Source organism: Chionomys nivalis, chromosome 4, assembly GCF_950005125.1.
Source record: "Chionomys nivalis chromosome 4, mChiNiv1.1, whole genome shotgun sequence".
NCBI lineage: Eukaryota > Metazoa > Chordata > Mammalia > Rodentia > Cricetidae > Chionomys > Chionomys nivalis.
The window spans coordinates 19625212-19697300 of record NC_080089.1 but is presented as its reverse complement, the minus strand read 5'-3'; the positions used below and the strand labels follow the sequence as shown (position 1 = coordinate 19697300).

At 38.3% G+C, this 72089-nt stretch overlaps 1 protein-coding gene and 1 pseudogene across 1 annotated transcript; both read right to left on the bottom strand.

Moving 5' to 3' along the window:
* Window positions 1-23214: 23214 nt before the first annotated feature.
* Window positions 23215-45993, bottom strand: LOC130872677 (vomeronasal type-2 receptor 116-like; annotated as a pseudogene).
* A 24099-nt stretch (window positions 45994-70092) lies between these two features.
* LOC130872676 (olfactory receptor 867-like) lies at window positions 70093-71058 on the bottom strand. The gene has a single exon (XM_057766851.1). The coding sequence runs from the start codon at window positions 71056-71058 to the stop codon at window positions 70093-70095; it is 966 nt and encodes a 321-aa protein (XP_057622834.1).
* Between the last annotated feature and the right edge of the window lie 1031 nt (window positions 71059-72089).

Below are 72089 nucleotides of genomic sequence, written 5' to 3'. Positions count from 1 at the left end.
AATCTGAAAACAATCCAAATGTATCTCTTCTCCACACATCATAAATGAGATAGCCACAAATACCATTAATATCTTTGAGTAACTCTGATCATACAAATTGAAAAACCTGTATAAGAACTTTAAATCCTTGAAGAAATTTAAGTCATCAGAAAATGTAAAGATCTCCTATTCTCTTGTAAAGATAGCACCAACATAGCAAAATTGACAATGTTACTGAAAGCAATCTACAGATCTAATGCAAATGCCCATTAAACTTGTAACAAAATTCTTTAGACTTTGAAAAAACAATCCTCAACCTTATGAGAAAAGACAAAAACTCAGGCTAGCCTAAACAATCTTAACATCCTGTACAATCAAGGAACTTCTGAATGCATCACAATCTCTGACTTCAAACTTTACTGCAGAGCCACAGTACTGAAACAATCTACCTTGGATATGAATTCACTTGCCTACAAACAGCAGACTTTTGACAAAAAAGGCAAAATTGTGAAATGGAAGACAAGCATTTTAACCTGCTTATCTCAGAGGGTACCTTAATTTAAACCTGGCTTTTTTCTTTCAGTTGAAGCTGCGCTGCATGGCAGGGGGTAGGACACAGGCTCTCTTTGTTAGACTGTCTTCCCAAGCTCTGGTGGGCGGATTTTTAACTACCTTTTTTATTTTAACTTGTAAATCATAAAATTAGGAGAATTTCTGAATCCTCTCCTCTGTTCTAGACTGTGTGAGGTTAAATTTGCTCTCTAAACTTATTCTTGCTTCTGCTTGCTTTTTACCTGCATGTGGGTCAGATTAACTGGCTACTGTGAGCACGTGGCACCTCAATCTCAGCGGCAACTTGGTGATTCTTGGGCCAAAAGTCATTTTTTCTTCACCTTTTTTACTTATTTAGCAATCAATTAAAGTTACAATTCTGCATCTGTCACGCTTACAGATTCTCAATAACTCTGCCATTGTTCTGCTCCACTTTAACTTAAGTTACCAACATATATACCCGAATATTTTCCTTATCCCATATATATAACTTATTTACAAAATTTTTACAGCAGATTTAAATTTTGTCCTGCTTTTCTACATTTCTTTCTCTATTCTACATCTCTATTTCTCAGCGTTCACTACTCACGCATCCACCGATTTCTTCTCTTGTGGGTTCCTCACGTCTGGTCATGTCTTCCTTGCTTTTTGGGGAGTACTCATGTTCTCCTCCATCCATTCTCCCATTTCCCTTGGGGTTCAGTGGACAGCATTCACGGTCTTCCATCGTCTTGTCCTTTCTCCACCTTCTCATGGAGTTCGGCAGTCAGCACCACGTTCTTTTTCTTCCTCCAGCATTCCTCTCGGGGTTCAGTAGTCAGCATCACGTTGTCTTTAATCTTTGGGTTCAGTAGTCAGCCCCACGTTATCGGCACCATTATGTTGGAGCCCGTGTGGGTCCAACACAGATTCCCTAATTGCACTGGAACGGAGTCACGAGGAATAAACGGACACAGCTTACATGGTCATCATGGAAGGGCAAGATCTCTCTCCACAAGATCTCTCATTTATTCTCCAAACAGCTTATATCACCTCACATCAATAGAGTGGGAACACATTAGGCTGTTTCCTAGGCAACCAGGTGCCTGGGGCCAGGTCACATCCGCATCTAGCAGTCAGGCAGGCCATGAGTTAGCATCTCTATAAGACATCCTCCAAATTACAAAAGAAGGAAGCACCGAACCTCTAAACTCTTAAGTCATCAGCTTCAGTCAACATCTCTTCTCAGGTAATCTACATTCTAACAAAAGAAGCTAGGAGCAGCACATCCTGGGTATTGTTAAGGCAGAGACAGCTTGTCTGCATAGCTACGTGACCAGCTCAGACCTGGCTAATGGCTCTTGTGCCATACAGAAATATGGGCCTACACAGCTCTCCTGCTCTTATAAATCAGGGCAAGCTCTTATACCTGTGTCAGGGATTAATGGAGGAGGAGGGCATCTCTCTCCTGCCTGTGCTGCCTTATGGCACATGAGGCCTCCCACACTCACATCTTAGGCTGGATTCACCTGTGCCCTCAACAGGGTCAACTCCACTGTGCTACCCAGAGAAGGCACAGGGTCCATATTCCCAAGTATGGCAACTGGTAAAGGGGTTAGCTCCCTCACTGCCCAAGTGAGGCACAGGGATAATTCTTCCCAGTGCTGCAGCTTGTAGGGGTGGGATAGGCCCCCCATCTGCTGCAAGTGGAGAGGGATGAGAGAAGGATTGAAACTTTCCCTTACCTACGCTAGCACATGACAAGAGGAACATGACCTGTTCTTCCATTCTAATGCCCTCTGGGACAGTTCACTTATGACTCTGTGAACAGATTCAGCTCTATTGTGCTGCCCAAGAGAGGTGTTGGATAGTCCAAGTGCTTTTGTCGGCTAGTGAGGGGCAGCATCAGTTATCCCTAGTGTTTAGGTCAGTGTGGGGCAGAACCAACTATAAACAGTTTTATCATTTCTGCCTTTGGTGATATCAGGAGTCATTAACATCAACAGAGATCTGCATCAGAGCTATGAAACTAGACATGGTCCCCATCAGCAGCCCAAACAAGACATCATTAAGTTGAACAATTTAATTTGCTGTGGGGGAGCTTAATGGGCCATACTAGTAGAAGCATGGACAGTGGTACTGAGAAAGATGTGAATGGTTGGGGCCCTGATCTACAGTTATCACTGGAGGAAGAGTATTGCTAAATGGCCAAGAGACCATTCTTTGAATTTTTTGGCAGAGAATGTTGCTAATTTCTGCCCTTGTCCTAAAAATTGGCTGAATATTAAACTGAAGAGTTTTGGATTAATAGTGTTGACAGAGGAAATTGTAAGACAGCCTACCATTGACTGTGCCATGTCAGGGTTAGGAATATTTCTTAAGAAAGCAACTCTGCCAATTCAAATAATTCAAATCAGACCAAATCAGACCAAATAAAAGATGCCCATGTTTAATGCAATGCTTCCCGATGGCACAAAGAAAACATGGCAAGAAGAAGAAAGAGAGAAGGGGAGACCATACAAAACCCGGAGACCATGTATACATCCTCTGGGAGGAAGTTTAGTCGAGATGGAGGAAGGACAGATATGAGAACAATGAAAGAGATATCTTGATTCAGAGAGCCATTATGGGATCAGCAAGAAACCTGGCTCTTGAAAAATTCCCAGGACTCCACAAGGATGACCCCAGCTAAACAATAGAGGAGAGGGTGCCCGAACTAGCTTTTCCCTGTAGTCAGACTGATTATTTTATTAAATAGCAACATAGAACCTTCATCCAACAACAGATGGAAACAGAGGCAGAGACCCACATTGGAGCACTGGACTGAGCTCCCAAGGTCCAGTTGAAGAGTAAAAGAAATGAGAATATGAGCAAAGAGGTCAGGACCATGAATGGTTCATCCACTGATACAGTTTACCTGAGCTAATGAAAGCTCACCAATTCCAGATGGATGGGGAAGGAAGAAACATAGGACCAAACTAGTCCCTCTGCATGTGGTTGACAGTTGTATGGCTGGGGCAGATTGAGAGGCCATTGGCAGTGGCACTGGAATTTACTGTGTGGCTTTTTGAGTTCCTGTTCTCTTAGAATGTATACCTTGCTCAGCCTAGATGCAGTAGGGAGGGTTTGGACCTTCCACAAACAAAGTGCCTTACCCTCTCTTACAATTAGAGGGGGTGGGGTGGGAGGGTGTGTGGAAGGAATGGGAGGAGGGGAAAATTGGGAATTTGGATTGGTATTTTTAAAAAAAATCTAGTAAAAAAAAGAACATTATTTGAGAGGTTGATACTTCATTTGTTTTGTTGTGTTTGATGGTATTTTACTCTATAACATAGGTTGCCAGCCTGGAACTCAGTATGTAAGTCATGCTGGCCTTTAACTCACACCATTCCTGCTGCCTTATGTTCACAAGTAATGGGATTACAGGAATGAGGCACCACCATGTTAGATTTTCTAGATGTGCATAGATATATTTCAGATAGGCATTCTTCATATCTTTCAAAGTCTACAGAATAGAGCATTTTAAATGTTTTAACAACCTAGGGCTTTTCAATGACAATGAGATACCTTTGCTCCAGGAAGCACTAATCTACTCCAAGAGAAAGATGGGCATCGAAGAGGATCCTTATGGAGTCGGTAAGCCATTTGAGCAAGAAACTGCTCTTGCCTGGACTGTTGCATAAACTGGACACAAAGAATCCGCAGAGAGAGGACTGCTGAACTTGCCTAAAGTTGAGATGATCCTTCAGGGTTCCTGCTTCAGGAAAGAGTCTGCGAGACATTCTTCAGGATACAAAGAAAAGTAACTAAACTGTCTTTAAATTTTCCTGCTTCATGAAAATGCTTGCTCGATACTTTGGGCCTGTAGGCTGAAGATGGATGCCTCAATGGTACAGAATAACTTTGGGTGACTAGACAACAAGACGTCTCTGTTATTTCTAGAGTTTTGGAAGTTGCTTACTTCTTCTTTACTTAGGTAATATTATATCCTCTGGAGTCTTTGATAGAGTTAAAGAATAGATAGATATAGCTGTTTTCCTTAGTTATGATAAAAGATAAAGTAGATATAAATATTATAACTGTAATTTTTGCTTAATAACTGTTTTGTTATTTGTAATTTTACTATGTTAAAATAAAAGCCTTTCTTTTTTTTTTTAAACAGAAGAGGGGAAATGTGTCGGAGGTCCTTGTGTATTTGTGTTGATTTCATTGGTTGAATAAAGAAGCTGCCTTGGCCTTTTGATAGGGCAGCCCTTAGGTGGGCCAAGTAGACAAAACAAAATGCTGGGAGTAAGAAGGCAGTGTGGTAGACGCCATGCTTCTCCTGCCCAAGACAAACACTGGTTAGACTCATGCAGATAAGCACTACTATGCAATTTTTAAATCTGGTGAACACAGATTTAATAAAAATGGGTTAATCAAGATGTAAGAGATAGTCAATAAGAGGCTAGAGCTAATGGGCCAAGCATTGTTTAAATAAATACAGTTCTACCAGAACTTTCAAGAAGAGCTAATACCTATACTCCTCAAAGTGTTCCACATAATAGAAACAGAAGGCTCATTGTCAAACTCTTTTGAGGAAGATACAGGTACTCTGATACCAAAGTCACACAAAGACTCATCCAAGAAAGTGAATTACAGACCAATTTCCCTCATAAACATGGATGCAACAATTCTCAATAAAATTCTGTCAAACCGAATCATAGAACACACCAAAAAAAGTCATCCATTATGATCAAGTAGGCTTTATCCCAGAGATGCAGGGCTCGTTCAACATAGAAACATCTATCAATGTAATTCACCATATATATAAATAATCTGAATGGAAAAAAAACAATTTATCTTTTTGTTAGATGCAGAAAAAGCATTAGACAAAATTCAAAATCCCTTCATGATAAAGTGTAACACGAGCAAGGGGCCTGCTTGTTGGGGTTTCTGTCCCACGTGGTACCCCACAGACGGCAAGCCCCAAAGAAAATCACACAGAGATCTCCATAAGTTATAAAACTAATTGGCCCATTAGCTCAGGCAACATATTAGCTCTTGTAGCTTTTATTAACCCATTGTTCTATGCTAGCCACATGGTTCGGTACCTTTCTTATCAGGGTAGCTCACATCTTGCTTTTTCAGAGTCTGGGCAGGAGTAAGAAGAATCAACTTCCTCCTTCCCAGAATTCTCTTGCTATCATTGCATCATTTTTACTTCCTGTCTGCTTTTCCCACCTATACTTCTTGCCTGGCCAATCAGCATTTATTTAAAACATGACTGACAGAATACATACAATTCCGCACTAATAAAGGTCTTGGAGAGATTAGGGATACAATGATCATATCTAAATATAATTTTTTTTTTCCTTCTGTGTTTTTTTACTTTAAAAATGTCTGTACAGACTTTCGGGGTCTTTCTGTCTTTTTTTTTTTTTTTACTTATTTATTTATTTTTATTCTTTTTTAATTAAAATTTCCACCTGCTCCCCATTTCCCATTTCCCTCCCCTCCTCCCAAATAATGCCCTCCCCCCACTTCCCTCCCCCTATCCTCACTCCTCTTCTCCTCCCCCCACTCCATTCCCCCTCCCTCTCGATACTGAAGAGCAGTCCAAATTCCCTGCCCTGCGGGAAGACCAAGGTCCTTCTATCTACGTCCAGAAAGGTGAGCGTCCAAACAGGCTAAGCTCCCACAAAGCCAGTTCATGTATTAGGATCGAAACCTAGTGCCATTGTCCTTGGCTTCTCATCAGTCTTCATTGACCGCCATGCTCAGAGAGTCCGGAATCAACCCATGCTTATTCAGTCCCAGACCAGCTGGCCTTGGTGGGCTCCCAATAAATCAGTTCCGCTGTCACAGTGGGTGGGTGCATCCCTCGTGGTCCTGATTTTTTGCTCATGTTCTCCCTCCTTCTGCTCCTCATTTGGACCTTAAGAGCTCAGACCGTTGCTCCAAATTGAGACTCTGTCTCTACCTCGATCCATCGCCAGATGAAGGTTCTAAGGTGATATGCAAGATATTCATCAGTATAGGATAGGGTCATTTCAGGTTCCCTCTCCTTAGTTGCCCAAGGTACCAGCTGGGGACATATTCCTGGACACCTGCGAACCCCTCAAGAGTCAAGTCTCTTGCCAACCCTAAGATGGCTCCCTTAGATAGGATATATACTTCGCTGCTCCCGTATCCATCCTTCCTATATCCCAACCATCCCAATCCTCCGAGCTCCTCCCATCCTCCCCTTCTCATATTTCTCATCCCATTTCCCCTTTGCCCCATGCCACCTCACCCGCAAGTTCCCAGTTTTTGCCCTGGAATCTTGTCTACTTCCCCCTCTCCATGCGGATGACTATATGATTTTCTTTGGGTTCACTTTCTTATTTAGCTTCTATAGGATCACACATTATATGCTTAATGTCTTTTATTTTATGGCTAGAAACCGATTATGAGTGAGTACATCCCATGTTCCTCTTTTTGAGTCTGGGATACCTCACTCAGGATAGTGTTTTCTATTTCCATCCATTTGCACGCAAAATTCGAGAAGTCATTGTTTTTTACTGCTGAGTAGTACTCTAATATGTATATATTCCACACTTTCTTCATCCATTCCTCCATTGAAGGGCATCTAGGTTGTTTCCAGGTTTTGGCTATTACAAACAATGCTGCTATGAACATAGTTGAACAGATACTTTTGTCATTTGATGTGGCATCTCTTGGGTATATTCCCAATAGTGGTATTACTGGATCTTGGGGTAGGTTGATGCCAAATTTCCTGAGAAATCGCCACACTGATTTCCAAAGTGGTTGCACAAGTTTGCATTCCCACCAGCAATGAATGAGTGTGCCTCTTTCTCCACAACCTCTCCAGCAAAGGCTATCATTGGTGTTCTTGATTTTAGCCATTCTGACAGGTGTAAGATGGTATCTCAAAGTTGTTTTAATTTGCATTTCCCTTATCGCTAAGGAGGTTGAGCATGACCTTAGGTGTCTTTTGGCCATTTGAATTTCTTCTGTTGAGAATTCTCTGTTCAGATCAGTGCCCCATTTTTTTATTGGGTTCATTAGCATTTTAAAGTTTAGTTTCTTGAGTTCTTTATATATTTTGGTGATCAGACCTTTGTCTGTTGCAGGGTTGGTGAAGATCTTCTCCCAGTCAGTGGGTTGCCTTTTTGTCTTAGTGACAGTGTCCTTTGCTTTACAGAAGCTACTCAGTTTCAGGAGGTCCCATTTATTCAATGTTGCCCTTAATGTCTGTGCTGCTGGGGATAAACGTAGGAAGTGATCTCCTGTACCCATATGTTGTAGAATACTTCCCACTTTTTCTTCTATCAGGTTCAGTGTGTTCAGACTAATATTGAGGTCTTTAATCCATTTGGACTTGAGTTTTGTGCATGGTGATAGATATGGATCTATTTTCATTCTTCTACACGTTGACAAGGAGTTCTGCCAGCACCATTTGTTGAAGATGCTCTCTTTTTTCCATTGAATACTTTTAGCTCCTTTATCAAAAATTAGGTGTTCATAAGTTTGTGGGTTAAAATCAGGGTCTTCTACTCGGTTCCATTGGTCGACTTCTCTGTTTTTATGCCAATACCAAACTGTTTTCAATACTGAGGCTCTGTAATAGAGTTTGAGGTCAGGGATGGTAATGCCTCCAGACGATCCTTTATTATATAAGATTGTTTTGGCTATCCTGGGTTTTTTGTTTCTCCATATAAAGTTGATTATTGTCCTCTCAAGATCTGTGAAGAATTTTGATGGGATTTTAATGGGGATTGCATTGAATCTATAAATTGCCCTTGGTAGAATTGCCATTTTTACTATGTTGATCCTCCCTATCCAAGAGCAAGGGAGATCCTTCCATTTTCTGGTATCCTCCTCAATTTCTTTCTTCATTGACTTAAAGTTCTTGTCAAATAGATCCTTTACTTCCTTGGTTAGGGTTACCCCAAGATATTTTATGCTATTTGTGGCTATCGTGAAGGGTGATGCTTCTCTGATTTCCATCTCTGCTTCCTTATCCTTTGTGTATAGGAGGGCAACTGATTTTTTGGAATTGATCTTGTATCCTGCAACGCTACTAAAGGTGTTTATCAGCTGAAGGAGTTCTTTGCTGGAGTTTTTGGGGTCGCTTATGTACACTATCATATCGTCTGCAAATAATGAAAGTTTAACTTCTTCCTTTCCGATTTGAATCCCTTTGATCCCCTTATGTTGTCTTATTGCTATTGCTAGAATTTCAAGCACTATATTAAAGAGGTATGGAGAGAGTGGACAACCTTGTCGTGTTCCTGATTTTAGTGGAATAGCTTTGAGTTTCTCTCCATTTAATTTGATGTTAGCTGACGGCTTGCTATAAATAGCTTTTATTATAGTTAGGAACGACCCTTGTATTCCTAATCTCTCTAAGACCTTTATCATAAAGGGATGTTGAATTTTGTCAAATGCTTTTTCAGCATCTAATGAAATGATCATATGGTTTTTTTCTTTCAGTTTATTTATATGATGGATTACATTGATAGATTTTCGTATGTTGAACCAGCCCTGCATCTCTGGGATGAAGCCTACTTGATCATAATGGATAATTTTTCTGATGTGTTCTTGGATTCGGTTTGCCAGTATTTTATTGAGTATTTTTGCGTCGATGTTCATGAGTGAGATTGGCCTGTAGTTCTCTTTCTTGGTTGTGTCTTTGTGTGGTTTTGGTATCAGAGTAACTTCAGCTTCATAAAAGGAATTTGGCAATGACTTCTCTGTTTCAATATTGTGAAATACATTAAGGAGTATAGGTATTAGGTCTTCTTGGAAGTTCTGGTAGAATTCTGCATTGAAGCCATCTGGACCTGGGCTTTTTTTGGTGGGGAGGTTTTTTATAACAACTTCTAATTCTTCGCGACTAACAGGTCTATTTAGATTGTTCACCTGGTCCTGGTTTAACTTTGGTATATGGTACTTATCTAAAAAAGTGTCCATTTCTATAACATTTTCCAATTTTGTGGCATACAGGTTTTTGTAGTAAGATCTAATGATTCTCTGAATTTCCTCTGAGTCTGTGGTTATGTCTCCCTTTTCGTTTCTGATTTTGTTAATTTGCGTATTCTCTCTCCGCCGTTTGATTAGTTTGGATAGGGGTTTATCAATCTTATTGATTTTCTCCATGAACCAGCTTTTTGTTTCATTGATTCTTTGGATTGTTTTCTGTGTTTCTATTTTGTTGATTTCAGCCCTCAATTTGATTATTTCCAGTCTTCTACTTCTCCTAGGTGAGTCTGCTTCTTTTTTTTCTAAAGCTTTCAGGTGGGCTATTAAGTCTCCAATGTGTGCTTTCTCCGTTTTCTTTAAGTGGGCACTTAATGCTATGAATTTTCCTCTTAGCACTGCTTTCATAGTGTCCCATAGGTTTGAGTATGTTGAGTCTTCGTTTTCATTGAATTCAAGAAAGACTTTAATTTCTTTCTTTATTTCTTCCTTGATCCAGGTGAGGTTCAGTAGTTGACTGTCCAGTTTCCATGAGTTCATAGGCTTTCTGGGGATAACATTGTTGTTGAATTCTAACTTTAATCCATGGTGATCTGATAAGACACAGGTGGTTACCGATATTTTTTTGTAACTGTGTAAGTTTGCTTTGTTACCGAGTATGTGGTCTATTTTCGAGAAGGTTCCATGAGCTGCAGAGAAGAAGGTATATTCTTTCCTATTTGGGTGGAATGTTCTATAGATGTCTGTTAAGTCCATTTGATTCATTACCTCCCTTAATCCTCTTATTTCTCTGTTAGGTTTCTGTTTGATTGACCTGTCCATTGGTGAGAGAGGAGTGTTGAAATCTCCTACTATTAGTGTGTGTGGTTTGATGACTGCCTTGAGTTTTAGTAACGTTTCTTTTACATAAGTGGGTGCTTTTATATTAGGGGCATATATATTCAGGATTGAGATTTCATCCTGGTGAATTGTTCCTGTTATGAGTAAAAAATGTCCATCTCCATCTCTTTTGATTGATTTTAGTTTGAAGTCAACTTTCTTAGAAATTAGTATGGCCACACCTGCTTGTTTCTTAGGTCCGTTTGCTTGATAAACCTTTTCCCAGCCCTTTACTCTGAGTAGATGTCTGTCTTTGTGGTTGAGGTGTGTTTCTTGTAAGCAGCAGAATGTTGGATCCTGTTTTCGTATCCAATCTCTTAGCCTGTGCCTCTTTATAGGTGAGTTGAGTCCATTGATATTAAGTGATATTAATGACCAGTGGTTGTTAACTCCGGTCATTTTTCCTTTCTTTCTTTCTTTCTTTCTTTCTTTCTTTCTTTCTTTCTTTCTTTCCTTTGGTAGTAGAGTTTGTGTGTTTCCCTTCTTCAAGTTGTGCTGGTGAAGGGTCTTTAGATGTCTGAGTTATTGTGGGCATTGTTGGACTCCTTGGCTTGTGATTTTCCTTCAATTACTTTCTGAAGGGCTGGATTTGTGGCTACGTATTGTTTAAATTTGTTTTTATCCTGGAAAACTTTGTTTTCTCCATTTATAGTGAACGAAAGCTTGGCTGGGTATAGTAGTCTGGGCTTGCATCCATGGTCTCGTAGTTTCTGCAGTATATCTATCCAGGACCTTCTGGCTTTCATGGTTTCCATAGAGAAATCAGGTGTAAGTCTGATAGGTTTACCTTTATAGGTAACTTGACCTTTTTCCTTTGCAGCTCTTAATATTCTTTCTTTACTCTGTATGTTTTGTGTTTTGATTATTATATGACGAGGAGATGTTTTTTTTTTTTGATCCAGTCGATTTGGTGTTCTGTATGCTTCTTGGACCTTCAAAGGAATATCTTTCTTAAGGTTGGGAAAGTTTTCTTCTATAATTTTATTAAATATATTTTCTGGACCATTGAGCTGTACTTCTTCTCCTTCTTCTATCCCTATTATTCTTAGGTTTGGTCTTTTTATTGTGTCCCAGATTTCCTGAATGTTTTGTGATGAGAATTTGTTGGTTATGCTGTTTTCTTTGATGAGAGTGTTTATTTTCTCTATGGTATCTTCAGTGTCTGAGATTCTTTCTTCTATCTCTTGTAATCTGTTGGTGGTACTTGTCTCTGTAGTTCCTGTTCGTTTATTCAAATTTTCCATCTCCATCCTTCCCTCGGTTTGTGTTTTCTTTATTACTTCCACTTCGTTCTTCAAGTCTTGAACCGTTTCCCTTACCTGTTTGATTACTTTTTCTTGTTTCTCTTGGTTTTCTTGGGTATCTTTGAGATATTTATTCATTTCCTCTACCTTTTTGTTTGTAATCTCTAATTGGTTGTGGCAGTTTTTCACCTCCTGTTTAAGGTCCTCTATTATTTTCATAAAATTCACTTTTGAGTCGAATTCTTCTAATTCTTCTGTATTAGAGTTTAGACTTTTCATTTCGGGATTCCTGGATCCTGGTTATGTCACGTTGCCTTTCAAGTTGTTGGGGGAATTCTTGCATTGGCGCCTGCCCATCTTTTCCTTCAAATGGAGCCAGGAGAGGCCTGATGTCTTGGACCAGTCTTTGCTGTGACTAACTCTCTAGGTGTATCTCCTCAGTGTAGGGGCAGGACCGTTCCCTTCCAGGTGAACTCCTCAACACCAAAACATGGATGCGTGGTATTCCAATGACCCGCGTAAAGAAGGCCGAATGCAAGGGGTCAGGCGGGGTCCAGTAGAACACAGGCGACACTGCAGTACAAGCTGGAGGTGCCTGCGCTCCCTTTCGGGGGTTGCTGAGGCCTGCCCGCTGCTCTGGTTGGGTAGCCTTAGTGTAGGGGCGTTTGTGCTCTCTACCGGGACCGTCTGCCCCAGGATAGTACACACTCACCCGTCCCGATGAAACTTCTCGGCACCTACACAGGAACTCCTGGATGCCCCAATGAGCCAGGGACTAATGGAAGTAGGACGCAGGCAGAGCAGGTCCAGCAGATCACAGCAGAGACTGCAGCCCCAGCAGCAGGGGCCCGCTTTCCCTGGCGGGGACCTTGAGGCCTGCCCTCTAGTCAGGGACTCACTGCTCTGGGTTGGTAGCCTTAGTGAAATGGCAGGAAACTGTTCCACAGCTAAGGACCTTGCAGACAAGGCAGGTTTGGGGGTGGGGGTGGGGGCGGGTGTGTAGGAGAGCAAGCCCTGCAGCAGGAGCTGGGGGAGGGGTGTTTGTGCTCTCTACCTGGACAGTCCGCCCCAGGATAGCACACACTCACCCGTCCCGATGAAACTTCTCGGCACCTACACAGGAACTCCTGGATGCCCCAATGAGCCAGGGACTAAGGGAAGTAGGGCGCAGGCAGAGCAGGTCCAGCAGATCACAGCAGAGACTGCAGCCCCAGCAGCAGGGGCCCGCTTTCCCTGGCGGGGACCTTGAGGCCTGCCCTCTGGTCAGGGACTCACTGCTCTGGGTTGGTAGCCTTAGTGAAATCATCTAAATATAATTAAAGCAAAATACAACAAGCCAACAGCTAACATCAAATTAAATGGAGAGAAACTCAAATCTATTCCACCAAATCAGGAACATGACAAGGCTTTTCATCCTTTCCATATCTCTTCAACATAGTTCTTGAAGTTTTAGCAATAGCAATAAGACAACATAAAGAGATCAAGTAAATTCAATTCAGAAAGGAAGAAGTTAAACTTTCATTATTTGCAGATGATATGATACTGTACATAAGTGACCCCCAAAACTCTACCAGAGAACTCCTACAGCTGATAAATACCTTCAGTGAAGTGGCAGGATACAAGATCAACTCAAAAAAATCAGTAGCCCTCCTATTACACAAAGGATAAAGAAGCTGAGAGGGAAATCAGAGAAACATCCCCTTTTACAATAGCCACAAATCACATACAATATTCTGGGGTAACAGTAACAAAGGGCGTGAAAGACCTATTTGACAAGAACTTTATGTCTTTGAAGAAAGAAATTCAAGAATAAGCCAGAAAATGGAAAGATCTCCCATGCTCTTGGATAGGAAGGATCAACATAGTAAAAATGGCAATCTTACCAATCTATAGATTCAATGCAGTCTCCATCAAAATTACAACATAATTCTTAACAAGCCTTGAAAGAACAATACTCAACTTCATATGGAAAAACAAGAAACCCAGGATAGCCAAAACAATCCTGTATGATAAAGGAACTTCCGGAGGCATTACCATACCTGAAATCAAGCTCTATTACAGAGCTACAGTAATGAAAACAGCTTGGTATTGACATAAAACCAGAGATGTTGACCAATGAAATTGAATTAAAGACCAGGATATTAATTCACACACCTTTGAACACGTGATTTTTGACAAAGAAGAAAAATAGATACAATGAAAAAAAGAAAGAATGTTCAATAAAGGTGATGACATAATTGGATGTCAACCTGTAGAATGAAAATAGATCCACATCTATTGACATGCACAAAACTCAAGTCAAAATGAATTAAAGACCTCAATATAAATCTGACCACATTGAACCTGATAGAGGAGAAAGTAGGAAGTAATCTTCAATAAATTGGCACAGGAGACCACTTCCTACATATAACCCCAGTAGCACGAACAATAAGAGCATCAATAAATAAATGGGACCTCCTGAATCTGAGTATCTTCTGTAAAGCAAAGGACACAGTCAATAAGAAAAAAAGGCAGCCTAGTGAATGGGAAAATCATCTTCACCAACCCTACATAAGACAAAGGACTGATCTCCAAAATATATAAAGAACTTAAGAAACTAGACATTAAAATTCTAAATAACCCAATTAAAAAGTGGTGTACTCAACTAAATAGAAAATTCTCAGCAGAAAAATTTCAAATGGTCAAAAGATATTTAAGGAAATGATCTTCATCCTTAGCTATCAGGGAAATTCAAATCAAATCAACCTTGAGATGCCATCTTACACATGTCAGAATTGCTAAGATAAAAAACACTAATGGTAGTTTATGCTGGAGAGGTTGTGGAGCAAGGGGAATAATTACCCATTGCTGTGAGAATGCAAACTAGTGCAACCACTTTGGAAATCGGTGTGGTGGTTCCTCAGAATACTGGGTATCCAACCTACCTCAGGATCTAGCAATTCCACTCTTGGGAATATATCCAAAAGATGCTCAATCATACTACAAAAGCATTTGTTCAACTATGTTTATAGCAGCATTATTTGTAATAGCTAGGACCTGAAAACAACTCTGAAGCCCCTCATCTGAAGAATGGATAAAGAGAGTGTAGCACATTAGAGTACTAATCAGCAGTAAAAAATAATGACATCTTGAATTTTGCATGCAAATGGACGGAATTAGAAGGCATCATCCCGAGTAACACAGACCATAAAAAACTAATATGGTATGTACTGATTCAAAAGTGGATACTAGTCATAAACAAAGGTCAAGGAGCCTTTGTTAACTGAAGAAAAACATATATAGACCCACCTGGAAATTGGAATCAGACAAAAATTCTGGATCAGAGGGGCAGGGGTTAGGAAGGAAGGGGGTGGAGGACAACTTGAGTGAATGGGATGGTCAAGATGGAGGAAAGACATATATGAGAACAAAGTAAGAGATATCTTGATTGAGGGAACCGTTATGGAGTTAGCAAGAAATCTGGCTCTAGAAAAATGCCCAAGAACCCACAGGGATGACCCCAGCTGAGACCCTAAGCAATAGAGGAGAGGGTGTCTGAACTAACCTTACCTTGTAGTCAGACTGATGATTATCTTAAATATCACCATAGAACCTTTGTCCAACAACAGATGGGGAACAGAGGGCAGTGACCCACATAGGAGCACTGGACTGAACTCCCAAGATCCAATTGAAGAGTGGAGGGAGTGCGAATATGAGCAAGGAATTCAAGACCATGAAGTGTCATCCACTGAGACAGTTTGCTTGAGCTAATGGTCGCTCACCAACTCCAACTGGACTGGGAGTGAATGAGCATTGGAACAACCAAGTCTCCCAGAAAGGGGTTGACCGCTGGGGCAGGCTGAGGAACCAACTGATAGTGACACTGGGATGTATCTCTACTTTCATATACCGGCTTCATGGGATCTTATTCTCTTTGGCTGTAAACCTTGTCAACCTAGGCACAGTAGGGAAGTCCTTAGACTTTCCATGGAGTAGGGTGCATGGCACTCCTTTAGGGTTGGAGGGGTGGGGAAAAGATCTATGGAGGGAGGGGGAGGGCCCTAGGAGAAGAGGAGGGAGTGGGAATTTGGATTGGTATTTTTTAAGTAATAAAAAAAGAAAAAAAATAAAGAAATAGACCCTGGAAAGGATCAGAGGTACCCACACCTTTCTGAAGCTACAGCTAAAGGGGGAGAGAAATATATTTTCAGTAAGATACTCATTTGTAAGGTACAAATGCCCTTGTAAAGAATCTAATGAAACTTAACAAGTTACAAAAGTGACATAAAAGAACAAAGATTGTTGTGAAGAAGAAAGGAATTAACAGCAGTAGATAAAGAGGGTTAAGGGGGAGGAATACAATTGGAATACATCTTGTACATCCATAAAAATTTAATAATGAAACTCACTTTACCTATTATTAACATATAATAAACCATTAAAATAATATTTTAAATATTATAGGTAACTTCATCAAGAAAGAAGAGAAAACTAAATGAGAGACAATATTTAAAATCATTTATTAGTTAAGAATTCAATATAAAAATATTAAAAATCACATAAACCAACTGTGAGAAAATAAATAATCTACTTAAAATCAACAAAGATTCTGATCAGAAAATTCTCTAAAGAAGATAACCAAAGAGAAGATATACAGAACATATTGATTGGCATCACTAATTCATTAATAAAAAAGGTGCAATAGGATGTCAGTATACGCTTTAAATTTATCAAAGATATAGTAGAAGACAAATAGTTATCAAATATAAAAATATTGAATGTTGTTGGCAACACAAATTAGTAAAATAATTACATAAAACAGCATATGTTTTTCTCAAAAATGAGAAAACCTGTAAGATTTGGTAGTCTCATTTAAATGTGACTAACGAATATTAAATGAATACATCAATATTTCTGTATAATTTTATTATCTTGACAGAATTATTTTAAGTATGTGTGGATTTATATGTTTATTTTACGATGCATAGATAAATGTGACAGCTAAGACAACAATATACAGTACATGAATCAAATAATACATTTGATACAACATGGAAGAACCACTGCGTCATCATGTATTGTGAATTGAGAAACAGATAAAATAATCAATATGATCCAAAATTTTATATGCGGATCTTAAGTAGTAGACCTCATGCAGAGTAAAGTGACTCTCATGGTATATGTGAAGGATGTTAGTTAAAAAGGAACAGGTTTCATTTTAACAGTAATAACTCTTCTACAGCACATGTATAGTTAGCAATAAACAACCCTTTATTTAAGCACACAAAGGAAAACAGGTAGAAGGGGAAAATCTCATTATAAAAGCTGCAGAGTAGCACAGCGAGTCACACAGTAAATCCCTCTATCCATAGATATTTTAAATGCATATTTTCATCAAAATGAATAATTGTTTTGGTTCAAGGACCCTGGTTTCTGCTACACCATTGACTCTGGGTCCTCACTAGGACTCTATCCGGACATCTCGGTGCTGCCCGGTATCTTGGAGATCCTGCAGCCTTTGATCCACAGTACAGAAAACTGCCCATGGTCCAGCGGAACACAGAAGGGATGGATGTTGTAGTGGGCCATAACATAACATTGGTTCTGGTCCTGGGCAGTTTCAGGGTTGATCATCCTGCCAGTTCTTTTCTTTCCTCACTACTAGGGTGAGCTCTAACAAATCACTCTTTGTGTGAGTTAGTTTTTTGTTTTTGTTATGTTGTTGTTTTGTGGCTTTATGAGCAGGGTTTCTCTGTGTGGCTCTGGCTTTCCTGGAATTCACTGTGTAGATGAGGCCTAGCTAGGTCATCTTTTGCTGCAATGAGCATGGGGCAGGGCTAGTTCTCTGGCTTGCACATCACTGGAGTCAGTTTTCTGACATCTACGCCTTCAGGAACAGCTCTACTATGTTGACCACATGAGGTGCAGGGTCCACTCTCCCAAGTGTTGCAGCTGGTGAGTGACAGGACAGCACTCCTGCCCTTATGATCGCAGATCCAGCTCTTCCACCTGCCTCAGAGGTTGATCGGGGGAGGGCTTGTCTCCTTGACCCATGCTGCCACAAGGCACATGAGTAGTGAGGACAGCTCTGCCATGCTCACAACTTTGGGGTTGGTACACCCACACCTCTGCCAACATTATGCTCCATTATGCTGCCCAGGCAAGCTGCAGGGACTACTTTCCAGAGTGCTACAGCTAGTAAGGGGAGTCATTTCACCCATCTGCCACATGCAATAAGGTGTAAGAGAGGAGTCTCTTCCCCAACCACACTGCTACTTGACAGACAAGTAGTGGGGACAGCTCTCCCATACTCAGAACTTCAGGGTTGGCACACCCACATCTCTGCCAACAGAGTTAGCTCTATTGTGCAACCCAGGTGAGGTGCAGGGCCTGCTTTCCTAAATGTTGCAGCTGGTATGGGTCAGAGTCAGGTCTTCTGCTCTTATGAATCAGAGCAAGCTCTTATACCTGTCTCAGGCACTAAGAGGAGGATTGCATCTCTCTCCTGCCCGTGCTGCCGTATGGCACATGAGACATGGTCCAGGCCTCCCACGCTCACATTCTCAGGATGGATTCACCTGTGCCCTCAACAGGGTCAACTCCACTCTGCTGCCTAGACACAGGGCCCATATTCCCAAGCATTGCAACTGGTAAAGGGGTCAGCTCCCTTACCAGCTGGAGGTGGTAGAGGCGAGAGGGGAAAGCATTTTCTCTCACTCGAACCACCACAGAACAGATAAGGGAAGCAGTATCAGCTGTGCCCCTCTCAAGCCCTCGGCCTGGCTCACCAGTGCCCCTGCCTACAAGTTCAACTTTACTGTGCTACCCAAGTTAGGCACAGGGGTCAATCTTTCCAGTGCTGCAGTTGGTAAGGGGTTGGATAACTGCTGCAAGTGGAGAGGGATGAGAGGAGGGAAACTTTCCCTTACTTATGCTAGCACATGACAAGAGGAACATGACCTGTTCTCCCATTCTCATGCCCTCTGGGACAGTTCACCTATGACTCTGTGAACAGATTCAGCTCTATTGTGCTGCCCAAGAGAGATGTTGGATAGTCTGAGTGCTCTTGTTTGGCTAGTGAGGGGCAGCACCAGTTCTCCCTAGTGTTTAAGTCAGTGTGGGGCAGAGCCAACTATAAACAGTTTTATCATTTCTGCCTTTGGTGATATCAGGAGTCATGAACATCAACAGAGATCTGCATCAGAGCTATGAAACTAGACATGGTCCCCATCAGCAGCCCAAACAGGACATCATTAAGTTGAACAATTTAATTTGCTTTGGGGGAGCTTAATGGGCCATACTAGTAGAAGCATGGACAGTGGTACTGAGAAAGATGTGAACGGTTGGGGCCCTGATCTACAGTTATCACAGGAGGAAGAGAATTGCTAAATGGTCAAGAGACCATTCTTTGAATTTTTTGGCAGAGAAAGTTGCTAATTTCTGCCCTTGTCCTAAAAATTGGCTGACTATTAAACTGAAGAGTTTTGGATTAATAGTGTTGACAGAGGAAATTGTAAGACAGCCTACCACTGACTGTGTCATGTCAGGGTTAGGAATATTTCTTAAGAAAGCAACTCTGCCAATTCAAATAATTCCAATCAGACCAAATCAGACCAAATAAAAGATGCCCATGTTTAATGCAATGCTTCCAGATGGCACAAAGAAAACATGGCAAGAAGAAGAAAGAGAGAAGGGGAGACCATGCAAAACCTGGAGACCATGTATACATCCTCTGGAAGGAAGTTTAGTCGAGATGGAGGAAGGACAGATATGAGAACAATGAACATACACAGAGACAGACAGACACACAGATGTCTCTTCACTGGTAAGAAGCCCTTTATTTCATAGCACCATGGAGGCTTAAATACCCAGCAGTGAAGTGGGCCAACAGGTGAAAACCCCATCCTCTGATCCTTTAGGCAAGGCACAGCTTTTAGTAACTCCGATCAGAAGGCTCTAACAGGGAAGAGCAGCTGAAGGCCAAGAGTCCAATTGGTCCCAACATTTCATCTTTGCCATAATTTGTATTTCCTAATTCTTATTCCTGTTATTATGTTTTGTCATCTTGTGTTCAACCTGAAAGAATCTCTAGGTGAGATTTTTCACTGATATTTGTATTCATTTGGATTTACTGTTTCTTTAGATATTTTAGTTTGAAATTATTCGGTATTTATCTTTATTGCTATTGAATTCCTTTGTTACATGCTCACTCAGTATTTTTCTTCATGATCTCACTTTATTATCAGTGCATATTTTTGTCCTCTGATTTTTTTTTGTACATTCTTATAATTATTGTTTGAATTTTTTTTAGTATGTCATTAAACATACTCTTATTTAAGGCCATAACTGTGACATTAGAATTCATTTAGCTTTAATATATTCTGTTTTTAATTCTGTGATATCTTTTAGTGGATGTTTTTTCTCTGCTCACCCAAGATGTAGGTAGAACAGATACAAGATTTCATTGCTGCACTCTGAATTCAGCCCAGTAGCTACAACTTATACAATACATTCTTTCACATGAAAATCACTCTGCTCATCACTCTGAGGAAGAATATTAACCATACATTTCATACTATTTGAGTAACCTGAGATAACTTCAGAACAAGCTTGAAGACTTTCCTGAAGTTAACTACCTTAAAATCCACTCACTTTGTATTTGAGTTCATCAGTTCCCCCCCACTATCTTTTTGTGCAAATCACTGCTGTAGCAATGGTGGAGGGCTCAGGTCACATGTATTTTTTAAGATTTATTTATTTATTTTACCCTCCCCATACAAACCTTTTGTTTTTTTTTTGCGTTTTGCGACAGCGTTTCTCTGTAACTTTGGAGCCTATTATAGAACTAGCTCTTGTAGACCAGGCTGGCCTCAGACTCACAGACATCTGCCTGCCTCTGCCTCCCAAGTGCTGGGATTAAAGACGTGCACCACCACTGCCTGGCAAGATTTCTTTATTTATTATATATACAGTGTTCTCCTGCATGCATGACTGCCAGAAGAGGGCACCAGCTCTCACTACAGATGGGTTTGAAACATTTTGTCGTTACTGGAAATTGAACTTAGGACCTCTTAAAGAACAGTCAGTGCTCTTAATCTCTTAAACTCTGAACCATCTCTCCTGTCCCATGTCATACATTTATAATCACAATCTTTTATTTTCAAATTTATATTTTTCCCTCTCTGGTGTCTGAAACCTCTCTAACACGTATGTATGTATGTATGTATGTATTTATTTATTTATTTTGGTTTTCTAAGACAGGGTTCCTCTGTAACTTTGGAGCTTGATGTCCTGGAACCTGCTCTGTAGGCCAGGCTGGCCTCAAACTCACAGAAATCTGCCTCCCACTGCCCCACTAGTGCTGGGATTAATTGGCCTGCACTACCACCACCCAGCAAAAGCACGCTATTTTTTTAAATAGCCCATCCAATTCATTCCAATGAGAAGGGGTCACCAGGAAGCCTGGATGTTCGAGCCTGTCATTTGATGGTGAATAAAGTGTGTCGAGCTCTCCTGGACCTCAAAGAAAGTAAAGGAAACACCTTATTCCCAAATTCCTCCAGTCTGCATTCTCTCAGCTGACCCTGGCTAGAAGAACTGAAGGAATCTGTGAAATGGGCATCATGAGTTGTAGACTTCAATTGATAATTATTTTCTGCAAAGGCATTTGGGGAAAGGAGGTAGGAGGGGTTTAAGCTCATGCTATTCAAGCTACAGAGATAAGCAGCATGGAAAATAAACACTAAACAGAGTCAACAAATCTTTGAAAGCCATTGCCAATGTCTGTATCTCTATATAAACCATCAGAAAGAGGAGACCATGAGGTTGGAGATGATAGTTCACACGTTGGGAGCAAGAATCTCACTAGTACAGTGTCATCCTAGATTCCTCCTAGAGATCCTGAATAGCCTTCCAGAGGACTCCCAATATTAATTGAAGACTCACATGCCCTCCATAAAAAGCAAGAAATTTCAATCTTACTATCATATACAGGTTTATACTTTTATTTGAACACTAAATAAATGGAAGTAGGCTGCCTTCTCAAAGTTTAAAGACATCCTGGGCTCCATGGCTAGACCTTGTTCCAATCAGCAGAGAAAAAAATAAATTTTATTTTGTTTTGTAAGAAAGGGTCTCAGGGGGGCTGGCTAAATGGCTCAGTGTTTAAGAGCACTGACTATTTTTCCTGAGGACCTAGGTTCCATTCCTAGCACCCTCATGGCACCTCATGACTGGATCTCATAGCTTAAAAGTAATGCACATAAAAGAAAGATAAATAAATTATTAAAAATGAATGGTCTTAGTTCTAGTTGTCCTTGAGCTCTCTATGTAAACTGGGCTAGTCTCAAACTCAGATCATTTTGCCTGTGCTTCTGGAGTGCTGGGATTAAAGGTATGCACAAGCACACCCTGACAAATGAAGATCACAATAGTAAAGATATTTGTGTTTCTCCCGTTATTTTTATCAGGATTACCTTCAACTCATGGTCACTCTGGGATTCAGAATGAGACTCTGTCTCACAAAATGAACACAGAAACCACAGAAGCTGTTAAGAAAAAATATTTGATATTAAAAATACACAATGAAATTTCTGGTTGCCCAAGCCTCAGGTGACTAAGAGGAGTTTGTCTGTGAGTTCCAGGGCAGGAGAGAATCTGTAGAGCGACTTAGTTTTGAGAAAAAGGGATTCCTCAAAGTAAAGAACTATTTAAGTTACATTGAGATGACAAGGCCAGAGAAGGCTGCATGAGATGGGGTGTCCTGGTAGTGCTGAGGGACTTACCTGATCTGGACACTGACAACAGGTCTTCAGATCCCAGCAGTGGCATGCAGTTGCTCCAGGCTCCAAAACTCTGAGCAGTTCTCTGGCTTAGTTCTTTCTATAACTTTCCACTGATCCCTCCCCTTTGTAGCCACACCAACTCCAACAAAATCTACAGTCTAATTCAAGAAGGGACTCTCTGCTCTCTTCCTTCTTCCGGGATTTAGCTAGTATCTAGGTAGTCTGGATCAGATTGAGACCTAATAAAAGAGTTTAGAATAGAGTAATAGTTACAAACACACTCACGGAAGCAACCACAATCGCTGAGTTCTTAGTTATGGGTCTATGTGCTGGGTGTTTTTAATATTTTGAGCTGGGATTTCACAATGTACCTAAGGCTAGCTGGAACTCATGATGTCCCCCACACTTAGCTTAATTTTTCTGTATCAGTTGGCCATGTGCTATGATGTGAGCTGCCACGTTTAAGCAAGTTTTCTTCCTTTTTTTAAAGATCAGAAATTCTGCTTTTTAATTAAATTAGCAATCTGATAAATGTTATTGATTTACATCAGTTCTCACTGGCAGTTAAAGACACAAATTCACTCAGACATCAATAGATGGACTTTTAGTTTATTTTAAATCTGTTTGTATATTAAAGAAAGAAAAAGTCTTCTACAATGCAGCAATGTCCAATAGGCAGGTCTTGTAAATTAAGTGGTTAAATGGAAGATTACAAGAGATTACATTCAGAAAAGTAGTATGTATGTCAGTACTTGGCATCTTTATTAGAAGAAACAGTGAGAGTCACTAGCTAATGCATACATCTTTCATTGTATCATAACAGGTGGTTTTGTACCAAAACTGTCACTTTCAATTTAGGAAATGGTAGTTCAGGAAGATGCTTTCTCCTTTAACTTTTTAAGAGAATTTCTTTCTGGTCTTAACAAAATTATATAGCACTTGGGGATAAAGATACACCCCAGCAAGCCTGCACTGGAGGCCAAGATGGAGAAGACCTCTACAGCCACCATGACCTTGCCCTTGGTGCTATGGTATGCAGGAAGAAAGGAAACCCAGACACTAAAGAATATCAGCATGCTGAATGTCAGCAACTTGGCTTCATTGAATGTGTCAGGGAGATTCCTAGCCAAGAAAGCCACAATGAAGCTCCCTAATGCAAGGGTGCCATGGTATCCCAAGACACAATGAAATACAATCATTGAGCCCTTGCTACATACAATGATGATGTGGCTTTGTTCACTCTTGGCATCAATTTCAATAAACGGAGGAGAAACTCCCAGCCAAATTGCACAGAGAATGATTTGGATGAGGGTACAGATGACAATGATGAAATTGGATGCCCTTGGAATCAGGTAGTACCTCATCCTTCTTCCAGGGGTTGTGAATTTGAAAGCCAGAAGCACAGTCACTGTTTTGGCCAACACAGTAGAAACAGCCACACTGAATACTACTCCAAATGTGATCTGCTGCAGGATGCACTTAGGTGCATTGGGATGACCAATAAAGAGCAAGGGACACAGGAAACAAAAGATGAGTGAGACAAGCAAGGTATAGCTGAGATTCCGGTTATTGGCCTTTACAAGTGGAGTGTCATGGTGCTTTATGAAGATTCCAAGAACCACAAATGTGAACGCAGTGAAGCACAAGGCCATTAAGGTCAGAGCCATCCCCAAGGGGTCTTCATAGGTCAGAGAGCTCACAGTTTTGTCAATGCAATGGATGTGTTCTGCATTGGCATACTGGTCCTCTGGACACTTTACACACTGATCCACATCTGATGGAGAAAAAAAAACTAAGATTAGTGAATCTTGAGCATTTTTCTTGACAAGACATTTCATTTATGAGTGTTGGAATTAGCATTGCAATATCTGGACTTGTGCTGAGGATGACATTAAAAGATAATGCTGCAAAACAATACTTCCATTTCACAATACTCATTCATTATTTTTAATGGAATGAATCCAAACAATTACTACTTTGTCTATTAAATGTGTGTTAATGTCATCATTTGTCACATTATAAGGAAAGATTTTTTAGTAGAAAGACAGGAGATAGGGAATGAGGGAGAAGGGAACAGAACAAAGGGTAAAGGAGTGGATATATGGGCCAAGAAGACAAAGCTTTCTCTGATACAGTAGAAATAGGTATCACCTGTGGGAAAATGGCAATTTATAAAGGTAAAGGGGTTACCCCATTTTAGGATGAAGTGTTAAATTGGATTATCAGGATAATTAGGACATTCATGAGGGATTTTTGCTAGCTTGACCTCACTTTTGATATCTGGACAATGATAGTCAATTTCAGGTGGAGGAAGTGGGTGATTAAGGCAAAAGATCTTGGTGGCTAGCTTTGGGAATGTAATTGTCTTAGGTTTTATATTGCTTTGAAAAGAAATGATGACCATGGCAACTCTTTTAAAGAAAAACATTTAATTGGGTGTCTTATAGTCAGAAGTTTAGTCCATTATCATCATTTTGGGATATCGTTGTATGCAGATTAACCTGCGATTGTAGAAGGGTCTTTGAATTCTGTTTTTATCCATTGGCAACAGGAAGTAAACAGACTCACTGTGTGTTTCTTGAGCATGTATGAACCCTCATACTCTGCTGCCACAGTGAAACACTTCATCCAATATGACCATATCTTCTCCAAAAAGACCAAATATCCTAATAGGTTCACTCCTCATGATGTCATGGGGGCAAATTTTATTCAAGCTACCATAGTAATCTAATGGTTTTTAGCAAGGCAAATGGAATGTGAGAGAAGGACAGAGTTTTTTAGAGATATATCTAACACGCTTGGGATGGCTACAGTACTGTCAGAATCACTAATTTGTATGTGTTTACATGTAAAGTCTCAAAAGAGATGGTGAAAATGAGGTCAGTTGGGTTTATATGGGTTAAGAAGGAGGGGGAAATGAGAAAGGAAGATTATGTAAATATAATTTTGATGTTGGAAAATGCAAACATAATGAAATAAATTAAAAAGTGTATGCCCTTAGCTGTGTCCTCATCTGATAGTAAGGATGCTCTACTCCTCAGTATTGTTGATAACAAGCAGCAACATGGCAGTTCCCATAGGTGGCAAGCAGTTGAGAGACCTGCCCATGAGTAGTAAGCAGTTGAAAGATCTGCCTCCAGGCTGCATTCCCACTCCTGGTGTGAAACAATGGTCTATATTCAGTCAATTATATTTTAAATAAACACTGATTGGCCAGTAGCCAGGCAGGAAGTATAGGTGGGACAACCAGACAGGAAGTAGAGGCAGGTCAATGAGAACAGAATAATTCTGGGAAGAAAAAGTCCATTCCTCTGCAGTCCTGGCCCAGCCACAGGCAGCAAACAGGCACCTGAATATCCTCTCCATGGCCAGTAATCCCTGGTAACCTTAGAAGACTACATAGGTACAAGTGCAAACTCAGCAGTTGAAAGATCATGTCTACAAGTCATACTAGATGGAAGAACAGACTACTTAGGCACTGCCATTACTCACACCTGTTGGAAGAACAAATGAGTAAATGTCAGCACAAGAATACATTCAACAAGTGTAAGAGCAATATGGGGCTGATAATGATCCTTCAACAGTAAGACCTAATACAGCTGAAACACAAGAAAATAGTCTTAATAATAACTTTAGGAAAATGGTAGTTGCTCTGAAAGAGGAAATGAAAAATTCCCTTAAGAAATCAAAAAAAGGACAAAGAAAGTATTGAAAGAAATCAATAAATCCCTTAAAGAAACAAAGAAAGCCAAGAACAAACAGTCAAATAGGCAAAGGAAACACTTCAAGACTTGAAAATTGAAATAGAAACAATAAGCAAAACATAAACTGATGGAATTCAGTAAATGAAAAATATGGCTAAGTGAACAGGAACTACTGATTCAAACATTATGGACAGAATACAAGAGATGAAAGAGACAATCACAGATGTTAAAGATACAATGGAGGAAATAGATTCATAAGTCAAAGGAAATGTTAAATCCAATCAATTCCAATCATAATATATCCAGGAAATCTGTGGCACCATGCAAACACCAACCCTAAGGGTAATCAGGGTAGAAGGAGAAGAATCTCAGCTCAGAGACACAGAAAATATATTTAACAAAATAAAAAAAAATATCCCAACCTAAAGAAGGACATGTGTATGAAGGTACAAGAAGCTTACATAATACCAAATTGGCTAGACCAAAAAACAGTCCTCTCTCCTCATAATAATCAAACACTAAGCCAACAGAATGAAGAAAGTTTTTTTTATGACTTAAATTATTTTATTTTAAAAAAGGAAAATGTGGTTATGGAGATAAAGCTGAGCTGCCTCTTTATCCTACAACCATGAAGAAAGAATTTTAAGAGCTGCAGATGAATAAGGCCAAAAAACATATAAAGGCAGATCTATCAGAATAACACCTGTCTTCTCAAAGGAGACCCTACAAGCTAGAAAGTCCTGGACTGATGTTTTACAGACAATAAGGGACCACAGATGCAAGCTCATAATACTATGCCCAGAAAAATACTTAATCACAATAGACAAGAAAAGCAATGTATTTCAAGACAAAACCAGATTTAAACAATACCTATCCAGAAACCCAGCTCTACAGAAGTGCTATAATAAAAACTCCAACCCAGCCGGGCGGTGGTGGCACACGCATTTAATCCCAGCACTTGGGAGGGAGAGGCAGGCGGATCTCTGTGAGTTCGAGACCAGCCTGGTCCACAAGAGCTAATTCCAGGATAGGCTCCAAAACCACAAAGAAACCCTGTCTCAAAAAACCAAAAAAAAAAAAAAAAAAAAAAAAAAAAAAAAAAAAAACCAACCCATGGAAGCTTGCTAAATCTATGTAAACACAGACAATAGATAACTCACAACAGTAAAATCCAAAAGAAGGGAAACTTAAACACTAAAACCACCAAGGCCAAAAAACCGCCAAGAATTAGTAATTTCTGATCATTAACATTTCATAGTATCAATGGACTCAATTTGCCAATAAAAAGAGATAGGCTAACAGAATGGATATGAAACCAGGATCTCTCCTTCTGTGGCTTACAAGAAACACACCTCAGACCTCATAGACAGACATTACTTCAGAGTAAAAGATTGGGAACAAAATTTCCAATCAAATGAATCTAAGATATAAGCTGGTGTAACTACCCTAATATCTAAAAAAAAATAAACTTCAAAGTAAAATTACTGAAAAGATATGGAGAAGAACATTTTATATTCATCACAGCAAAATCCATCAAGATGAAGACTTAATTCTGAATATCTATTCCCTAAATACAAGAGCACCAACATTTTAAAAGAAACATTACTAAAGCTTAAATCACACATCAGACTCAAATGGACTTATGAGACTACTATGAAATATTTTTACCAAAACACAAAAGAACGTACTTTCTTTCAGCACCTCATGGAACCTTATCTAAAATTGACACATACTTGGTCATAAATAAAATTTCACCAGATACAAAGATATTTGAATAACTCCTTGTATTACATGGAACCAGTATGGGTTAAAGTTAGAGTTCAACAGCAACCCAAACCAAAATAAATGTACAAACTCATGGAAATGCTCACAACTGAACTGAGTAAAGGAAAAAATATAGAAAGAAATTAAAGACATCCTAGCATTTAATGAAATGAATCCACAACATACCCAAACTAATGGGACATTAGGAAAGTATAAGCTAAGAGGAAAGTTCATAGCACTAAGTGCCTACATAAAGAGTTTGGGAAACCTGGTGCTGTGGTGAAGATCCTACTGCAGGGAGATAATGAACTGAGAGCTTTGGCAAGCTGGGAAACCACAACATGTTACACAATAAAAACAGTTACTGTTTGCATGTGACTCCTTTTTTGATGAAGAACTTCCCAGAGTCAGAAACTCAGTGAAGATCCTGTGAGAGTTCATATAATGCAAATATGAAGATGAGCCACATTTGTATTTTGAGATAATAGGATGTTGAGATTCCCAAGCTATGAGATATATGCCATGGAAAGCTGCATACAGGGAGTGGGACTAGCAAAGGAGAGATGTGTATAAAAATTTTCAGGACTGAGCTCCCAAGGTCCAAATGACGAACAGAAGGAGGGAGAACATGAGCAAGGAAGTCAAGACCACGAGGGGGGCACCCACTCACTGAGACGGTGGGGCTGATCTATTGGGAGATCACCAAGGCCAGCTAGACTGGGACTGAAAATGCATGGGATAAAACCTGACTCTGTGAAAATGGTGGACAATGAGGGCTGCTGAGAAGCCAAGGACAATGGCACTGAGTTTTGATCCTACTGCATGTACTGGCTTTGTGGGAGCCTAGCTGGTTTGGATGTTCACCTTCCTAGACCTGGATGGAGGGGGAAGACCTTGGACTGCCCACAGGCCAGGGAACCCTGACTGCTCTTTGGACTGGACAGGGAGGGGGAGAGGAGTGGGGCGTAGGGGCAGGGGGAGGGAAAAGGGAGACGGAGAGGAGGCGGAAATTTTTAATAAAAAAAATTAAAAAAATGTTTGGAAAACTAAAATAAAAATTCAAGAATAGAACTAAGTAAGCTAAGCTTAGTTTATGGTGTCCCAGCCTTGGAAGAGGAATTTATATAGACCAGGGACATTTACAGAAGCAGGACCGAGCCAGCAACCTGGTCTGAGCAGAGCTGAGACAGCAAACTCCAGAGGATCAGGTACAGGGGAGCAACCACTGAGTGAGTGGCCCATTGCTAGAGACCACTGCAGATCTGGGCATGAACCTGGGACCTTCCCGTGAGTAGACATGACTCAGAACCCCTGCAGGTCTGGATGTGAGTCTGGGACCTCTGAAGGAGTAGGCCTGAGCTAGGTCCTCTGTGGGTCCAGGCACACCCAAGTCTGGGATCTCTGAAGGGGTAGATAGAAGCCAGAGACCTTTGCAGGACCAACCCAGAGGCAGTGTCCTTTGCAGAAGCAGATCCAGACTATGAACATTTACATGAACAGGTCTGAGTTGTCAGCTTAAGCCAGAGCAAGCCTGAGACAGCAAAATCCATGGGAGAGGGGCAAACCCAAAAAGGGCTAGTAACCTCCAGGAACACTGAGTGACCAATGGGGTAACTAGATCCATGGTACTGACTGTCCCACAAGGAACAAACATCTGAGCCTTGGATCCACTGGCACCTAGATTAATGAACAGAGTCACAGACAGCCCAAACCATACCATTTAGAATAAAAGGTGAGTAGACAAGGTAAGAACACATTCAACACCACAAAGAAAAATACAACACCAGTAAAATCTAGAGACACTTCAACAGCAAGACTTGATCTACCGAATAAAGATGAAGCAGAAGAAAAGGACCTAAAAATAACTTCAGGAGAATGTTCAGGAGACTCTTAAAGAGGAAATGAGATATTCCTTCAAAAAATGGAGGAAAAGACAGACAAAAATTTAGAAGACATTAGAAAATCCCTCAAGAAAACCAAGAAACAGCAATCAAACATATGTAAGAAACTATTCGAGCCTTAAAAACTGAAATATATACAATTAAAAAAACACAAGCCAGGGGATTCATAGAAACAAAAATCATGAGAAAATGATCAGGAACCACAAATGCAAGCAAAAACAGCAGAATACAAGAAATGGAAGAGAGAATCTCAAGCTCTGAAAATTACAATAGAGGAAATAGACTCATCAGTCAAAGAAAACATTAAATATAATAATAGCTTAACCCATATTATCCAGGAAATATGGGACACCATGAAAATACCAAACCTAAGAATAATAGGTATAGAAGAAGAAGAAGAAGTTCAGCTGAAGAGCAGAGAAAATACATTTAACAAAATCGTGGAAGAAAAGTTCCCCAACTTAAGAAAGATATATAAAGATGCAAAATGTGTACAGAAAACCAAATAGACTGTATCAAAAAATCCCTTTGGCACATCATAATCAGACCACTAAACATACAGAATAAAGAAAGAATATTAAGAGCTGCAAAGGAAAAAGGCCAAGAAAAATATAAAGACAGACCTTTCAAAATCACGCCTGACTTCTCATTGGAGGCAATGAAAGCCTCCAATGTATTATGCAGACATTAAGAGACCATGGCTGCCAGCCCAGACTACTATACCCAGAAAAACTTTCAATCACCATAGAAGAACAAAACAAGATATTCCATGAGAAATCTAGATTTCATCAATACCTAGCCACAAAACCAGCCCTACACAAAGTGTCAGAAGAAAAACTACAACCCAAGGAAGTTGGCTACATCAAAAAAAAGAAAAAAAGAAAAAGAAAAAAAGAAAGAAACCGACAATTGATGATCTAACAGCCAAAAATCCCAAAGTAGGGAAAAACACACAAATTAACATCATCAATAATGAAAACTAAATTAAAGGAGATAGCAATCACTCGTCATTAATTTCCCTTAATATAAATTGACTCAACTCACATTTAAAAGGAAACAGGTTAACAGATTGGATACAAAATAGAATCTATCCATCTACTCTAAACAACAAACATACCTCAAACTCAAAGACAGACATCACCACAGAGTAAAGGGTTGGGGAAAAATTTCATTATATAATGAAAATGCATTTGACAAAATTCAACACCCCTTTATGATAAAGATCTTAGAGAGATTAGGGATATCAAGTTCATTCCTGAATATAGTCAAAGCAATATACAGCAAACCAACAGCTAACATCAAATTGAATGGAGAGATACTCAAAGCCATCCCACCAAAATCAGGAACAAGACAAGCTGTCCACTTTCTCCATACCTCTTCAATACAGTGCTTGAAGTTCTAGCAATAGCAATAATACAGCATAAGGAGATCAAGGGGATTCGAATTGGAAAGAAAGTAGTCAAACTTTTGTTATTTGCAGTTGATGTGATAGTATACATAAAGGACCCCAAAAACTCTACCAAAGAACTCCTACAGCTGATAAACATCTTTAGTAATGTGGCAAGATACAAGATCAACTCCAGAAAATCAGTTGCCCTTCTATACACAAAGAACAAAGAAACAGAGAGGGAAATCAGAGAAACAACACCTTTCATGATAGCCACAAATAGCTTAAAGTACTTTGGAGTAATTCTAACCAAGGAAGTGAAAGAACTATTTGACAAGAACTTTAAGTCTTTGAAGAAAGAAATTGAAGAGGATACCAGAAAATGGAAGGATCTCCCATGCTCTTGGATTGGGAGGATCAACATAGTAAAAATGGCAATTCTCCCAAAAACAATCTATAGACTCAATGCAACCCCCATCACAATCCCAACATAATTCTGTACAGACCTTGAGAGTACAATAATCAACTTTATATGGAAAAACAAAAAACCCAAAATAGTCAAAACAATTCTATACAATAAAAGTACTTCCAAAGGTATTACCATTCCTGACTTCAAACTCTATTACAGAGCTACAGTAATGAAAACAGCTTGGTATTGGAACAAAAACAGAGATGTTGACCAATGGAATTGAATTGAAGACCCAGATATTAATCCACAAACCTATGAACACCTGATTTTCGACAAGGAGCTAAAAGTATACAATAGAAGAAAGAAAGCATCTTTAACAAATGCTGCTGGCATAACTAAATTCAACCTGTAGAAGGATGAAAATAGATCCGTATCTATCACCACGCACAAAGCTCAAGTCCAAATGGATTAAAGACCTCAATATTAATCTGACCACACTGAACCTGATAGAAGAAAAAGTGGGAAGTACTCTACAACACATGGACACAGAAGACCCCTTCCTATGTAGAACCCCTGTAGCACTGACAATAAGAGAAACAATGAATAAATGGGACCTCCTGAAACTGAGAAGCTTCTGTAAAGCAAAGGACACTGTCATTAAGACAAAAAGCTACCTACTGACTGGGAGAACATCTTCAGCAAACCCACAACAGACAAAGGTCTGATTTCCAAAATATATAAAGAACTCAAGAAACTAGACTTTAAAATGCTAATTAACCCAATTAAAAAAATGGGCACTGAACTGAATAGAGAATTCTCAACAGAAGAAGTTCAAATGGCCAAAAGACACTGAAGGTCATGCTCAACCTCCTTAGCAATCAGTGAAATGCAAATCAAAACAACTTTGAGATACCATCTTACACCTTTCAGAATGACTAAAATCAAAAACACCAATGATAGCCTTTGCTGGAGAGAATGTGGAGTAAGGGGAACACTCATCCATTACTGGTGGGAATGGAAACTTGTGCAACCACATTGGAAATCAGTGTGGTGGTTTCTTAGGAAACTGGGAGTCAACCTACCCCAGGACCCAGCAATTCCACTCTTGGGAATATATCCAAGAGATGCCCTATCATATGACAAAAGCATTTGTTCAACTATGTTCATAGCAGCATTATCTGTAATAGCCAGAACCTGGAAACAACCTAGATGTCCCTCAATGGAAGAATTGATAAAGAAAACGTGGAATATATATGCATTAGAGTACTACTCAGCAGTAAAAAGCAATGACATCTTGAATTTTGCATACAAATGGATGGAAAAAGAAAACACTATAGTGAGTGAGGTGACCCAGACCCAAAAAGATGAATATGGTATGTACTAACTCATAAGTGGATTCTAGTAACAATTAAAGGACATCGAGCCTATAATTCATGATCCTAGAGAAGCTAAATAAGAAGGTGAACCCAAAGAAAAGCATATAGTTATCCTCCTGGATATTGGAAGTAGACAAGATTGCCAGGGAAAAATTGGGAGCTTGGTGGTGGTGGGGAGGGTCTAAGGGGAGATTGGGAGAAGTGAGAAGGGGAGGATGGGAAGAGGTTGTGGGAATTGGATGGTTGGGATGGAGGAAGGGTGGATATGGGAGCAGGGAAGTAGATAACTTAATTAAGGGAGCTATTTTAGGATTGGCAAGAGACTTGACTTTAGATTGGTTCCCAGGTGTCCAAGGCGATGTCCCCAGCTTGTTTCTTGGGCATCTGAGGATAGGGTGCCTGAACTGGCCCTACCCTATAGCCACACTGATGAATATCGTTCATATCACTATAGAACCTTCATCTGGCGATGGATGGAGAGACAGAGACCCACATTGGAGCACTGGACTGAACTCGCAAGGTCTAAATGAGGAGCAGAAGGAGGGAGAACATGAGCAAGGAAGTCAGGATGCGAGGCGTGTGCCCACTCACTGAGATGGCGGGGCTAATCTAATGGGAGCCCACCAAGGCCAGCTGGACTGGAATTGGTGGAGCATGTGATCAAACTGGACTCTCTGAACGTTGCTGCAATGAGGGCTGACTGAAAAGCCAAGGACAATGGCACTGGGTTTTGATTCTACTGCATTATTATGTAAGAGTTAGCCAATAAGAAGCTAAACATAATGGACCAAATAGTGATTTAATGAATACAGTATCTGTGTGATTATTTCGAGTCTGGGCATTTGGGTGAACATGCAACCTCCCCCAACAGTCAGAAGATAATTTCTAGGAGTTCATTACCTCTATTTATTACATGGGTCCTGAAGATGAACTCATTAGCTGTAGTAGCAAGGGATTTAATTACTTTGCCATATTATTGGCCATTATTATGATTTAAAGACTTTTATTTTATTACATGGTGTGAGAACCACAGAGAAAAACAATATGTCTGTCATCTGTATATACCCAACACTAAACAAATAATCATTTGACTACGAAGAGCTTGTAGGTGACAACACCATTCAGATAACTGTGACTAAGGTATTTTCATACCAATCTGTTTAAATATGATATTTGTGACATTATTAAGTGAGTTTTATACATAAAATTATTGAATGCAGGACTCCTCATATGTTCTATATCGTATGTCAGTGATTATCAATATTCTCTAGAGTTTAAATCACATTGATCCTTTGAAAAGGGGGTCTCTGGATATTGCTTAAAGTCTTCTGTTTTATATTTAACTGTTTTTGATTTAATTGTACAAATAATTATTCCTCTTTTCATTAACTATACAAAGAACTTCTAAATCGTTTCTAACATCCACATAACAGAGTTCTGTAGTGAGAGACTGATAGAAGAACCTCGCACACCAGAGTTCAGTGGATCTGATGTCCTATTCTGATCTTCATTGATTCTTCTATGTACATGGTCCTTATAACCACATTCCATTAAATCTAACTTAAGAAAGGGATATATTCAATCTGTGCAGCAGATTTTAGCCCTTTGATCATCCCTCTGTATGTTAGAGAGGCTGATCAACATGAAGGGTTTATCTCCACAGTAAATACTCACTTGTCTCATTAGAAATTTCATTTTCTGGGCAGGGACTACAATCAAAACAGCAGGCTGCCATTCCCTCCTGCCTGAACTTTCTGAATCCAGGGCCACAATCAGCACTGCACACAGAGGGTGGCATCTGAGGAAAATTAGACACATGATGATATCAGGAGATCTGCCTATTCATTCCATAACTACTTTAACTTACCTTGATAAAATATCAATAAATTTATTTTATATACACCAAAGAGTGACCATATTTTACTCAGCATATTATAGAATGCCAATTTATGTGAATGTGTAGAAACAATTTAATATAAAATTGATAGCATAACATTGCTGGAAATTTAGGAAGAAGAATGCGTTGTTCACTCTGGACAAATAAACATGACAGAGCATGCGAAGAGTTTTTTCCTACTTAATTTTTGCAATTTGACACAAAGTACATTAAAGAGTTAGAGGGAACCATAACCAAAAGATTCTTTCATTGGATTAACCTGTCATTATAACTTCAAAACATTTTACTCATTGGTATTTGATGTAGAAGTGCCCAGTCTACTGTAGGCAATGCTGTCCCCTAGGCAGGCTGTATGAGAAATCAAGTAGAAGAAGCCAGTAAACAGTGTTTTTTTTTTCAGGATCTGTTCTTTAGTTGCAGTATTCAGATTCTTGCCTTGTCTTCTTTCAACTATAACCCACGAGTCAAACCAGCCCTCCCTTCTCACTTTGCTTATGGTCTGTTTAATCACAGCAATAGCATAGCAAACTAGGACTAATGGAGAAATCTTAAACAAGGAAATACTCCTCAAATCTGAGATAGCACACACGAACTCCACTAAAATCACTCTGCAAAGCATTACATAGTGTAAAAAGACAGATGAATAGGTAGAGCCTGGTGCATTTCTAGTGATGAAGTGCTGAGTTGATGTGCACTGAGCTGGAAGGTGGAATGTTTCCTGAGAATAAAGTGCTTGACAAATGCTGCAGTTACTGCAGAACCTGGATAAAAGTTAAAAATCTTGAGGTTAATTGAATGATTTCTTAAAGTTTAAAATATCTTCAAATCATCAAAAACCTGGTGATAGGGCTCTTTATGCTGCTTCGGAAAGCTGCTAATACTGCAGTCTCACATTGCATGCTCTGTTTCGTGCTGAGTTTAGTGTTGAAACTGCAGTGTCTCCTATGCACAGTCTTTTTCATATTCTCCACAATATAATTAGGGACAAACATTCCTTTGTTTTCTGCCTCCTTGAATGAGGGTTTCACAGTGTAGTGGTGGTAGACCTCACTCCTTCTATAGATTAGGCTGACTTAGATCCCACAAGGATATGCCTCTTCTGCCTCCTGAATGCTGGGGTTAAACATGTATGCTATCAGAGGACACATTTATTCCCTTCTTTTTTGTTTTTTATGGTTGCAATTTCTTTTTATACTTGCTAAGATATTAAAGACTATTTTGAATGACTGTGGAGTACATGTATGTACTAGTCCACTTTTTGCCCATATATTTTGAAGTGTGGTCTCTATATGCATCTTTAGCTGGCTTGGAATTGTTATGTAGGCCAGACTTTCCATAAAAAGACAGGGCTTTGAATGTCTCTGCTTCCCAAGAATTTAGATTAAGATATGTACCTCAACATACAACTGGCCTCACTTAGGATTTTAATGGAAATTCTTGAGTTTCTCTTCTTGTAGGACAATGTTGTCAAATGCTTTGCCACAGAAAACATTTTTAAAGTTATCAGGCTTGAAAATATTAATTAAAAGAAAAACTGATTTTGTCAAGATGTGATCTTTCTTTTGTGCTGTTTTTTTTAAATTTTAACTTTGAATGAATGCTGAAATTGTTATGCGCACCTTCTGCACATATTTGGATGATCCTCTAGTTCTATCCATGAGTTTATTTATCTGCCACATTTACGTAACTGATCTGTATATGTTGAACCAAACTTGTATCTCTGAAATGCAGTCATCTTTACCAAAGGAGCAGATATTTCTGTTGTGTTGTTGAGATTTTGTGTTTTTTATTGTTTCATTTTTTTTTTTTTTTTTTGCAGAATGAGGTTTGATATTTATTTAGTGGGTTATGGAAGGGAAAAGCACAAAAGGGAAAAAACAGAGAGAGAGGAAGAGAGGGGGAAGAAGTGGGTAGAAGGGAGAGACAGAAACTGCCTTTTTGGGAGAGAGATGGAAAGGTCTGTTGTTGAGTTTTTACTCAGGTTTAGTTGAGAATTTTTACATCTATGTCCATCAAAATGTTTAGTCTCTTATTTTTTTTTGTTTTTTGTTTTGTTTATTTATTTATTTATTAAAGATTTCTGTCTCTTCCCCGCCACCGCCTCCCATTTCCCTCCCCCTCCCTCAGTCAAGTCCCCCTCCCTCGTCAGCCCAAAGAGCAATCAGGGTTACATTTCCTCAAAATTCTCCCACCCCATATTTATAGAAGTATTCTCTTCATGTTTGTAAGTGAGGTTTGGTTTTGGAAGTAAAAATGACTGCTGATTTTATTGCCAATCTTGATGTTTGTGTATTTTGACTAGAGAATGGGAAGCTAACAATAAATTGATTTTGAAAATTTTTAGCTAATTATTATTGCTCTTCATATGAATTCCATAATAGTCCATGAGGCTTAATGCCTCAGCCATTCTCCAGTATACCTTGGAATCCCAAAGAAATACCCTTAATGACAGTGATTCTAGTAAAGGGTGTATCCAAGATAAGAGGTGGATTTTCCTAAATGAAATGATCTGGATTAAAGTTGTGTCTTCCCAACTGAAAATCCAGATAAAAAACTTTCCACATTTAAAAGATGTCAATTAATAGCAGGTTCTCTCTCTCTCTCTCTCTGTCTCTCTGTCTCTCTCTTTCTCTCACTCTCTTTCAGTCCTTTAGCTTTCCTTTCTGTATGTCATACTTCTTTTTTCTTTATTTTTTGTTTTGTTTTTAACTACAAGGTTTATCTTTCACCCTGGCTGTCCTGGAATTCAATGTGTAGACCAGGTTGTCCCCCAACTCAGAGATCGACCTGCCTGTGCCTCAAGAGTTCTGTGATTAAAGGCATGCACCACCCCTCCACTTTTTAAGGTTTTTTTTCTATTTCAAAATATGGATGGATAAGAAATGGATCATCCCACTTCACATTAAGCAAAAATTCCTTTCAGTTTTGCTCTGCATATTTGGGTTTCATTAAATTCTAAATACTGTCAACTTGATAAGCAAGAGGAGGCAACACAGTCTTCTTTTATGAAAGATAACTTTGCTGGGTATAGTGTTGAATCTATATTTATTATAGATTATTTATATTGACACTACAGATTATTTATATTATAGATGATTATTTATATTATATGTATTATAGATTATTATTTATATTATAGATTATATTGAATCTATAGTTATGAATCTAACTTCTTCAGTTCTATCACTGATACTGTCCAATTTTCAGAGAGTTCATTAAGGAATCTACTGTAATCCAGGTGGAGAATTACTATGAAATGGACTTCTTTCCTGAAGCCTTCAACTTCTTCTCTTTGTCCTATATATTTTGAATTCAAAGTAAACTATATCAGGGGAAGGTTCTCTTCTGATATAATGTGTTTGGTATTTAAATGCCTCATTTTTATAGATAGCCACATGTCCCACTGTATTCTGGAAAGTCACTGTTACATATTATTGGATATACTGTTGATGCTTATGGTGTATCCTTCTCTTCTGGCAATAGGTTAAAAATTGGATCATTTAATTTTATCCTCTTGGTCTCACACATCTTTTATTTTTTTCTTATTTTTATCTTCATCATAGTTTCAGATCTTTATTTTCAGCCTGGTCTTCGAGTCTTGCCACCCTGTTGTCATCTTAAAGTATTCTGCTAGTGAGATTTTTCACTGATATTTTTAAGTGATTTCATTTGTCTTTCCTTTCCATATTTTAGTTTGAATTTTTTCATTATTTTGTACATTTGGGATGTATCTGTCACTTCCTCACACAGTTCTGTATTGAATGCAAGTTTTTGTGAAATCCTTGCTTTGTTCTGGAGGTTGTTTGACTTTTAATGTCATCTTTTAATTCTTTGTTCAGTACTTCATTGAACACACTCTTGTTAAACCTCTGACTCTAATATTTGGAGTTATGTTGCATGGATGTCTTCATAGTTTCTTCACTTGTTTGTGTATTGAAATTTGCATATCTAGGAGTATAGCCTTGGTTGCATGGTATGTAATCCTCTGGATTCCTGCAGTGGATGTTTTCATAATGCTAAAGTGAGGCTAGCTTACAACACATGTGAAATATCATTGCTGATCTCTGAATGGACATGTAGTTCAGTAGTTAAACCTTCAGATCAAATGTCCTTATCACTGAGAATGACTCCTCATCACTCTGAGAAAGGATATTAACTGTAGATTTCATAATGCCTGAGCAAACTGAGATTTAACTTCAGATAAAGCTTGGAGTCTCTCTTGAAGTTAACTCCTTTAAATTTCTAGCTACTTTGTAGTTTCAGAGTTTGGATTAGATACCTTAAAATCACCTTCATGAGAATTCTTATCTATAACATACATAGAACCCATAGAAGAATATATCATTTATAAATTTTCAAAAGCAAATTTCTTTACTACCAATACCTCCACCCAAAGAGATAAGGAAACGGGATACACACTTGTTTGTTTTAGGTGAACTATGAAAGAATTCATGGGATCAAGAAATGTTCCTCTAGTGAGAAATTTCTTTTACAGTATAAGCTTCAGGGCTAGAGAAATGGCTCAGCTGTCAATAACAATTGCTCTTCATGAACAGATGAAAGATTCATTTATAGTTCACCCTGTGTGGAACCAAGTTGTCTCCAGTTTTATGGAAATCAAAAACATGCATATGCACCACACATTCCAGTACTGCACAGAAACATGCGAAAAACACTCATACCAACAGAAAAGAAAAAGGCAGAAAGGTAAAACAAGATTGCAATTCACAAGGTTTCTAAATGGGTCAAAAAATGTTATGTCAATGCATGGCTAAAGATATTGGCAATTTAGAACCTGTTGGCAAATCACTTAAAGCAAATTATATAATAAAAATGAATGATTGGCATATGTTTACTTTACTCCTCCCTTACCATTAGTCTCAGTCTTTCAGCATCTGTATCAGAGGTGCAGCTGAAAAGAGGAAAACCACTATGTAGTAATTAAAATGGGACCAACAGAATGTTTCTGAATTGCAGGAAATAATATTAAATAGTGGTAACCACCAGTTTGCTATTTATTTTAAAAGCTTGAAACATGTTCTGGTATGATAAAAAATCACAGTATGCATGTATGAAATCCTGAAACAATTCATAAAATGTCACATCAAAAAAGTGAAAAGAAAAACATTTTGTAGGAGGCTAGAAAATGGCTCCTAAAGTGACAATCTATTTTTACTAACTTACATGGAAGCACAAGTGGACCCACGTGACAGTATTACTGCTGTGTAATATAAATCAGCACATTGGGTCAGACGTACCTGTCTGCTTCCTGTGGCCCACTCTATAACGTCTTCATATAAATGGAGCTGTTGATCATGTGGAAAATATGGGCTGAACATTCCTATCTTCACCTTAAGTCCAAGACCATTTGGGAAATTCCAAATCTGGAAAATGTCATACTCTGGCTGCAGTTTTTCTTTCTGGTTCATATTCACTCTGTCCCCAACTGGATTAGTGAATTGGGTCTTCCTAAGTAAGGAGTACAGCTGAAAGACAGTCAGCATTCTTTAGTGAATGTGCCCTTCCTTGAAGTCAGAAAATATATTCTGATTTCATCTTCAATGCAACTTTCTTGAATGTGCCCATGTGAGAATCTCAATGAAAGCAAGTAGATAAATGGAAATATAATAACAGTCCTAAAATTTTATTTTTTTCAGAGGAACTACCAAACATAAGCACAGACATATATGACGACACCAATTGTAAGTATTAAATATTGATAAACACATACACACAGACTCATATTCATACATAGATACATACATAATACAGGCACATACTATATACACATACATACACCTGAAGCCAAGAAAGGATTTGAACATACAGACACACAGAGACAGACTTATGCACTCAGACACAGAGAAAGAGAAACTCACAAAAACATACACAGGTCCATACACATGCTCACAAATTTGTGGATAAATATGCACAAGGATACATACACAGATATAAACACCATGCAGGGAGACATTGGCAGAGACAAATTTATCCTCAAATGCAAAGACAGATATATATACAGAGGAGCAGAAACACAGATATACATATGTACAACACATTCACCAAACACACCCATACACAGTAACACAAATATGCCTAAGTGCAAGCACAACCACAAAAACAGACAAATCGTACACATGGAAACATATAGATACATGCACTGAAAATACACATAGGGAGAGACACATGGAAACACACCCATAGAGAAAGACATTGACAAAAGGCCAATTTATTCCCACTTATACACACAGGTAGATTGGCAGATAGATAGGAACACATATTTAACATCTAAACAGATATACCCAGTAGTACAGAGAAACACACAAACATCCACCCTTACACAAAAAGAACCATCCATTCACACATACGTGAGTTTTCCAGAGCCCAGAGTTGGGGCAGATTCAGTTTAGAATACCTGTGCAAAATATCCCCCTACACTGATTACCACATATCAGACAATTAATGAACAAAAGCTCATCTTTTAATCATGGAGAGGATTAATGAAGAAGACTCCCATGTTTCCAGTATTAGAACTGGGGTGAAGATAGTCAGGTGTTCTATAACAGAATAATTGATTTTCATTGAGAAATTGTGTCTCCCACTCCACAACGTTTGCATTTGAGATTTTCCAAAACTCTAAGTTTAATTACTCAAGAGGAAAACGTGTTCAAAAATCTTTCCAAATGGGGAAATATATCATAACCCACTAGAATGGGATAGCTGAGACCCTAATAAAGACTGATATAGAAAACAATGAATATCATCAAATAGAAATATCACCTTCATGCACTTAGACAGGTGTTCTTCCTGATTGTCCATTGGCTGAAGAAGATTCTCATGGAGAGCATGGGCTATACTATACACAGCATTGTATATGTCATAGCTGTCATCACTAAAAGCCATGTCGAATGTCTGTGATTCCAATGAGCTGTTGGATGAGCAGTTCCTCAGTGTCTTACACATAGAAGCTGAGATTCCACAGTTAAAATTCATCCATTCCAGCCCTGCCAGGTATTCATCTGAGTATTTGAGAGGGTTCTTTGACTGGAAAAAATTTCTAAAACCAGAAATCTCAGCATGGTGGTGTGCAAATGCTAGAGTCCCATGGAACAATTCAGGCAAGAAGTCACTCATACTTGTAGTGACATCGAACTGTGAGGTGGTGACCCATATTTTCTGTATACCTTGAGATGTCCATATTCTAAAGTTGAAAGATAGAGTACTATCTGTTTCACCATAAATGATAATAACATTTGAGGATGACATCAAGATTTGGTTGTAATACACTTTAGCTCTTCTTATGAACAAATGAATGTTGAGCGGAATTATGTTAACAAAGGCAAAGCAGAGTATATTTTTTTCCATCTCTGTTCTCAAATATGAGAGAATTTGGATACCCTGATCATTGTCTGAGATGGTTAGTCCAACCCAATTCCAGCTGAAGTGAAGTATGAGGGAGACCATGGCCAGAGGTAGAGATGTGTCTTCAGGGGCCATTTGATATAGAAAAGGAAATTGTTCACCATCACTCAGAGAAGAATGGAAGGGTCCATAGGTAAGCTGAAAAAACTAGGAAACAGGGAACAGTGTGTGGTAGAATGCACTCCTAAGGACTTGTTAAACCCACTTTTCTGCCAAGAGTTCTAAATCACACCCTTGCCTGTTGCTCTTCCCTTATCTCTATTTCAAAAAGATAAATACAGAAGTCCCCTGAATAGTACCCATGGACTAAACAGTTTGAGATAAGTGTAGGCCAGTCTCCTCCTCACACTTTTCTTAGCCCCTGAGAGTGGCACCAATGGAGACAAGATTTCTTGCCAACCCATGACCACACAAAATCTCACCTGATAAGAATGGAGACTTTGCATGGCTGTTGCATCCATAGAAGATACTACCCAGCTTGGTCCTGAAAGCATAACTATACACGTGTTCCAGTTTTTACAGTGATAATTAGGAAACACACCAGTAGTACCTTTAATAAGTATACTATAATAATAATGAATGCAAGTACGTAATTGTGGCACAGTCTTACACCCACTTGGCAAAATTTCAAATAGTAAAGTCATATTTGGTAAAAGATCAGGGTTCCTGTTGACTTCATCCATAGAAAAAATTAAGGCCAATACAAACTGATAGTTTTCATTTCGTTTTCTGTAAAATGATACTGTGATTAATAGGACAAATACCTACAGAAAATCATGTGCAATGAATACAAAGAGTATTGAATGATATTCCCAACCACACCCAATGTTTGAAATGAATCTTTTGTGCTGTGATGTTCAGATGATATAAGAAGCTGGAAGCTTGAAAAAACTTTAGTATTTCATGAGAGTGCGTCTCCAATGAAAAAAGTTGTGCCATCGTCATCTTTCACAGAGAACCTTGTCCACCTCTGGTTTTTGAGTGCTTGCTCAAAAGGTAAAGATAAGGCCACAGGCTTTGACCAAAGAGTGAACCTGGTCATGATTTTATTTTTAAATGATTGAACAATAAAAACGCACATGATGTGTGAACCATAGAATCTACTGTATTTTCTGTGAAATTAACTGAATAGGCTAAGGCAGTCAAAATGTCTGATGAGAATAAAGTAGTATGGGCAATATTTGGCTCTTCTGCTTACAATTATTTATAATCAGTGGGTGATATACTTAACATATCCCATCCTATCCATCTTCACCTTTTTCTTTTTCTTATCTTTTTCAGTCATAAAATCTTTTTTAAGGTATATTTTTAAATGTATTCAAATACCAGAGTTGTATTTTGTAAAAATGTATGTCTGTATGCATCTGTGTGTATGGACAGTATTAATGCACATTTAGGTCATAAATAATGAATGGATTCCATGGTTTTGAATGATCCTTTGTTGTAGACTAGACTGGCCTTAAAGGTATGGGGCTATACCTGCTCCAGGTCCTGAGTGATGAAATTAAGGGCATGTACTTCTTCCCCAATATTGTTCACCTATTTTATGTTTACAACAGTATGCCATATATTCACTCTGGGCGTATCTGACCAACATAAATTTTCTTCCGGAAAATATCTTTCCAGATATCTTTCCAATTGTATAAGAAGCGGCAGTCCATTCCCGACCGCCCAGCTGCTGGCTAGCTTTACCTGAAATTATTACACAGAAACTGTATTCATTTAAGCATTGCCTGGCCCATTAGTTCTAACCTCTTATTGGCTAGTTCTTATGTGTTGATTCAACCCATTTCTAATAATCTGTATTGTCACTTGACTGTGGCTTAACTGCATGAGTCTAACCATCATCTTTCTGGGAGAGAAAAGGCATGGCGTCTTCCACACTGCCTTCTTCCCAGCATTCTGTTCTTTCACTCTACCCACCTAATTTTCTGCCCTATCAAAAGGCCAAGGCAGTCTTTTTATTTAACCAATGAAAGTAACACACAGACAGAAGACCCTCCTACTCCATCCAATTACAATAACAATGGCAGCCTACTGGGATTTGTATGTCCCAGTATTACATATTTGCAAAATAGAAGACCTTAGTTGTAAAGTGTATGTTAAATATTTATGGAATTTCATGTAATAACAATGGGTAAGTAGTCAGTTGGAAGAGAATAATACCAATCTGTGTTTCTGTATATGGGAAGAATAATTGCTGTTTCTTCCTAACTCATTGTATATAATCTAACCATTAAATATGAAACATACATTATAATTTTGAATAATTCATTCAAGTTAAATACACTTTGCCACTTAGAAATTGTACCACTGTGTTGTTTTATGTATGAAAATAGGTATTTATCTATATTTTTATGAAATAAAAAATTTAGAATATTCTTTATTACCACACAGAAAATATAACATTGAAAATTTCGGTAATTTCAACAGGAATCTGAGATTAGAACTTGGGAAACTCAAACACTAAATCCTTTAATCTAAGTATTAAGAAACATCTATGATTTGAGACAATAAAGTGACCTAGTGGATGAAAGTTCTGTGTTTGAAACCAGCTCTTAACAATTGATAAAATTAAAATATGTATATTTCAAAAGTTGGTAAAACGGGCAGAAATAATTAATAAAGTGACTTACAGAAAAACAAGAAAGGTCAATGTGATATGAGGGTAAGAGAATAAACAACTTAGACATGGAAAGAAAATATACATGCCTCTTAAATAACGGCAGAGGTGAACCTGGTAGGTACCTCCTCTATCCCTGTTATCAGGTAGTGCCAATTCTCAAATGGCACAACTGTCACTAAAGCGAGTGACAGCAGAAGTGAGCAGTCACCATTATTGGTGTCAGCTTCATTTTTCAAAGAATGCAAACCTATCATTTACGTTCTATACATTCTTTCTTTACACTAATGTTTCAGTGAAGAAATGGACTTTGAAATTAAAGGCCAGTGGTTGTGCATGTATATATGTGAACTATCAAGAACAGGAACTCATAGAAAGTTCAGAGTGGACTGATTTCCTACTTCCTGTCTTGATGCATCTTTAAAAGTTTTAGTGTGACCACATGCAGAGCATCTGAGAGAGTAACTGAAAATCTTTGTGAAAGCTCTCCACAGCTAGAAGTACCACAAATGTTAGTTGTCCTAGCATTGGACATAGGACACACACATTGATGGAATGTCCATGAGGAGACTTTATTGCCATTTACTTATACCCAATTAGGATGACATTAATTGAAATAGAATGGGAATTCTTTTGATGAGGCATCACCTGCTACTGTGCTGTGGAAACTGTGAAAAGGCAGGCTATATGTGATGGAAAAAGTATAGAGTCCTTCTTCACACAGCACCCAGTCTGGTAATTTGGAGGGTGTCTGGGAGAAAAATAGAACATTCTCTGGAAATTTAAACATAGAAAAATAACATGTAGTCTCTAAAAGAATGTGGTGTTTTTTATTTGGGTGCAGGTTGGGAGAAGAGGGCAGAATATACAAGGCATTGTTCAGATATTCATCCTCTTGGCCCCTCATGGAATATCTATGATGACATTTACATAGAAAATACAAAGGCACTTACTCTTCATGCAAACGGCCTTCCAAATACTCCACAGCATCTATTCTATTTATTGGGAAAATATAGAAGGTATAATATCTCAATATGTCGTCATAATTCTCTTCATTCTGCTGCATTCTCCAAAAACACCTGGGATGAATGAAACTGGACTCCTGAGGTAAAATGTTCAGGAACAAGAAGAACAAAACCAAAGTAAGCATGTTTGTCTGTTCTAAGCCTGGGCAGTTGAATTATGAACTTCCATGTAGATCAGCACATCCAGTCGGCACTTGGTTATCATCACCTGCTTTTATTTCTGGGTCATATGAGAAGCTACTTATGCATTCACGAATCTTTTCTTTTTGTGTGAGTGCAGTTGTTTCCTTATCCATTGAGAAAACTTTGGCACTCTCTTCCCTGAGGCTCTGCATCTGATTTCCAGAAAACATGTGATGAAATTTGGTTTATAAATAGATACAAGGACAGCTATGCCATCACTCATTTTTGTGAAAATTATGCCCCTGGGAAGATGCCAATTTGAGAAAATTTGTTCCCATGACTACATTATCAATTTGTTTATGTTAACAACTTTAGAAATGATGTCAGTGTATTTTGTTGGATGATCCACAGTGAGACATGCATCATTGGTTCAGTAGGATTCACAAAGTCGGAATTCATGGCTCTGTACTGGGAATTGTTTCACCGAGTCCACGTCAGGGAAAAACAGCTTCATGTTTAGAGCAATTGAGCACCACACAGCACACACAGTGGGGCCTATTCTACTCAAGAGACAGGTTCAAAATATCTAACCAAAGACTATGCTTCCATTGTCTTGAAATCCATTAATCAGGGCTAACCCAGACATTTTCTGAATCCTACTGCGCCAAAACCACCCAGCTCATCATAGAACCACAGTTCATTTCCATGTTGAATGCTGATTTTAAGTATTCAAAAGACTCAGAGAGAAAACCAGACCTCTGTGCCTCACTTCTAATACTACACAAGTCTTATCACTCCTCCTCCCAGCCAATCATTATTAATGAGAAGCCGAGTATTAGATTTCTAAACATGACCTTACTCTCTGGTCCTCTGTTCAAGCAGATCAATACTGTGTTTATACCCATTTCTTCTGGTTTATCTCTGATTTCTTACATTATTTTATTCGTTTTATAATCTAGTAGAGACTGTGAAGAAGTCTTGTTTAGTATATTTGAAGCAAAGAGAAACTGGGAAGTGATGCTGTGTTTATGTGTAAATTCTTTTACCATTTTCCTAGTATTCTATTTAGTTTGCACTTGAAACCTGTAGTGTCAGTGTGAGAGTGTTCTGCTGAGTGCATGCTGGAAAGCATCTTTTAGAGGAAATGTACTACAGAGAAAGTAAGACAAACCTAGGGCAAGTGTTTTGCTGTGGGTGATGACATGACTAATTTAGTATTTGAGATGAGGCAAACAGAACTAGTGTTCTCCTCAGATCTCTTTGTATATTTCAAAATAAACATGGGCTGGGCAGTAGTGGTGAACGCCTTTAATCTCAGTGCTTGGGAGGCAGAGGCAGGCAGATCTCTAGAGTTCGAGGCCAGCCTAGTCTACATGAACTAGTCCCATGACAGGCTCCAAAATTACAGAGAAACCCTGCCTTGAAAAACCAAAAATTAATAAATCAATCAATAAATAAAAATAAAATTAAATGTGTGAAAACTTTATGATCTGGGATGTCCAGCTTTGAGGCTGGTCACTCACTTGTAGAAAAAAAGTTTGTTGATCATATACACCCAATACGAATAAATGATATGTTGGTATAAATTTAAAACAGGTGAACAATATTGAGGAGATAGTACATGCCATTATTCTCAGTACTAAGGACCTTGAACAGATGTGTTCCTATGCTATTGACACGAGTCTAGTCTACAGGAAAGGATCATTCAAAACGATGGGATCCATTCCATATTAATGCCATAAATGAGCATCAAAATTCTCCAACTTTTATTAATTGCAGATAGACTTTAATGACTCCAAAAAATTCTATCATGGAACTTACACAGCTTATAAACACCTTCAGTAATGTGGCAGGATACAAGACTAGATAAAAAATATCAGTAGTCCTCCTATATACAATTAATAAATGATCCAGAAAGAAATCAGAGATACATCAGCATTTACCTTAGCCAAAAATGTAAAATATTTCAATGTAATTCTAACCAAACAAGTGAAAGAACTGTATGACAAGAACTTTAAGTCTTTGAAGAAAGAAATTGAAGGAGATATCAGAAAATGGAAAGATTACCCATGCTCTTGGATAGGTAAGATCAACGTAATAAAAATTGCCATCTTACCACAGATTTAAGGAAATCCCCATCATAAGCCCTACATAATTCTTCAAAACAATCCTGTACAAGAAAAGAACTTCCAGAGACATTGCTATCTCTGAAATCAAACTTGACATGGATTTAGTAATAAAAACAGCTTTTTGTTTTTTTGGATTTTGAAGACAGGGTTTTTCTGTAACATTGGAGCCTATCATAAAAATAGTTCTCGTAAACCAGGCTGGCCTCAAATTCATAGAGATCTGCCTGTCACTGTTTCCTGAGTTCTGGAACTAAAGGCCTGTGCCATCACCATCTGTCTGATAAAAACAGCTTTGTATTGACATAAAAACAAATGCAGGGAATAATGTCACTGAATCAAATTTCCTGTATTAGCCTGTACACCTATGAACACCTGATTTTTGATAAAGAAGCCAAACTTTTGCAATACAAAAGAAAAAGCTTCATCCACGAATAATGCTGGAATAACTGGATGCTGACATGTACAAACTGCAAATAGATTCATAACTATTGCCATTCACAAAACTCAAGTCCAAGTGGATCAAAGACCTCAACATAAATCCAGTTACACTGAACCTGATAGAAGAAAAACTGGGAGCATTGAATGCATTGGCACAAGAGACCACTTCCTAAATATAACATCACTAACACAGAAACTGACAGCAAAAAGTAAATACATGGGACCTCTTGAAACTGAAATTTTTCTCTAACTGAAAGGACATGGTAAATAAATAAAACAAAAGCCTACCAAATGGGAAAAGGTTTTCACCAATCCTAAATCTGAAGAGGGATGATCTCCAATATATATGAAGAACTCAAGAAATTAGATGCCGAAATATAAAATAATCCAATTAAAATGGGTCCAGATCTAAACAGAGAATGCTCAACAGAAGAATCTCAATCAGCCAAAAGACATTTAAGGAATCGGTCAACTTCCTTATATCACAGAAATCCAAATAAAAATGACTCTGAGATACCATCTTACACCTGTCAAAGTGGCTAATATCTAAAGTGCTAAGGATAGCTTATGTTAGAGAGGATGTGGAACAGGAAATGCTCACCACTGCTAGCAGTACTGCAAAATTGTATAGCTGCTTTGGAATTCAGTATGGTGGTTTCTCAGAAAATTGGCAACCAATCTAACAGAAGGCCCAGTGATACCACTGTTGGGTGAATTCCCAAAGGATACTCAATCATACCACAAGGATACTTGCTCAACAATGTTCATAGCTGTAACACTTCAATAGTCAGAATAAGGAAAAAGCTAGATTCACCTCAACTGAGGAAAGAATAAACAAATATGGTATATGTACAAAATGGGGTATTGGTCAGCTGAAAAAAAACAATGATATGAATTTACAGGCAAATATATGGTAGTAGAAAAAACTATCCTGACTGAGGTAACTCAGATTCAGAAAAATAAGTGGTATGTACTAATCGCAAGTGGATAGAAGTCCATTGTGTAAATGTACCACATTTTCCTTATCCATTATTAGTTCAAGGGCATTTAGGTTGTTTCCCGTTTCTAGCTCTGTAGTAGGAGCTGCGGGCCTCTTCCCATAGCCCGGCTCCCGCATGGTTAGCTTTATACCCAAAATAAAGACACACAAACTGTATTCTTTTAAACACTGCTTGGCCCATTAGCTCTAGCCCTTACTGGCTAATTCTCATATCCCGATCAACCCATCTCTAATAATCTGTGTAGCCTCAGTCTTACCAGGAAAGATTCAGCATGTCTGACCTGGCAGCTTGCTTCATTGCTTCTGCCTCTGAGAGGAGCTGCCCTGCATCTGCCTGGGAGAGGGGAGCATGGCGTCTGAGCTCTCTTCCTCTTCCTCCCAGCGTTCTGTTCTGTTTACTCCACCCACCTATGTTCTAACCTATGAGGACCAAGCAGTTTCTTTATTATTTAACCAACGACCTTCCTCCATCATAGCTCTGACAAATAATGCTTCGATGAACATATTTGAGCACATGTCCTTGTAGTACAATTGAGCATCCTCTGGATATATACTGAAAAGTAGTGTTTCTGGGTCTTGGGGAAGTTTGTTTCCTAATTATCTGAGAAATCACCATACTGGTTTCTAAAAGTGTTGTACAAGTTTTCATTCCCTCCGACAGTAGATGACGGTTTGCTTTACCCCACATCCTCTTCAGCATAAGTTGTCATCCGTGTTTTTGATCTTGGTCATTCTTACAGGTATAAGATGGAATCTCAGAGTTGTTTTGATTTGCATTTCACTCATGGTTAAGGATGTTGAGCATTTCCTTAAGTGTCTTCAACCATTTTAGATTCTGCTGTTGACAATGGCACTAGGTTTCGATCCTAATACATGAACTGGCTTTGTGGGAGCTTAGCCTGTTTTGATGCTCACCTTCCTGGGCCTGGATGGAAGTGGGAGGACCTTGGTCTTCCTGTAGGGCAGGGAATTTGGACTGCTCTTCAGTATCGAGAGGGAGGGGGAATGGACTGGGGGGAGGAGAAGAGGAGTGGGGATGGGGGAGGGGAGTGGGGGGAGGGGGCAATGTGTGGGAGGAGGGGAGGGAAATGGGAAACGGGGAGCAGTTGGAAATTTTAATTAAAAAAGAATAAAAAAAAAAAGAAAAAAAAAGATTCTGCTGTTGAGAGTTTTCTGTTTAGATCTCCCTCCTTCTGCTCCTCATTTGGACATTAGGAGCCCAGTCCAGTGTTCCAAAGTGGGTCTCTGTTTCTAGCTTCATCCATCGCCAGATGAAGATTCTATGGTGATATGCAAGATATTCATCAGTATGGCTACAGGATAGGGCCATTTCAGGCTCCCTATCTTCAGCTGCCCAAGGATCTAGCTGGGGACATCTCCATGGACACCTGGGGACACCTCTAGAGTCAAGTCTCTTGCTGACCCTAAAATGGCTCCTTTAATTAAGATATATACTTCCCTACTCCCATATCCACCCTGCCTCTATCCCAACTGTCCCATTTCCTCAAGCTCTCCCCATCCTCCCCTTCTCACTTTTTTCTCCCCATTTCCCATAACTCCCACCCCATCCCCACCCCCAAGTTTACAATTTTTCCTGGCAATCTTGTCTCCTTCCAATATCAGGAGGATGACTTTTTGTTTTTCTTTGGGATCACCTTCTTATTTAGCTTCTCTAGGATCTCATATTATAGGCTCAATGTCCTTTAGTTATGGCTAGAATCCACTTAAGAGTGAGTACATACCATATTCATATTTTTGTGTCTGGGTTACCTCACTCAGTATAGTGTTTTCTATTTCCATCCATTTGCATGCAAAATTCAAGATGTCATTGGTTTTTTTTTTTCCCACTGAGTAGTACTCTAATGCATACATATTCCATACTTTATTTATCCATTCTTCCATTGAGGGGCATCTAGGTTGTTTCCAGGTTCTGGCTATTACAAATAATGCTGCTATGAACATAGTTGAACAAATACTTTGGTAGTATGATAGGGCACCTCTTAGGTATATTCCCAAGAGTGGTATTGCTGGATCCTGGGGTAGGTTGATCCCAAATTTCCTGAAAAATCGCCACACTGATTTCCAAAGTGGTTGAACAAGTTTGCATTCCCACCAGCAATGGATGAGTGTTCCTCTTACTCCACATCCTCTCCAGCAAAGGGTATGATTGATGTTTTTAATCTAGCCATTTTGACAGGTGTAAGATGGTATCTCAAAGTTGTTTTGATTTGCATTTCCCTGATCACTAAGGAGGTTGAGCATGACCTTAAGTGTCTTTTGGCCATTTGAACTTTTTCAGTTGAGAGTTCTCTGTTCAGATCAGTGCCCCATTTTTCAACTGTGTTAATTAGCATTTTAAAGTCTAGTTTCTTGAGTTCTTTATATATTTTGGAGATCAGATCTTTGTCTGTTGTGGGGTTGGTGAAGATCTTCTCCCAGTCTGTAGGTTACCTTGTTGTCTTAGTGACAGTGTCCTTTGCTTTACAGAAGCTTCTCAGTTTCAGGATGTTCCATTTATTCAATGTTGCCCTTAATGTCTGTGCTGCTGGTGTTATACGTAGGAAGCAATCTCCTGTGCCCATATGTTGTAGAGTACTTCCCACTTTCTCTTCTATCAGGTTCAGTGTGTTCAGATTGATATTGATGTCTTTAATCCATTTAGAGTTGAGTTTTGTGCACGGTGATAGATATGGGTCTATTTTCATTCTTCTACAGGTTGACATCCAGTTATGCCAGTACCATTATTTGAAGATGCTTTCTTTTTCCATTGTATAGTTTTAGTATCCTTGTCATAAATCAGGTGTTTATAGGTATGTGGATTAATATCCAGGTCTTTGATTTAATTACATTCATCAAGCTCTCTGTTTTTGTGACAATACCAAGCTGTTTTCATTACTGTAGCTCTCTAATAGAGCTTGCTGTCAGGGTTGGTATTTCCTCCGGAAGTTACTTTGTTGTGCATGATTGTTTTGGCCATCCTGAGTTGTTTTTTTGTTTTTCCATATGAAGTTGATTATTGTTCTTTCAAGGTTTGTGAGAATAGTGTTGAGATTTTGATGGGGGTTGCATTGAATCTATAGATTGATTTTTGTAGGATTGCTGTTATTGTTATGTTGATCCTAGCTATCCAAGAACATGGGAGATCTGTTCATTTTATTGTATCTTCTTCAATTCTTTCAAAGTCTTAAAGTTCTGGTCAAATAGGTCTTTCAGTTCTCTGGTTAGTGCTACCCCAATATATTTTATTTTATTTGTGGTTACTATGAAAGGTGATATTTCTCTGATTTCTTTCTCGGCTTCTTTATCATTTGTATATAGAAGGAGGTTTACTGATAATTTTGGTTTCATCTGGTATCCTGCCACATTACTGAAGGTATTTATCAGCTTGAGGAGAGCCCTGGTAGAGATTTAGGGGTGACTTATACATACTATTATATCACTGCAAATAATGAAAGTTTGACTTCTTCCTTTAAAATTTTAATTGCCTTGATCTCCTTTTGTAGTCTTATTGTTATATCCAGAACAAAAAGAACTATGGTGAATAGATTTGGAGATACTTGAGAGCCTTGTGAATATGGATGCTTAAAAGAAATTACACAGTAACTCGGAACTGAAAATAATAGATATTTATTTACAGGCAGACTCACATATCAATATTTTCTGCTGAAACAGAAAACAGTAGCAGAATCCCACAGCTGGAAAAGAAAGCAGATGCACACTTTTCATCAGCATAAATAGCAAATTTACTGCAATATTAGTATAATATTGCCTCAGTTTCCCTCTTGGTCCTTCTGGCCCATCTTGTGCTATGTTTAACTTGAGTTATGGTTCCATTTCCAAGTAATTAAACATCTGCCTCTCAAAGAGGCCAATTTGGATGCCAAGATTCTGGAGCAATGATACTCAAATCAGCACCTGAGTCTATCAAACCAACAAATACATTGGCATTTATATGCACTCTTAGCCTTGGTCTTTGATTATTTATAGAAGTCTGCTAGAATATACCTTTCCTAATTCCTATTGTAATTTTTGACTTATCCTCCATGTTTATGTCATCATCTAAAACAGTATGGTCTTTTACAAAAGGTTCTGGATGTTTTACTTTTCCTGGTGAGACATGTCCTCCACAGTTACTGGGAATTACTGGGTCACATTGGGCTTGGGGGCCATGCATGAACCCTCAAAGAGTTTCCCAATGGTATCAGGTTGCCTTGTCTGTCTTTTGTTGATCTGCATTCATTGGTTCAATGTCAGCCTTTGCCACACCTTCTACATATACCTGAAGGCTGATTTTTTTCTATTCTTACCATTACTAGAGGAGACATTATTCCTAGATTTCCTTGTCTGCAATCCCTTCTCAGATGTCTTATTCTACCACAATTAAAACATTTGGCATTTTGATGTCTCCTCATTTCCTTGGAAATTGCTTCTCCCAGCCAAGATTCACTATTACAGTCAAATGTCTCAATGTTCATTGTATCAGATTACATTGATCAATAAGCATTCATCTAACCATGAAAGGTACAAGTATCTTTTTGCATTCTAAGCTGGCATTTTCAAAAGCCAGAGATTCAGTAAGTACTCATCTAGCATCTGGGATTGTTACTCCTATTTGTATAGCCTTAGTTAATCTTTGTAAAAAGTCAGTAAAGGGCTCTCTCTGACCCTGTGTAACCCTGGTATAGGATTCAATTCATTTTCCAGGCTACTTTTAATTTAAGGCTACTTTTTTGGCAGAGGGACAAGATTTGTTCATCATAAAGAGCTTGAACCTGTTTGTCAGCATAAGTGCTTCACCTAGAATTTGATCTTGGGAAGTCTCAAGGCCTTTTGTTTTCCCTGTTGTTCCAAAATGTTTTCCTCTTCCCTGAAATAACATTTAAACATCAACTAGGGCCCATCATCCAGTACTCTTGAAACTAACTCAATCCAGCTATGTGGTATTGCCTTGATGCTAAAAGCCCAAGTCTTTATCATCTCCCTAACAAATGTGGATTGCAGGCCAGGCAGTGGTGGTGCACACCTTAATCCTAGCAAACAGGAAGCAGAGGCAGGCAGATCTCTGTGAGTGCGAGGCTAGCCTACTCTATAATAGCTAGTTCCAGGACAGGCTCCAAAGCTACAGAGAAACCCTTTCTCAGAAAACCAAAAAAAAAAAAAAAAAATGTGTCTCTCAAGCCATGAGTTACAACTGTTTGCCTATTTTCTTTTAGGTCATTTATTCCTTTAGGTATCCACCTACCTTCTTTGAAACCTTTTTGGCTTTTAGAACTTGATGCTTTGTCAGAGTAGATTACAGGGTAGGAAGCTAAAACCCTGGTTGAGTCATCTCTGACAGCTATTGGCGATGCTGAATCCTATCCTTGTACCTTCTTTCCCTGTTCATCAGCTCCAATAATTTCCTCAATTATTTCAAATCTTTTTACTATTGTCTTTTGTAAAGCCTGAGTCTCCTGGCCTGTGCATATTTCTAGTGATTTCATTGTGGCACTTAGCCTCTGGTTCTCATTCTGCACATATGATTCCAAGGTCTAATGTTTATCCTTTAAAGATAATACTTCATCCTTGAACATTACTTGGATTGCATGCAGATTGCCATCTGGGAGAGATACTCTATCAGCTAACCTATCATAAATTTTTAAAACATTTTGATTCTCAAATTCAACAGTATGAATTCTTTCAGATAATTTCTCAGTACTCTTAGATATGGATTCAATTTTGTCTGTCAAATTAATGTTGTCAATTTTAATAGTATTAATTTTTTCAGGCAACTTCTGATTTTTGATGGTATTAATCCTGTCAACAAGTTGTACATTATTGGTCTGTAAAGACTGTATCACTCCTAAAAGTGCCACATTCTTTCTTAATGATAGAATATAAAGGAAAACGCTGAGTCTCAATAGACAATTAATTGAAGTATCACCATAACCATATAAGCCTTGCAGAATAAAATCTAGAGTTTTAGCAAAAAAGTTACTAAATGTTTCAATATTAATGTAGTCTGCCATATTGATGTATTAATTACCTGTTATGTGATCTGGTAAATTGTAACCTTTTTTTATATTAAATTTTTTTTTATTAAAAATTTCCGCCTCCTCCCCACCTCCCTTTTCCCTCCCCCCACTCCCCATGCACCACTCCCCTCCCCCTCCTCCAGTCCAACAAGAAGTCAGGGTTCCCTGCCCTGTGGGCAGTCCAAGGTTCTCCCCACTCCATTCAGGTCTAGGAAGGTGAGCATCCAAACCGACTAGGCTCCCACAAAGCCAGTACAGGCAGTAGGGTCAAAACTCAGTGCCATTGTTCTTGGATTCTCAGCAGCCCTCATTGTCCACCATATTCAGAGAGTCCGGTTTATCCCATGCATTTTCAGTCCCAGTCCAGCTGGCCTTGGTGAGCTCCCAATAGATTAGCCCCACCGTCTCAGTTGGTGGGTGCCCCCCTTGCAGTCTTGACTTCCTTGCTCATGTTCTCCCTCCTTGTGTTCCTCATTTGGACCTTGGGAGCTCAGTCCATTGCTCCAATGTGGGTGTCTGTCTCTATCTCCATCCATCGCCAGATGAAGGTTCTATAGTGATATGCAAGATATTCGTTAGTATGGCTATAGGATCAGGCCATTTCAGGCTCTCTCACCTCAGCTGCCAAAGGACCTAGTTGGGTACATATCTCTGGACCCCTGGGAACCCCTCTAGAGTCAAGGCTCTTGCCAACCCTAAAATGGCTCCCTTAATTAAGATATATACTTCCCTGCTCCCATATTCATCTTTCCATTATCCCAAACATCCCATTCCCCAAAGCTCTCCCTATACTCCCCTTCTTACTTTTATCTCCCCATCTCCCCTTTCCCCCATCCCACCCCACTACCCCAGTTCACAATTTTTGCCCAACAATCTTGTCTACTTCCAAAATCCAGGAGGATAACTATATGTTTTTCTTTGGGTTTACCTTCTTATTTAGCTTCTCTAGGATCACGAGTTATAGGCTCAATGTCCTATATTTATGGCTAAAAACCAATTATGAGTGAGTACATCCCATGTTTATCTTTTTGGGTCTGGGTTACCTCACTCAGGATAGTGTTTTCTATTCCCATCCATTTGCATGCAAAATTCAAGAAGTCATTGTTTTTTACCGCTGAGTAGTACTTTAATATGTATATATTCCACACTTTATTTATTCATTCTTCCATGGAAGGGCATCTAGGTTGTTCCCAGGTTCTGGCTATTCCAAATATGCTGCTATGAACATAGTTGAACAAATACTTTTGTAGTATGATAGGGCATTTCTTGGGTATATTCCCAAGAGTGGTATTGCTGGATCCTGGGGTGGGTTGATCCCAAATTTCCTGATAAACTGATATAGATATGAATAATTTGCATTGGTATGATTTTAAGGTCAATTTTGTTATATGTTTATATATTTCTGATCTTGATTAAGGTATTGTGATTATGTAGTTCATTTAAAAATGTAATGTAAAATAGGAAATATAGGTTGTTAATGGATAATCATCAATAATAGTCAAGCTTGTAGTCATATTAGTTAGATTTTCTAGTTATATAGAAATATATTTCAGTTAGATAGGCATTCTTCATATCTTTCAAAGGCTACAGAATATGGCATTTAACTGTTTTAATAATTTAGGGCTTTTCATGACAATGAGACACGTCTGCTCCTGGCAGCACCAATATACTTCAAGATGAAGATGGGCATCGAAGAGGCACCTTATGGAGTTTGATAGCCATTTGGGCAAGAAACTGCTCTTGCCTGGACTGATGCATAAACTGGACACAGAGAACCCTCAGAGAGAGGACTACTGAACTTGCCTAAAGGTGAGACGGTCTTTCGGGGTTCCTGACTCATGAAAGAGTCTGCGAGACATTCTGCAGGACACAGCAGAAAATGACTGAACTGTCTTTGGAATTTTCCTGCTTCATGGAAATGTCTACTGGATTCTATGGGCCTGTAGGCCAAAGATGGATGCCCCAACAGTACAGAGGAACTTTGAGTGACTGTGCAGGCAGCAAGATGTCTCTGTCATTTCTAGAGTTTTGGATTTCTTGTTTACTTAGGTAATATTATATCCTTCTGGAGTCTTTGATGGAATTGAAGAATGGTTAGTTATAGTTATCGTTTTCCTTAGTTATGATAAGAGATAAAATAGATATAAATATTGTAACTGTAATTCTTGCTTGATAACCATTTTGTTATATGTAATTTTACTATGTTAAAGTTAAAGCCTTTCTTTTTTGTTTAAACAAAAAAAGGGGAAATGATGGAGAAGTTACTTTCATTTAATAAAGAAACTGCCTTGGCCCATTTATAGGCCAGCCCTTAGGTGGGTGGAGTAAACAGACAGAATGCTGGGAGAAAGAAGCCGAGTGAGTGAGTTGCCATGATTCTCCCACTCCAGACAGACGCAGGTTAAGATCTTTCCTGGTAAGCCAGCTCGTGGTACTACACAGAATATTAGAAATGGGTTAGATCAATATGTAAGAGCTAGCCAATAAGAGGCCGGAACTAATGGGCCAGGCAGTGATTAAAAGAATACAGTTTCCGTGTAATTATTTCGGGGCATAAAGCTAGCCATGCGGGCGGTCGGGTGCCCGGAGACGCAGCCTCGCCGCTCCTATTACAACAATAAACTGACACACTACTTTCCATAGTGGTTTCACAAGTTTGCATTCCCACCAGCAATGGATGAGTGTACCCCTTACTCCACATCCTCTCCAACAAAGGCTATCGTTGGTGTTTTTGATTTTAGCCATTCTGACAGGTGTAAGATGGTATCTCAAAGTTGTTTTGATTTGCATTTCCTTGATCGTTGAAGAAGTTGAGCATGACCTTAAGTGTCTTTTGGCCATTTGAACTTCTTCTGTTGAGAATTCTCTGTTCAGTTCAGTGCCCCACTTTTTAATTGGGTAAATTAGCATTTTAAAGTCTAGTTTCTTGAGTTCTTTATATATTTTGGAGATCAGACATTTGTCTGTTGCAGGGTTGGTGAAGATCTTCTCCCAGTCAGTGGGTTGCCTTTTTGTCTTAGTAACAGTGTCCTTTGCTTTACAGAAGCTTCTCAGTTTCAGGAGGTCCCATTTATTCAATGTTGCCCTTAATGTCTGTGCTGCTGGGGTTATATGTAGGAAGTGGTCTCCTGTGACCATATGTTGTAGAGTACTTCCCACTTTCTCTTTTTATCAGGTTCAATGTGTTCCGACTGATATTGATGTCTTTAATCCTTTTGGACTTGAGTTTTGTACATGGTGATAGATTGGATCTATTTTCATTCTTCTACAGGTTGACAACCAGTTCTGCCAGCAAAATTTGTTGAAGATGCTCTCTTTCTTCCATTGTATACTTTTAGTTCCTTTATCAAAAATCAGGTGTTCATAGGTTTGTGGGTTAAAATTTGGGTCTTCTACTCAATTCCATTGATCGACCTCTCTGTTTTTATGCCAATACCAAGCTGTTTTCAATACTGAAGCTCTGTAATAGAGTTTGAAGTCAGAGATGGTAATGCCTCCAGACATTCCTTTATTGCATAAGATTGTTTTGGCTATTCTGTTTTTTTTTTCCATATAAAGTTGATTATTGTACTCTCAAGGTCTGTGAAGAATTTTGATGAGATTTTGATGGGGATTGCATTGAATCTATAGATTGCTTTTGGGAGAATTGCCATTTTTACTATGTAGATCCTCCCAATCCAAGAGCAAGTGAGATCCTTCCATTTTCTGGTATCTTCTTCAATTTCTTTCTTCAAAGACTTAAAGTTCTTTTCAAATAGTTCTTTCACTTCCTTGGTTAGAGTTACCCCAAGATATTTTATGCTGTTTCTGGCTATCACGAAAGGTGATGCTTCTCTGAATTCCCTCTCTGCATCCTTATCCTTAGTGTATAGGAGGGCAACTGATTTTTGGAGTTGATCTTGTATCCTGCCATATTACTAAAGGTGTTTATTAGCTATAGGAGTTCTTTGGTAGAGTTTTGGGGTCGCTTATGTATATTATCATATCATCTGCAAATAACGAAAGTTTCACTTCTTCCTTTCCAATTTGAATACCCTTGATCCCCATATCTTGTCTTATTGCTATTGCTAGAACTTCAAGCACTATATAGAAGAGGTATGGAGAGAGTGGACAGCCTTGGCGTGTTCTTGATTTTAGTGGGATGGCTTTGTGTTTTTCTCCATTTAATTTGATGATAGCTGTAGGCTTTCTGTAAATAGCTTTTTATTATATTTAGGTATGACCCTTGTATCCCTACTCTCTCCAAGACCTTTATTATAAAGGGATGTTGAATTTTGTCAAAAGCTTTTACAGCATCTAATGTAATGATCATATGATTTTTTCTTTCAGTTTATTTATGTGATGGATTACATTGATAGATATGTGTATGTTGAACCAGCCTCTCTGTGATGAAGCCTACTTGATCATAATGGATAATTTTTCTAATGTGTTCTTGGATTCGGTTTGCCAGTATTTTATTGAAAATTTTTGCGACGATGTTCATGAGTGAGATAGGCCTGTAATTCTCTTTCTTGGTTGGGTCTTCATGTGATTTTGGTATCGGGGTAACTGTAGCTTCATAAAAGGTATTTGGCAATTACTCTTCTGTTTCTATATTGTGAAATACATTAAGGAGAATAGGTATTAGCTCTTCTTGGAAGTTCTGGTAGAATTTTTCAATGAAACCATCTGGTCCTGGGATTATTTTGAAAGGGAGGTTTTTGATAAAAGTTTCTAATTCTTCACGACTAACAGGTCTATTTAGATTGTTCTCCTGGTCCTGGTTTAACTTTGGTATATGGTACTTACCTAAAAAAACTGAACATTTCGTTGCATTTTCCAGTTTTCTGGCATACAGGTTTTTGTAGTAAGTTCTAATGATTCTCTGAATTTCCTCTGTGTCTATGTTTATTTCCCCCTTTTCATTTCTGATCTTATTAATTTGCGTGTTCTCTCTCTGTCGTTTGATTAGTTTGGATAGGGGTTTGTTAATCTTGTTGATTTTCTCCAGAACCAACTTTTTGTTTCTTTGACTCTTTGGATTGTTTTCTGTGTTTCTATTTTGTTGATTTCTGCCCTCAGTTTGATTATTTCCAGTCTTCTACTCCTACTGTGTGAGTCTGCTTCTTTTTTTTCTAGAGCTTTCAGGTGTGCTGTTAAGTCTCCAATGTGTGCTTTCTCCGTTTTCTTTAAGTGGGCACTTAGTGCTATGAACTTTCCTCTTAGCACTGCTTTCATCATGTCCCATAGGTTTGAGTATGTTGTGTCTTTATTTTCATTGAATTCAAGGAAAACTTTAATTTCTTTCTTTATTTCTTCCTAGACCCAGGTGTGGTTCAGTAGTTGACTGTTCAGTTTCCTTGAGTTTGTCATCTTTCTCTGGCTAGCATTGTTGTTGAATTCTAACTTTAATCCATGGTGATCTGATAAGACACAGGCGGTCACTAATATTTTTTTGTAACTGTGTAAGTTTGCTTTGTTACCGAGTATGTGGTCAATTTTCGATATGTTCCATGAGCTGCAGAGAAGAAGCTATATTCTTTCCTATTTGTGTGGAATGTTCTATAAATGTCTGTTAAATTCATTTGCTTCATTACTTCCATTAATTCTCTTATTTCTCTATTAGGTTTCTGTCTGATTGACCTGTCCCTTTGTGAGAGAGGTGTGTTGAAGTCTCCTACTATTAGTGTGTGTGGTTTGATATCTGCCTTGAGTTCTAGTAATGTTTCTTTTACATAAGTGGGTGCTTTTATATTAGAGGCATAGATATTCAGAATTGAGACTTCATCCTGATGAATTCTTCCTGTTATGAGTATAAAATAACCATCTCTATCTCTTCTGATTGATTTTAGTCTGAAGTCAGATTTGTTAGAAATTGGTATGGCTACACCAGCTTGTTTCTTAAGTCCATGTGTTTGAAAAACCTTTTCCCAGCCCTTTACTCTGAGTAGATGTCTGTCTTTGTGGTTGAGGTGTGTTTCTTGTAAACAGCAGAATGTTGGATCCTATTTTCGTATTCAATCTCTTAGCCTGTGCCTTTTTATAGGTGAATTGAGTCCATTGATATTAAGTGATATTAATGACCAGTGGTTGTTGACTCCAGTTGTTATTATTTTTTTGATAGTAGAGTTTGTGTGTTTCCCTTCTTTGAGTTGTGCTGGTGAAGGGTCACTAGATGTTTGTATTATTGTAGGCAGTGTTGGCAATGTTGGATTCCTTGGCTTGTGATTTTCCTTTTAGTACTTTCTGTAAGGCTGGATTTGTAAGTACGTATTGTTTAAATTTGTTCTTATCCTGGAATATTTTGTTTTCTCCATTGATAGTGAATGAAAGCTTGGCTGGGTATAGTAGTCTTGGCTTGCATCCATGGTCTCTTAGTTTCTGCAGTACCTTTTCCAGGACCTTTTGGCTTTCAAGTTTTTCATAGAGAAGTCCAGTGTAAGTCTGATAGGTTTACCTTCATAAGTTACTTGACCTTTTTCCTTTACAGCTCTTAATATTCTTTCTTTAATCTGTATGTTTTGTGTTTTGATTATTATACGGCAAGGGGATGTTGTTTTGATCCAGTCTATTCGGTGTTCTGCATGCTTCTTTAATATTCATAGGAATATCTTTCTTCATGTTGGGAAAGTTTTCTTAGGTTTGGTCTTTTTATTGTGTCCCATATTTCCTGAATGTTTTTTTGATGAGAATTTGTTGGATTTGCTGTTTTCTTTGATTAATGCATTTATTTTCTCTGTGGTGTCTTCAGCGTCTGAGATTCTTTCTTCTATCTCTAGTATTCTATTAGTTATGGTTGTTTCTGTAGTCTCTGTTCGTTAATGTAGCTGGTTTTGGTTTGTGTTTTCTTCCTTGCCTCCATTTCAGTATTCAATTATTGAACTGTTTCCATTACCTGTTTGATTGTTTTTTCTTGGTTTCCCAGGGTATCTTTTATGTATTTATTTATTTCTTCAAACTTTTGTTATACCTCTCATTCATTTCTATAGGGCATTTTTTACATCCTATTTAATAGACTCTAATGCTTTTAAAATGTCAGTTTTTTCCCCTTCTTCTGGATTAGGGTGTTCAAGATCTTCTTTTGTAAGATCACTGGGTTCTGGTGTTTTCATGTTGTTTTTCAGATTAGTGGAAGAATTCTTGCCTTGGCGCCTGCCATCTCTTCCTTCAAAATCTATCCTATGGATCTTATGGAACAGGATCAGGTTCCCTTGCTGGCCAGGGACCTCGCTGACAAAAGGCCTACCTTGTTGCAGGCAGGCTATTGAATCAAAGCAATTCCCGCCCGCCCTGTTGCCCTTAGCACCCCATCCCAGTGCCCAAACAGGTTGAGCTGGCAGATCCCATGGCCCTGCAAGAAGGTAGGAAGAAGGGAGGAGGTTCCTGGGTGCAAACTGGGATGGGTTAGGGAGAGAGAGGCCCCAGCAGAGGGGAGCAGCTCCTGCTAAATGACTGGGGGGTGAAGGGCTTTTCTTTTCTTTATATTTAACAGAAAAAGGGAAATGGTTTAGGAAGTCCTTCTGTATTTGTGTTGATTTCATTGGTTGAATGAAGAAGCTGCCTCAGCCTTTTGATAGGGCAGCCCTTAGGTGGACAGAATAGACAGAACAGAATGCTGGGAGAAAGAAGGCAGTGTGGCAGATGCCATGCTTCTCTTGCCCAAGACAAACACTGGTTAGACTCATGCAGATAAGCACTATTATGTAATTTTTATTAAATCTGGAGAATACAGATTTAATAAAAATGGGTAAATCAAAATGTAAGAGGCTAGAGTGAATGGGCAAGGAAATATTTAAATAAATACAGTTCTACCAAAACTTTCAAGAAGAGCTAATACCTATACTCCTCAAAGTATTCCACATAATAGAAACAGAAGGCTCACTGTCAAACTCTTTTTAGGAAGCTACGGTTACCCTGATACCAAAACCGCACAAAGCCTCTACCGAGAAAGAAAATTACCAACCAATTTCACTCATGAACATGGATGCAAAAATTCTCAATAAAATTCTGGCAAACCGAAACCAAGAACACATCAAAAAAAATAATAATCCATTTTGATCAAGTGGCCTATATCCCAGAGATGCAGGGCTGGCTCAACATAGAAAAATATATCAATGTAATTCACCACATAAATAATCCGAAAGAAAAAAAAAATATGATCTTTTCGTTAGAAGCAGAAAAAGCTTGATGAAATTCAATATCCTTTCATGATAAAGTGTAACATGAATGGGGAGCCTGCTTGTTGGAATTTCTGTCCCACCTTGTACCCCACAGCTGGCAATCCCCAAAGGAAATCACACAGAGATCTCCATAAGTTATAAAACTGATTGGCCCATTAGCTCAGGCAACATATTAGCTTTAGTAGCTTATATTAATCCATTGTTCTTGTCTATGCTAGCCACATGGTTCAGTACCTTTCTCAGCAGAGTAGCTCATATCTTGCTTCTTCAGAGTCTGGACAGGAGTGGGAGGAATCAACTGCCTCCTTCCCAGAATTCTCTTCCTCTCATTGCATCATTTCTACTTCCTGTCTGGTTTTCCCACCGATACTTCCTGCCTGGCCAATCAGTGTTTATTTAAAACATGATCGACAGAATGCAGACAATTCTTCCACACCAATAAAGGTCTTGGAGAGACTAGGGATACAATGGTCATATCTAAATATAATTAAAGCAATATACAACAAGCCGACTTCTAACATCAAATTAAATGGAGAGAAACTCAAAGCTATTCCCCTAATATCAGGAACAAGACAAGGCTTTCCACCATTTCCATATCTCTTCAACATAGTTCTTGAAGTTTTTGCAATAACTATAAGATCACATAATGATATCAAGTAAATTCAAATCAGAAAGGAAGAAGTTAAACTTTCATTATTTGCAGATGATATGATACTGTACATAAGTGACCCCAAAAACTCTACCAGAGAACTCCTACAGCTGATTAATAAATTCAGTGAAGTGGCAGGATACAAGATTAACTCAAAACAATCAGTAGCCCTCCTATACACAAAGGATAAAGAAGTTGAGAGGGAAATCAGAAAAACATCCCCTTTCACAAAAGCAACAAATCACATAAAATATTTTGGGGTAACACTAACAAAGGATGTGAAAGACCTATTTGACAAGAACTTTATGTATTTGAAGAAAGAATTTCAAGAATAAGCCAGAAAATGGAAAGATCTCCCATGGTCCTGGATAGGAAGGATCAACATAGTAAAAATGGCAATCTTACCAAAGACAGTCTATAGATTCAATGCAGTCTCCATCAAAATCACAGCAAATTCTTAACAAACCTTGAAAGAATGATACTCAACTTCATATGGATAAACAAGAAACCCAAAATAGTCATAATAATTCTGTACAATAGAGGAACTTCTGGAAGCATTACCATCCCTGAAATCAAGCTCTATTACAGAGCTCCAGTAATGAAAACAGCTTGGTAATAACATAAAATCAGAGATGTTGACCAATGGAATTGAATTGAAGACCAGGATATTAATTCAAACACCTATGAACATGTGATTTTTTACAAAATAACAAAAAAGACACAATGAAAAAACAAAAGCATCTTCAACAAATGGTGTTGACATAATTGGATGTCAACATGTAGAAGAATGAAAATAGATCCATATCTATCACCATGCACAAAATTCAAGTCCAAATGAATTAAAGACCTCAATATAAATCTGACCACATTGAACCTGATAGAGGAGAAAGTGGGAAATAATCTTCAATAAATGGGCACAAGAGACCACTTCCTACATATAACCCCAGTAGCACGAACAATAAGAGCATCAATAAATAAATGGGACCTCCTGAATCTGAGAAGCTTCTGTAAAACAAAGGACACAATCAATAAGACAAAAAGGCAGCCTATTGAATGGGGAAAAAATCTTCACCAACCTCACATCAGACAAAGATCTGATCTCCAAAGTATATAAAGAACTTAAGAAATTAGATATTAAAATTCTAAAAATCCCAATTAAAAAGTGGTGTACTGAACTAAACAGAAAATTCTCATCAGAAAAATTTCAAATGTCCAAAATATATTTAAAAAAATCTTCTTCATCCTTAGCTATCAGGGAAATGCAAATCAAAACAACCTTGAGATATAATCTTACACTTGTAAGAATGGCTAAGATCAAAAACACTAATGATACCTTATGCTGGAGAACAATCATCCATTGCTGTGGGAATGCAAATTCATGCAAGCACTTTGGAAATCAGTGTGGTGGTTACTCAGCAAACTGGAAATCAACCTACCTCAGGATCCAGCAATTCCACTCTTGGCAGTATATCCAAAAGATGCTCAATCATACTACAAAAGCATTTGTTCAACTATATTTATAGTAGCATTATTTGTAATAGCCAGAACCTGGAAACAACCCAGAAGTCACTCAACTGAAGAATGGATAAAGAAAGTGTAGCACAACTACACATTAGAGTTCTAATCAGTAGTAAAAATAATGACATCTTGAATTTTGCATGCAAATGGATGGAATTAGAAAGCATCATCCTGAGTGAGGTAACACAGACCCCCAAAAATTAATATGGTATGTACTGACTCAAAAGTGGATACTAGTCATAAACAAAGGTCAAGGAACCTATAGCACATGATCCAAGAGAAACTAAGTAAGAAGGTTAATGAAAGAAAAACATATATAGACCCACCTGGAAATTGGAATCAGACAAAAATTTGGGAGCAGAGGGTCAGGGAGTATGGGCAGAGGGGGATGGAGGAGAACTTGAGGGAATGGGATGGTCAAGATGGTGGAAGGACAGATATGAGAGCAAGGAAAGAGGTATCTTGATTGAGGGAGCCATTATGGAGTTAGCAAGAAACCTGCCTCTAGAAAAATGCCCAAGAACCCACAGGGATGACCCCAGCTGAGACCCTAAGCAATAGAGGAGAGGGTGTCTGAACTGACCTTACCCTGTATTCAGACTTATGATTATCTTAAATATCACCATAAAATCTTTGTCCAACAACAGATGGGGAATAGAGGCAATGACCCACATCGGAGCACTGAACTGAACACCCAAGATCCAGTTGAAGAGTGGAGGGAATGAGAGTATGAGCAAGGAATTCAAGACTATGAAGGGTCATCCATTGAGACAGTTTGCTTGAGCGAATGGTAGCTAATCAACTGCAACTGAACTGGGAGTGAATGAACATGGGAACAACCAAGTCTTTCAGAAAGGGGTTGACAGCTGGGACCAACTGAGGGGCCACTGATAAAGACACAGGGATGTGTCTCTATTTGCATATACTGGCTTCATGGCATCCTATTCTCTTTGGTTGTAAATCTTGGTCAACCAAAACGTAGTAGGGAAGTCCTTAGACTTTCCATGAAGCGGGGTGCATGGCACTCCTTTAGGATTGGAGGGGTGGGGAAAGGGTCTGTGGAGGGAGGAGGAGGGCCTGGGAGAAGAGGAGGGAGTGGGAATTTGGATTGGTATTTTTTAATTAATAAAAAAAGGAAGAAAAAGAAATAGACCCTGGAGAGGATCAGAGGTACCCACCCCTTTCTGAAACTATAGCTAAAGTGGGAGAGAAATATATTTTCAGTAGATACTCATTTGTAAGGTACAAATACTCTTATAAACAATCTAATAAAATTTAACAGGTTACAAAAATGACATAAAAGAAGGAAGATTGTTGGGAAGAAGAAAGGAATTAACAGGAGTAGATAAAGAGGGTTATGGGGGAGGAATACAATTGGAATACATTTTGTACATCCATAAAAATTTAATAATGAAACTCACTTTACCTATTCTTAACATATAATAAAACCATTAAAATAAAATTTGACATAGTATAGGTAGCTTCATCAAAAGAGAAGAGAAAACTAAATGAGAGTTTAAATAAAATCATTTATTAGTTAAGAATTCAATATAAAAATATTTAATAATTACATAACCCCACTGTGAGAAAACAAATAATCTACTTAAAATCAACAAAGGTTCTGATCAGAAAATTCTCTAATGAAGATAATCAAAGAGAAGATATACAGAACATATTTATCAGTATGACTAATTCAGTAATTATAAAAGTGCAATAGAATATCAGTATATGCTTTAAAATTATCAAATATAGCAGAAGACAAATAGTTATCAAATATAGAAATATTGAACGTTGTTGGCAACACAAATTAATAAAATAATTTTATAAAACAGCATATATGTTTTTCTCAAAAATGAGAAAAACTGCAAGATTTGGAAGTCTCATTTAAACATGACTATCTAATGAATATTAAATGAATACATCAATATTTTTGTATAATCTCATTATCTTGACAGAATTATTTTAACTATGTGTAGATTTATATGTTTAATATAAGATGCATAGATAAATGTGACATAGTTAAGACAACAATATACAGGTACTTGAATCAAATAATACATTTGATACAACGTGGAAGAACCACTGTGTCATCATGTCTTGTGAAATGAGAAACAGATAATATAATCAATATGATATCCTCTATTTTATATGTGTATCTTTTTTTTTTTTTTTTTTTTTTTTTTTGGTTTTTCGAGACAGGGTTTCTCTGTGGCTTTGGAGCCTGTCCTGGAACTAGCTCTTGTAGACCAGGCTGGTCTCGAACTCACAGAGATCCGCCTGTCTCTGCCTCCCGAGTGCTGGGATTAAAGGCGTGCACCACCACCGCCCGGCGTTATATGTGTATCTTAAGGAGTAGATCTCATGCAGATTAAAATGACTCTCATGGTATATGGGAAGAGTATTAGTTAAAAGGAACAGGTTTCAGTTTAACAGTAATAACTCTTCTACAGCACATGTATACTTAGCAATAATCAACCCTTTAAAAAGAGAAAAACTTGAAAGACATATAATCACCAAATATTATGATAACATAATGAATAGCTTCATGACACGGAAAAGTAGAACTGTATAATTGGTAAAACTTCTAGCAAAAGGTGAGTTGGCCTTTGAATAACAGTGAAGGGAGTACTGTAGTGACACAATCAGTCTTCTGTGATGGTGCAAATTTCTAAGGAGGACACTAACAAACTATACAAAAAAATTTTAAAAGAGAATCACAGGAATGAAGCTTCTTACAAAACATCTTTATGAAGATTCCCTGTTTAAACCCCAATCATCATTGCATAAAAGGGCACAATAAATATAAGATTCACTGTAAAGCTTAAATTACAGACTGTCACAACCTCAGATTATTTTCTGATCACACTAGCTCTGCAGAGTTAGATAGATTTCCAGTACTAGGTATAGTTTCCCTCCTGTTGGCCAGGTCTTAGGTCCAAAGAGTGAAGTCTATTACAAAGAAGCATGCACAACTTTTATACTCTTAAGGTCATCATGACATGCTGGTCATGAATGTGGTTAACAGAAGTCATAACTGGGTAGATTGCTTGCCAGCTATGTTGGTTGCTTGAATAACACACTTCACTACCATGATATTGGAGAAGAATCTACAAGTACTAATTTACTAAACCAGCAAAATCCCTACCAGCAATCTCTAGACATTTGTCCTTATACTGACCAATAAGTGAACTCTTCACCCCTAATCAAGGAAACTTCTCTCTGCAACCAACATACACTTTTACAGAAAGCCACAATCAATACAATTGCAGATGCAGAGTCCAGTCCCAATGAATGTAGCTATAAAAATTGTGGAAGAAGGAAAGGAAAGATTATGAGAGTCAAAGTATCAGGAACAATAAGAGTGTGTCTTCTTGAAATAGCAGACACTATACCCATGGAGTCTCATAAGCATGACTGTCCAAATATGAGCTGAACAAATATGACACCATAAATATGCTCAACTACACAAAGACTTCTGTAAATATAGACAACTAATAAAATCTGGACAGAGAAGAGGTGGTTTTCCCCAGGAAAGAGAACACCAGTGTCAAAGCCATTACCCCTGAATACATACATACATACATACATACATACATACATACATGTAACACAGAAGTAACATTATTTATCCTGAAATTATTATAATAAGGAATACATATGTATATACATATATGTATATGCCTGCAGTACTAATATTAGTTAATAAAGAGACCATGAATTTGAAGGATAAAGGGAGGTATATGGGAGATTTTGGAGGGAAAAATAAAATAAAGAATGTTATTAAGCTATAATCTCAAAAATAAAAAAATTTAAAAATGAAAAAACAATACAACAATGTTTTCAGAATGAAATCACATATGTTGAATGATAGTAAAAGAACTCATATGAGAATAGTGTTGATGTGAGCATTTTCATTTTTCCTTTAGGGAAAACAAGAATACTATCAAATTAAGGTAAAGAAAAATAACCCTCTAAAAATGATTTAGGATGAACTCATACGAATTCATGAGTCATAATTCACAACATTTTACATAAAAATCCCAAAAGCACAATTACAATCTTTAATTAGCATGCCTAGGGAATTAAAGTAATTTCTGTTAAAATTACAAATATGAAAATTTAAAAATAATTTCTAAATAGTGTAAATTAGGCATGTGGTGTATGATAGAAAAAGAGCACCCAGGATAGGTATGTTCATAAAATTTGTCTTAGAGTTCTCAGTATGGATGGACAAGAGGCAACTCTATTGACAAGTTCTCCAAGAGCATCCTTCACATCCTTGTTTCTCAGGCAATATATGAATGGGTTCAGCATGGGACTGATCACAGTATACATCAATGAGGCAATCATTCTTCTCTGAGAATGAGAAACAGAGGAGCTGAAGTAAACTGCAAGTCCTGACCCATAGAACAAGGAGACCACACAGAGGTGAGACCCACAGGTGGAAAAGGCTTTGTACTTACTCACAGTAGAGGACATCCTTAACAAGGATGAGATAATCTGTGAATAAGACATAAAGATTCCTATCATAGGAATCACACCTAATAGTGAAGTCAGCACATACATAAAGACATTAATGACATGAATATCAGAGTTGGCTACTTTGATAACTTGTGCCAGTTCACAGAAGAAATGTGGAATTTCAGTTCCTCTGGAGAAGTTTAATTCATTCGTCAATAGAATAAGAATCAGGGAGACCCAGAACATGATGATCCAAAGTATCAGGACCAGAAGGGTACATACACAAGGACTCATGATAACAGTGTAGTGGAGGGGATGACAGATAGCTACAAAGCGATCATAGGCCATTAAAGTAAGTAAAAAATTATCCATTCCAACTAAAATAGTAAAAAAATATACCTGTGTAAGGCATTCTCTGTAAGAGATGCCTTTTCTCTGTGAATGCATGTTCACTAGCATCTTTGGTATTGTAGTTGAGACGAAACAGATGTCAATAAAAGACAAGTTGGAGAGGAAGAAGTACATGGGAGTGTGGAGGTGGGAGCTAGAAGTGACAGCCAGGATGATGAGGAGGTTCCCAAGCACTGTGACCAGGTATATGGACAGGAACAGTCCAAGGAGAATGGGCTGCAGTTCAGGATTATCTGAGAGGCCCACAATGAGAAATTCTGGCATCAGTGTGTCGTTCTCTGTTTCCATTTAACTTTTGTTTCTGTTAGAGATGAGATAAGGAGAGTTTTCGACTAATAGCTACTGACAAGTCACAAAATAACCTGGGGGAGCATATCATTCATAATGACAACAACTCTCATTTACTTAATCAAGTGATTTTTTGTAACCATTTGTAAATATATGTAATCATTCTTTTTTTATTTACTCAAATATCTCTCTTCTTCAACTTCTAAAACTGCCATTACTGAAATTTTCTATATAAATTGTTGAACCCTACAAACACTTGACGTTTTCTTGGTATTTTACCTTTATAATTGCAGTAATTTATTTCTTTTAATAGAACAAGTATTTACCTCTATAATCTTCATGACTTCGTCGTTCTGAGCCCATGATTGTTTTCTAACCTCATGATGGTTGCTATTATTATGCTTGTTGTTTAAAAATGTCTTGTGAGCAGTATATTTTGAAAATGTCAGTTGTCAGTTTTATATTATTATTACTAATATAAATCTGCTCTATTATGATAATAATTTTGGGTGCATAACAAAATTTCAAAAGTAAATATTGAACAATGATTTAGAAGTTAAAATTTTTGTCATATTTCTTTAACATAATTTTGATTCATCCACTGACATCTATGTAGTCTTGAGAAATTATGTGACTTCTTAAATTTCTCATGCATAACTATCATTGAGAATACCCAAAAGGTATTCTCTGGAGAGGCAGGAATTGATGATTTGTTTATGATATAAATACAACAGGGGTGTTTCCTCTTTGAAAATAATGAACTACTATGAATTAGTGAGGTTTCCCACAACTCCTTCTTTTGAACACTTGCTTCCAAGTGAATGTCTGTGGAAAAAGAAAAGAGCAGTGGTCTCTAGAGATGAGAAAAGGAAACAAGAAAGCACACTATCACTAGAATAAGCAGGGGGAGTGCATTCTCATATGTTCTTACTTGTCCATAAGGAGGAATAGGAATATGTTATTGTAAAATCAGGAGCACTAAAGGTCAAAAATTAAATTGGTTAATCTGATTACAGATATTGAAAGATAAT

Excerpts from the sequence above, each read along its gene's own strand:
- LOC130872676 (XM_057766851.1), bottom strand. The coding sequence starts at position 71,058 with ATGGAAACAGAGAACGACACACTGATGCCAGAATTTCTCATTGTGGGC.